The 72,089-nt window shown below is 36.3% G+C and overlaps 3 protein-coding genes, 2 long non-coding RNA genes and 1 pseudogene across 5 annotated transcripts; 2 read left to right on the forward strand and 4 right to left on the reverse strand.

The window, feature by feature from the left end:
- Positions 1-3,034: 3,034 nt before the first annotated feature.
- LOC122298042 lies at positions 3,035-3,159 on the reverse strand (annotated as a pseudogene).
- A 7,032-nt stretch (positions 3,160-10,191) lies between these two features.
- LOC122296981 (disease resistance protein RUN1-like) lies at positions 10,192-11,884 on the reverse strand. Its single transcript, XM_043106772.1, has 3 exons — positions 11,861-11,884; positions 11,305-11,750; positions 10,192-10,762 (listed from the first exon to the last, which is right to left on the reverse strand). The coding sequence occupies exons 1-3, from the start codon at positions 11,882-11,884 to the stop codon at positions 10,192-10,194; spliced, it is 1,041 nt and encodes a 346-aa protein (XP_042962706.1).
- Positions 11,885-15,954: 4,070 nt separating this feature from the next.
- LOC122297754 lies at positions 15,955-18,093 on the forward strand. Its single transcript, XR_006238876.1, has 5 exons — positions 15,955-16,198; positions 16,297-16,439; positions 17,059-17,597; positions 17,682-17,784; positions 17,871-18,093. It is a non-coding gene; the product is annotated as an uncharacterized LOC122297754 (long non-coding RNA).
- A 1,728-nt stretch (positions 18,094-19,821) lies between these two features.
- On the reverse strand, positions 19,822-22,210 carry LOC122297753 (disease resistance protein RPV1-like). The gene is made up of 3 exons (XM_043107903.1): positions 21,662-22,210; positions 20,126-21,172; positions 19,822-19,972 (listed from the first exon to the last, which is right to left on the reverse strand). Exons 1-2 carry the CDS (start codon positions 22,165-22,167, stop codon positions 20,308-20,310), a joined length of 1,371 nt encoding a protein of 456 aa, XP_042963837.1. The 5' UTR covers positions 22,168-22,210; the 3' UTR covers positions 19,822-19,972; positions 20,126-20,307.
- Positions 22,211-26,851: 4,641 nt separating this feature from the next.
- LOC122296982 (disease resistance protein Roq1-like) lies at positions 26,852-34,340 on the reverse strand. Its single transcript, XM_043106773.1, has 8 exons — positions 33,968-34,340; positions 33,636-33,877; positions 29,379-30,218; positions 29,106-29,267; positions 28,683-28,961; positions 27,656-28,615; positions 27,403-27,544; positions 26,852-27,150 (listed from the first exon to the last, which is right to left on the reverse strand). The coding sequence occupies exons 1-8, from the start codon at positions 34,338-34,340 to the stop codon at positions 26,852-26,854; spliced, it is 3,297 nt and encodes a 1,098-aa protein (XP_042962707.1).
- An 11,538-nt stretch (positions 34,341-45,878) lies between these two features.
- Positions 45,879-48,109, forward strand: LOC122297293. The gene is made up of 3 exons (XR_006238707.1): positions 45,879-46,225; positions 47,591-47,679; positions 47,797-48,109. It is a non-coding gene; the product is annotated as an uncharacterized LOC122297293 (long non-coding RNA).
- The last annotated feature ends 23,980 nt before the right edge of the window (positions 48,110-72,089 follow it).

Raw genomic sequence — 72,089 nt, forward strand, 5'->3', positions numbered from 1 at the left:
AATTTGAAAAGTTTTGAACCTGAGGTGCAAGGTGTGGAAGCTGGTTTAGCACCAGCCATCCTTGTGCGATTCAATAGATCAGTAGCATACTTTCCTTGACTGAGATGGAGACCTTCTGATGTTTTTGTAACCTGAATTCCCAGAAAATAAGAGAGGGGACCAAGGTCTTTGACAGCAAACTCAGCACTAAGGTGAGTAATAAGATGGTCAATGGAAGAAGATGAATTACTGGCAACTATTATGGCATCAACATAAATAAGCACATAAACAGAAATGTCATTCAAATGGAATGTAAAAAGAGATGTATCAACTGTGGAGCCATTGAACCCGAGAGCAAGTAAGGCTTGTGACAGTCTCAAAAACCAAGCTCTAGGAGCTTGTTTGAGTCCATAGATGGACTTATGTAATCTGCACACAAGATCAGAGAGATGAGGATCCTCAAACCCTTTAGGTTGTTCCATGTAAACCTCTTCTTCAAGAAAACCATGTAAAAAGGCATTAGAGATGTCAAGTTGTCTGATAAACCAGTCATGATGAACAGCTAATGCTAGTACCAATCTAATTGTGGCTAGTTTGATAACAGGGCTAAATGTCTCATTAAAGTCCACCCCATCAATTTGATCAAATCCTTTAGCCACTAATCTGGCCTTGTAACGATCAATACTCCCATCTGATTTTTGTTTGAGCTTGAACACCCACTTATTCCTGACAACCTTCTTATGGCAAGGTCATGGACATAAAGTCCAAGTTTTGTTGGCTATGAGGGCATTGTATTCAGCCTGCATAGCATCAAGCCAATGCTGGTTCTTCACTGCTTCCCTATAGGTTTGGGGTTCAGAAGGTAAAGTGATGGTAGAGAGAGCTTGGAGAGGATATTTGGTGGAGTGGTAGAGATGGTAGTCTGGAAATTGTTTAGGTTTGGAGGAGTTGGTCATGGATCGTGTAATGATTTGAGTAGAGGAGGAGGTAGGCAAATTTATGGTGGTGAGAGGAGTGGAATTAGGTGAAGGAAGTTGGCGCTCAGGTGAGGATGAAACAGGTGGGGTTGTAGAGATAAGATCAGTATGAAGATCAGGTGGAGAAGGAGCAGGATGTGTTTCTGAGATGGAAGCATTAAGTGGAGCAGGGGGCTTGTGTCATTGGGAAAACTAGGCTCAGGTGTGACAAATGAGGGTGATGCATCAAGGGAAGAGGTTGGGAAGTGAATGTAGGAGGTGTAATAATAGGAAAAGAAGAAACTAAATTAGGAGGCAAGGAATTAGAGGAAGAACCTGATTGTGAGGCACTGACAGATGAGGGAAAAATATCCTGCAAGAGTGAGGAAGCAGCAGCTGGAGCCCTTGTATCAGAAGCAGGAAAATTCAATTAATCAAAGATGACATGTTTGGAGATGTAGACTTTCTGAGACTTTAAATCCAAGCATCGATATCCCTTTTGATTTGAACTATACCCGAGAAAAACACACTTGGTGCTTCTAAAAGCTAATTTGTGGGTTTTATAAGGTCTAAGCAAAGGGTAACATGCACAACCAAATGTCTTTAGGAATGAGTAATCTGGTGGTTTGTTAAATAAGGTGAAGAATGGTGACTGGTTGTTAAGAACAAGTGTAGGAAGCCTATTGATGACATATATGGCAATGAGAAAAGCATCAACCCAATAACATGATGGAAGATGGGACTGAGCTGAGAGTGATAAACCTTTGTCAGTAATATGCCTATGTTTTCTCTCGGAAATCCCATTTTTCTCAGAAGTATGAGGACAAGTGAGCTTATGTAAAATTCCATTGGTAGAGAGGAAATTTTTGAAATCAGTGGAGAGGTATTCTCCACCATTATCAATCATGATTTGTTTAATTTTTCCAGAGAATTGAGTTTCAACTAGTTGTTTAAACTTAAGAAAACAGGAGGATACATCAGATTTGAATTGCAAAGGAAACAACCATGTAAATCTGGAAAAATCATCAATAAATATAACATAGAGTTTACATCCACTGATAGAAGCAACTTGGGAGATCCAAACATCTGAGTGTATTAACTCAAGAGGATGTGTGGATCTGTTATTGGACTCAGGAAAAGGTAGTTTGTGACTCTTAGCAATTTGACAGGACTCACAAAGATTATTCTATTTGATAGAACCAGAAATAGGAAGCAAAGCTTCTCGAATGACCCTAGCAACTGTGGACTTAGAGGCATGAGCTAATCTGGAATGCCAAATATTGATTGGAGCTTTGACACCTTGTAAAGAAGTGAAAGAGGAAATGTGAGCAGCTTTAGGATTAGATTTCTTGAGTTTCAGCTGCTTGAGATACATGGGATATAGTCCAGCTTCACTCTGCCCTTGAAGAAGTGTTTCCTTGGTCTGTAAGTCCTTCACAAAGAAATGAGATGATGTGAGCACAAAGTAACAGTTATTGTCATTGCAAAAATTCTGGATGGATAAAAGATTAGAAGATGCATTAGGGCAATGTAAGATATTGTGTAAAAGAAATTTGTTTTTGGAGTTAAGAAGCATAGAAGAACCAGTGTTGGTGATGTGCAGACCTCCTCCATTGCCCACTGTGACCTGATCATTGCCCTGATAGGGCTGTTGGTGTAGGGTCAAGTTGTCCAATTCAGCAGTAATGTGATTGTTGGCACCACTGTCAAGATACCAAGGCTATTCAACTTCTTGTGTGCCATGAGTGTGGGCTGCCATAGCTGCCAACTGAGCTGGTGGATGTCGACCTTGATAAGTAAAATCCATCCTGTGATAGCAATCAAGGGCTTGGTGGTTATGTTTGCCACAGATTTGGCATGGTGGGAATTTGTTGGAGGTGAAGGGGCTGCTGGATGATTGTGGCTTAAGGGAGAAGTTGCTAGTGTTTGAATTGGCAGAAGGTCGATTATAGTTGAAAGGCTTGCCTTGCTAGGTGGGGTATTTGGGTTTCTTGCCATGGTTAAACTTTGGTTTGTTTGTGAAGAAAGCAAACTGAGTGCCATCACTGGGAAGGGTCTTGTTTTGAGATTCAAGTAATTGCTCATAATTGAGCAATTCAGTTTGAAAATCATCAAATGAAATTGGTTTGTCTCAGGTGGCAAAATGAAGAGATGTGATGAAAGGATTATAAATGGAATTAAGACCCCCGATGACATAGGAGATCAAGTCTTCCTCATCAACAGGTTTACCTGCTGCTATGAGCTGATCAGACCAGTTTTTGGCAAGGATCAAGTAATTAGAGTAGGTTTTAGTGCCCTGCTGCAATGTTTGAAGTTGTCTTTTGAGGTGGGAAATGCGAGATCTGGATTGAGGAGCAAATCTGCTAGCCAATGTATTCCAGACCAGTTTGGATGATGTCAATCCATAGACTGTGGAGAGGATCTTCTCACTGAGAGTGGCATTTAATTACCAGGCCAAAATAAATTGATCTTTCTTCTGCCAAACCAAGTAATCTGGGTTGAGATCAGAAGTAGATTTCCCAGTGGAATCAAGAAGATATTGAGATGGACAGATTTCTGACCCATCAACAATGCTTAGTAAGTCATGGCTTCTAAGCACAGGAATGAATTGGGTAGTCCAATTTAGACAATTGGTTCCATCTAGTTTGACAGAAGCCAAAGAGGTAATGACATTCTCTTTAATTGAGTTTGAGATATTGTTCAATGAAAGCAATGTTAATTGTACGATCTTTATTTGTATCATTAATACAAAATGGGCAGATTTTCTTTAAGTACTTCGGTTGTTTGATCTGGGATTTAGGGAAACATGACTCCATTCATCTCAAACACCATCCAATACACTTTTTAAATTGGAGTCATCTTTTAGAAAAATGTTTGGTTTACAAAAAAATTATATTATAAAAAGAAATTTGTAAGATGATGTGTCTTAATGTTTTTTTTTTTTTTTTGAAATAGACTTCATTTCATTCAATGAAACCGAAGTTACAACTGTGACTAATTAATACAGAAAAAACCCAAATTACTAGCCAAACTGCTCAACTGTGAGGGGCTCCCCCGCTCATAAATTTCTTTATGGCAGGCATTGTCTTAACTTTTACATACTCTCTCTTGACAACAGTCAAACTGAGAAAGCGCTCTGTTTAAAAAATAGAACTGAAACGACCTCTCTTCCGAAAAACAATTTTTATTATAGACTAAATCTAATGTCTTACCTCAAGTCACGTATATATATATATATATATATATATATATATATTTATAGAATCAATTATAGATCTAATATTTCTCCTAATGAAAAAATAAAATAAAATTCTTATAGGTGGCATGAAGCAATCCAACGTCATAATTTTTTCAGGAAATTGGACTAGAGAAAATTAATGAAATGAAATAGAGATTCAATTCATTTAATATATCTCTATATTACTTTTGGGATCTATGAGCGAAAACCCTAATTCTCTCTCTTCCTTTTCAATCAAGTTGGGCTGGGGAGTTTCGGCTCCTCCCTCCTTACTCCCATATGTTTAGACCAAACAATATATAGTGGTTTTTTTTTTTTTTTTGTTTATTGTGTTTTCGTTCAAAGTGTGGTGAAACACTAATTTTCTATTCTTCGGAGCCTAGCGACCACCATGCACCTTACCGCAGGATTCCCAAACGGCTGATCCTTCAGACGGGCAAAGAATTTCGTTAAACAGAACGATGCGTAAGTCACATGCGCAGGTTAAAGTGCGCATGAGTTCCACATACTGCCACATGGGGAAGCTCCTACCGCCGCCACACACAACATTTCTAGGACCAGGGCCCTCGATTTTTTCAGACCAAACTACCAACTACACTTATAGGATGGCGAGTGTCCCTCACGCGCCACCACAACCTATTTGTTTTTGTATAGGTAAAAACACAAAAAGAAATAGTCTCTTGGACTTTTTATCCATAGAGTAAAAGTGATCTTCTCCTCTAGAGGGTGAGGTTTGGAAGCCTTCTCCTCCTCTGGAGGGTGGGGGATGAAATCTCTATTTTAGCCAGAGTGTTGTCTCTCAGACGGTTATTTATAAAGAGTTATAAAAATTAAGACCATACCAGTCATAAAGAAATTTGTGTATTGAGGGAATCCCAATTATGAGTAATTGGCTTGTAATTGTATCAGGTCACAGCTGTACTTTCGCTTTCATAAATGAATGAGGTATATTTCTCCAAAATAAAAAAGGAACTCATTTATTATATAGATAAAAACATGGGTATGTAATGGAAATTAAAGACTGGACATATAATAGGAAACATTTAAAAAACTTTAATCATGACTTTGAAGTACTTAATTTATACATACCCTCTAACAAAAAGCCGCTAAATCATTTCCACCAGAAGTTCGTCATCATTAGCGTCCAGAAAAAGTTTGATGTCCAAGGTTGAAGCAGGCTTCCTTTGTTGCGGGTACAAGTCGGATTCAATGTTGCAGCTACCATCATCATAATCAACAGGGCTTCTCTTAGAAAGTTGACTTCCATGATCCAATGGATTTGCTAAATTTCCAATATCTTCAATGGGTGCATCCAAATGGACATCAACATTTTTATGATCTTTCGGATTATGTTCATCATGCTGCTTGTAGAATACAAGAACTCCGCAACGTTTTAAGATCACAGACTTTGGAGTGCTTTCAAATATAATCCTCAGATTGTTTGCCTGATTTATACTCTCTCCTGCATGCATGCTATATTCTGTAGTTAGGTCCCACAACCATACATGTTCTGAGTCCATTTCATCAAATCTTCCTACATAAGTCTTGTTACTATCGTGGCCAACTGATCCTATCATGATGTCAACGCTCAAAAGCCTAGTTCTACCGGCAGCATCGGGTTCAATAACAACACAAATAGCAATTCCTATGATGTCATCCAAAGTATACGGTTGGGACACTTTAATATCAAATTCACACCGATGATCATTTGAAGTCTCCTTACAATGGCTGAACCAATCAAATTCACACTGATGATCATTTGAAGTCTCCTTGCAATGCCTGAACAAATTTGGAATCTTATTTCCCGAAAATATCATCACAGCCTGTTGGATGAATACATCATAAAATATATATCAACTATATTCATATACAGAAATCGATTAGCCACACCAAACAAATTAATATATATATATAAGGAAAAGAGAAATATATATAGGGACTTACTCCATTCCATGTAGTATTTGGCATACAATTCCCCATATTCACTTTATAGCATCTGGCCAATTCAATCCAACGTAACGGTGGCAAATGTAATTCTTCTGATATTTCAGGTAAATTTTCGAGTGATATGCATCCCCTAGCACGTAATACTTCTAGATTCGGTGGAAACTCTTTAATTTTTTGAAGTTGCTTGCAATCATTCAATATAAGCTCCCTCAATCTGACATATGTTTTGATGCTTCTAGGAATGCTTAATATATCACTGCCTGATAGATCTAATCGTACCATATTGGGAAAGAAATGAAATGGCGCAAAGAAATTCGATTTTGATAGGCTAGAGTTTTTAAGAAATAAATGAAGATTAGAAGTGGTTGAATTTGTTGGAGGCGGCAACCGGAATAATTCTGAACCCGATGAAGCTTCATTTTCCGAGCTTGTAGAGACTACATAGGGTGTGGGTTGTCCATTATACACCTCCTTTTCCATCCCAAAATTTATAATATTTGGACAATCCTCGAGATTAAACACCACTAAAGATCTCAATTGATGAATGCTACTTGGTAGGCGCTTAAGGTTTACGGAGCCAGTTAGGTATAAAACTTCAAGCCCAGTGAGGTAGGCGATAGATGAAGGCAATTCTTCTATTGTAGTGCCTGATAACTGGAGACTATCTAAATGTTTCATTTCACATTCGATTTCAGGAAAGTTTTCAAGGCTTGAACAATGACTAAGATCAAGGAATCCCTGAGATCTCAATTGGAGTCCCCTTGGAAAGCTCTTTAGCTTGTCACATCCACCAAGATTCAAACTAACAAGCTTATCAAGGAATCCAACAAAATCATGAACTTCAACTAGATTTCTACAATCTTTAAAATCCATTTCCTTCAAATTTGGACACCTTGAAATATCCGAGATTTTCGTTAAGAATTCACAACAATGGAAATTCATAACCGTGAGATTCTGTTAAAAAACAAGGAAAAAAACATCAAACTAAGCTTAAAGAAAAAAAAATATTGGAAACAAAAAAAGACTTGTACCTTAAATTCCAACCATATTTCCAAGATGTGACTACTCGGCATTCATAGAATAGAGAGTTTTTCTCCATGAAATTTAGATGGCATAGACTGTAAAGGACAGTTAGGCCAATCAAGCACTCTTATCCCATTAGGTAGACAATCAAGTTCTTCAAAAAAGTGTGCATTCAAGCATCTAAATAATCTGAGTCTTTTCATATTCTTGAAGGCCTTGGGACTCAAGCGGATGGTATTATCACCTTCAGGGAAATCTATAGCAATTGCTTCAACTCTATCCGTTCCCTATATAGGCAGATAATGCATGCTTAAGTGTGCCAACAAAATCAAATAATAAATTATTCATATATATATATATATATTTATATACACACACACAAGTGTATGTCGCATGTACTAGTACAATGTTTAGTTAAAAGAGATCTTGATCTGACTTACTGTATCTTCCTCTAGTACTTCGCAAACGTCTTCATGAAAGAACAGTCTACTACTTGCTCCTAGATTTTTGGGTGATTCTTGTCGAACAACTTCTCTACCCATATCTCGTAACAAGTCATGCATTTGCAATCTTCCAAGGAATTCCAAAATAAGACACTTTTCCTTAAGTCTTGGGATCGAAGAGTTTGGGCAAAAGCTGAAACTATCTAGCATCTTAATGACATCATCAACGTTGTCTCCAATGAAAAAACATGCAATGTCAAGAAAAACGTTCTTTTCATTTTCACTTAATCTATCATAACTTGTTTGAAGTATTTTTTGAATATCTTGATGAGGGATTTGCTTGTACTCATCCAATGTGTGTATCCACTCACTTTCACTTCGACCATATAAATCTGAACCAAGCACAGTTAAAACTAGTGGAAGGCTCCTAGCATAATTGATGACCTGTTCTACAAATTCTCCATAACCATCAATCGGTTTCTCTTTTTAAAAGCATGCCAACAAAATAGTTGAAAAGCATCATGGTGATTCAATCCCATGATAGGTCCCAAACTCACGTAATATGCAAATAAATAAATGGGTTTCTCTTCGGGTGAGAAAGTACCGCAAAGTTCTGGAAAACAATTGATTACCTTCCTCCAATTGATATCCTTCGGTTGCTTTAAATAAGCCAAGCCATGTACAACGAAACCAAAATAAAAGGAAAGCTTGCTAACTACTAATTGAAATACAAAGCACGTAAAACAGAATATAAAACAGAGCATGCAAATACATAAAAACAGAATAAAACTAACGGAAATAAAAGTAACGTAAAACACGTAAAACTCTCAACTATCCAATCCACTTCTGCACTTTAAGCCACGACCCAGTCCATCTAGTGTACTCCTCATTCTTCACGTGGCCATAACTTCTTCCACTACGTCCCACCTTCCTATCTGCATGCCGCATAGCTTGTTACATCCAACGTTATCCCAATATTTGGAATTTTGGCTTAAGGGACTTACGTGACTTATCAATACTTCCCCCATTAAGTGGACCTTGTCCTCAAGGTCCACACTTGGAAACATGTCCAGCAGCTTACTCGTAGGCTCCCAGGTCGCCTCATCTGCCTGACGATGCTTCCATTGGACCAAATTTATTTCACTGCACCTCCACCTTGGTCAGCCTCCAATGCCTGTTGATCAGTAATTTCCTCCAGTATCACGTTGCCAGCTCCCGCATATCCTTCCAAGAGCAACAATTGTGCTTTTTGGCATTTATGTCCTGCCGTGAATCGTTCATTACAGTTGAAACAGAGACCTTGAGCCCTTCTCCTTTGCATTTCCTCCCATGTTAAGCGCCTGATTGGAACAGCAGGTGCTGCAAAAGCTACACTAGCTGCTGGTGGAAGAGTTAGAGTTGCTCGTGTAGGTGGGGGTTGCAGTAAGAACTCCGACTACCGTGTAAGTTGATCGTCTCGCATCCGTGCCAAGTTAATGGCATCCTTGAGGGACTGAGGTTTAAACATCCGAATTCCATCAGCAATTTCAGCTTTTAAGCCGCCCATGAATGTCCCTACCAACGCTCTTTGCGTCCATCCACGTACCTTGTTACCGAGCTTCTCAAACTCCCATTGGTATTCTCTCAATGTTCCCAGCTGCCTGATTCTTGAGAGGGCTTCATCAAAATTTTCGCAGCCTGATGGTCCGAAACGAGCCCATAATTCTTCTTCAAATATTTCCCATGAAATCACTTGACCTTCTTCCTGTAGCATCCTGCGAAGCCATTGCCACCACTAGTTGGCCTCCCCTTCAAGATGGTAAGCAGCCATTAGAACCTTTTGGTTCTCTGCAGTGCCCTGGTATTCAAAGAATTGTTCCACTCGATTGAACCACTTCGTTGGATCGTCTCCAGAGAAGCGTGGAAATTCAAGCTTGGCTGATTTGGACGAGATGATCTGCCGACCTCCATCGTTGCCTTCTCGATGAGGATTGCCGTGGTTGGGGTTCTCCTGATTTGTGATCAGCACACTCGAAATATGATGGAGAGCTTCCTCCATCCGCTGTAGACCTTCCTGAACTGTCCCGAGTCCCAACTCCAGGTGCTCAATTCGCTCCTTGTTAGTGCCCATAGGAAACCTGCTCTGATGCCAATGATAGGTCCCAAACTCACGTAATATGCAAATAAATAAATGGGTTTCTCTTCGAGTGATAAAGTACCGCAAAGTTCTGGAAAACAATTGATTACTTCCTCCAATTGATATCCTTCGGTTGCTTTAAATAAACCAAGCCATGTACAAGGAAACCGAAATAAAAGGAAAGCTTGCTAACTACTAACTGAACTACAAAGCACGTAAAACAGAATATAAAACAAAGCATGCAAATACATAAAAACAGAATAAAACTAACGGAAATAAAAGTAACGTAAAACACGTAAAACTCTCAACTATCCAATCCACTTCTGCACGTTAAGCCACGACCCAGTCCATCTAGTGTACTCCTCATTCTTCACGTGGCCATAACTTCTTCCACTACGTCCCACCTTCCTATCTGCATGCCGCATAGCTTGTTACATCCAACGTTATCCCAATATTTGGAATTTTGGCTTAAGGGACTTACGTGACTTATCATCCCGTCATCATGTATGTTGAATCAACTCCATGAGTAGTCAACAAGTGTTGATCTCTTGTTGTGATGATGATTCTACTTCCTCTACCAAACCAATCACAAGCACCAGCTAATATTTCTAATTGGGTCAAGTGGTCTACACCATCAAGAATTAGAAGAACTCTTTTAGAACGAAGCATGCGCTTTATCGTAATGATTCCCATATCAATACTATCAATCTTCAAACTTCTACAGTCTCCTGAGATCTTTAAAAGAAGTTTCTCTTGCAATTTGACCAAATGATTCACTTGATTGGAAGTGTCGCTATCAATTGAAAGAAAACAACTAGCTTCAAATCGAAAAGCAATCGAGTTATAAATTGCTTTGGCTAGAGTTGTCTTACCAATTCCACCAAGTCCCAAGATCCCTACCATTTGTACGTCATTTGTTCCAACACTTAAATGCAAATTCATGATATCCCGTACCCGGGAGTCTAAGCCAACCGGATACTTCGCAACAGGTAAATATGAATGATTTACTATAAATCTTGAGATGTCTTGAACGATTCCTTCAATGAATTTAGATTCATTCCTATATATATATGTAAAGAAAAATTATTAATGAATATAGCTCTCCGCACGAAAAACATAATAATGTAAATAATTTTTTCCCACAACCCGAAAATAAACTAATTAAAATAAACTAATTCTCGATCTCCGTTCTACTAAGTTATTTTGATTTATTAAATTTATTATTTCACTACTAAGTTATTTTGATTTATTTATTTATTTTATTATTTATAGGATCCAGAAACTTTATAATAAACAACGTACTTCAATTATTTTTCTTGATTCTTTTTTCCCCTCCTCCGAATGTTCTTTAAAATTCTTCAAAAGACAGGCTTCTAATTAACTTAAAATTTTTATTTTCTTGAAAATTCAATACATAAAAATTGATAAACGAAAAAAAATGGTAAATAAGAAATAATAAGTTTAGGTGATACGTAGTATAGTTCTATATATATATACACACACACACGAGATGCAGGCTAATGATTTATACATAGAATGGGAGAAAAGAATCATGAATGAAAGGCACAAATTAATTAAGCTGTGAGTCTGAGTTAGAAATACCCATTTCTGAGATGGTATCCGGACAAATTGGCAACTTCTTGAAGGGCTGCCTTCCATAGCTGCAACTTCATATCTAAATTCAATTTCTTAGCATGCTTAGCCAATGCTTCCTCAAAACTCTCTCTTTGATGACGTACATTCGATGGATCTACGTGGTAAAACACGGGTAGAACCATTTGTTGCTTTGATTTTTTATACTGATCAAGAATCTTTAATAACTCGTCCAAGCACCATGTGGATGATGCATAATTTTTTGAGAGTACAATGATGAAAATTCTTGAACCTTCTATAGCTTGGAGAAGTGCAGGTGAAATTTCATCACCTCTTCTAAGCTCATCCTCATCTAAGTAGGTGAGGATTCCCCTTCGAGTCAAAGCATAGGAGAGATGGGCAGTAAAAGTATCACGAGTATCTTCTCCTCTAAAGCTCAAGAACACATCGTAGAGCTATGGAGAGATGACTGAAGAAGAGGATGAAGAATAGATTGTAGATAAGGCCATGGAAGAAATTGGTCAGTGTACATGTGTATGTAATGCCTGATGATCAGTCTACTTACTGGATGTAGAGAGTTGGATATCATCGACTCTCCTTAAAAAGACCAAGTTCATGCTTCTTTCTACACCATACGTGTTTTAGTTAATGGTATCTTCTGGCAACTTCCTTGAGGAATTAGTGAAGTCATTGAGTCAATGCCGCGTTAAATTATTAAAAGAAAGATGTTCAGTACGTAATTTCTTAGCAGTTCCCTTGCAACTTCTTCAAACTTTAAGAGATGCCATGTTTCACACATTAATGCTCTCATGAGTACTTCTGGAACAAAACAAAACAAAACACTGAGGTACAATGACATGAACTGCATTAATACTCGTACATGGTAAAATAATATTATTTTTAAAATTCAGAAACTTTAAAATTAAAGAAAATTTCTGAAAATTTTTAAAATCATTAATAATATTTATGAATAAATTGTGTAAAACCTATTAATTTAGAGGTTGTAATTTTATCATTTCGGGAAAAAAAAAGTTGCAATCCAACTTTTTAATTGTTACCTTTTTAATTTCAGCAAACCCTCCAAGCTGTACACCATGATTGGGTCAGGATTGTATTAGGCTGCATTTAAATGTTGAGGTGAGGTGAGTTGAGTTGACATGAAAGTTTAAAGTTAATAAAATATTATTAGAATATTATTTTTTAATATTATTATTATTATTTTATAATTTAAAAAAATTAAATTGTTTATTATATTTTATGTTAAAATTTAAAAAAATTATAATAATTAATAAAATAAGTTGAAGTGAGTTGAATATCCAAATTAGCCATATTCAAGAGTACCGTAAGGTCCATAATTATTGCATCCATTGATGTTCCGTACCATCACATGTGTATTTTTAAAGTCGTGCTACAGCCATCGAAACTATAATCCAACAATTTGTGTCGAAAAGGTTAAATACATATTTTTTCATATATTTAAAAAAAATAAAAATTCACAATATCATAAAATAATATTTTCTTAATCTTAAAAAAAAAAAAATTGTCTAGACCTATATGGGACCCATCCTCAGCAGAAGTAGCATTATTCTTTTTTAAACCATAAAGAAAAGGGTACGTATGAGAAGAAATTGTTGGGTAGGGCCCTTCTTCGGCCTTTCTTGTCCTTAATGTTAGGGCTGTACAGATTAACCGACAAACCGGCCGGAACCGATCAGACCGGCCGCCGCCGCACGGAACCGGCCGAAACCGTCAGAGAACCGGTCGGCCGGCGGTAGGATTTAAGCCAAACCGACGTCGGCCGGTTCGGTTCGCGGTTCGCCCAAGAAAAAACCGCTGAACCGGCCGACTATATTATTTATATTTTTTTTGAAAATATTACTTATCTAAACGGCGCCGTTTCACTCATTTAAGTGGAACGGTGCCGTTTAAATCCTGTGAATTAAAAACATCACTTATGGAACGGCGCCGTTTAACTTAAACTTAAGTGAAACGGCGTCGTTTTAGGACTCAGTAGTTGAAAAAAATAATAAAAGGAACGGCGCCGTTTAACCCTAGGGTTAACACAGCGCCCGTCCCCTTTCTCTTCTTCCCCGTTTCTCTTCTTCAACTTCTTTAACACATCCATCAGACCGGCCGCCGCCCCCCTCCTCTCTCTCTCGCTTTCTCTCTCTCTCAAGGCACACGCAGTCTCAGTCTCTCAAAGCTGCTCGTCTCTCAAACATCAGTCTCTCAAGGCACACGCAGTCTCGCTTCTCTCCCTCTCAAGGCACACGCAGTCTCTCAAAGCCGTTTAAATCCTGTCAAAAGCCGCTCGTCTCAGTCTCTCTCGCTTTCTCTCTATCTCTCTGTCTCTCAAAAATGTCAGTCACCGCGGCTTCATCGCCGTCTCTCGCCGTCTCTCGCTCTCTCTCCCTCAGCAACCGACGACGCCGACGAACCGACCGGAGTTACGCCGAGACCGAGGACGACGGTTTCCTCCCATTCTCCGGCCGGTTTCGGTCGAGATTTTCAATGTTGAAACCCATCGGTGCGGTTTCGGTTTTTGTCCAAAACCGAAACCGATATGTCGGTTTTCACCCCTACTTAATGTACTCTATTACATCAAAAGATTTAACTTCCATGGCATTTTTTCAGTTATTAAAATAATTTAATTTAAAACATTAATAATTCTTTTATATTTATGGTATGTTAGGTGTGTTATTAAATAATTATCAACTTGGGAACATGACCGCATGCAGTAGAAAAAGAAAGATATTGCAGCAGATCAAGGATAAGCGAGGCTAAGGCAAACTGTACAGTATTGATCTTCCAGTTTATGGAAACTGCCTTCGAGTTCTTGACTTCTTGTTCTTCTAGTAAAAAGAAATACCCTCTGCGTGTAAGGTACTGGATATAGATGAATATACTGGAATTGGCATGGATGAATACTAGTATTGGCAATTCCAGCCTAAATTATCATATTTTTATTCATATGAAGCTAAGTTAAATACAAAATAAAGTAACTGATCCTCCATACACTTGAAACAAATATGACTTAGGAGGTGATCTCCTAACTAAAGTCGACTTTGGAGGTCTCCTAGCACTGGCAGAGGAGTTTGTCTCTTGCTGTAATTGGCAACTTCTTGTTGGGCTGCCTTCCACATCTGCAACTTCATGTCTACATTTAATTTCTCTGCATGTTTAGCAAATGCTTCACCAAAACTCCCTCTTTAATGGTGTATATCCGATAGAGCTATGTGGTTAAAAACAGGTAAAACTATTTATTTCTTCGATTTTTTACGTTCAAGAATCTTCACTAACTCGTTCAAGCACCATGTTAATGATGCATAATTTTTGAAAAGTACAATAATGAAAATCCTTGAACCTTCTATAGTTGGAGAAGTACCAGTAAAATTTCATAACCTCTTCAAAGCTCATCTTCATCTATGTAGGTGTGGATTTCCTTGCTAACTAAAGCATGGCACAGATGGGCAGTAAAAGTATTGTGGGTATCTTCTCTAAAGCTCAAAAGTAGATGCATCATAAGACCATGGAGATGTTGAAGGTGCTGTATGAGAGGACGATGTTGAAGAAGTCATCGTCTCTGTGTGCAAGGCTGAGCTCCACTACTTGGTGGACAAAATTGGACCTGGACTCTCATTAAACCGAAGAAGTACTGGTTGCCGCGTTCATCATGGAGCGAGAAACCTGTAGGCAATTTCTTGGCAACTTCCTTTTTTTATATAATTAATATATGTTTTGCATTTATAAGTTAGTTGGTATGTTCTTTTATTATATATGCATCGTTACGGCAGATTTTCTTTACGTGGAGCAATTTTATTTATTTTTTATTTTTTTTATTTTTTTTCTGTTTTTACGGTTGGTTGCCTTTAACAATTGGGGCCTATCCTTTATGACTTTTAAGATTAATTCTATTTATCATCTCTACATATTATATTTATTTTTATTTATTTTTTATTTTTTTATAACAAATATGTGATATATGGTAATAAGTAGAATAACTTAATTAATTTAATAAGCATAAACTAAAATAAAAAATATTAAAATATGTAAACTGTATTGTATAGGATGATAAGTAATATTTCTCGATTTTTAAATTGGGAGTTATCCTTTAAAAAAATGTTTGATTTATAAGATAAAATAAATTTATAAAATAATGTGCTTTAAATTTTAAAATTATTTTTATTATAAAATAAATCTAGCACCTTACTTCCATTTACCTCAATTATAATTTTCATCTAATTGGTTGGGATATATGATAATGACTATGATAATGATCATGATAATGCTGGATGTAGTTTTAATTTTAAAAAGATTTTCAATTGGCGAGAATATAAATATAACTCTTAGATATTTACAAATTTTAAACTTTATATGGTTATAATATTTAAAAAATTAAATTATATTTTGTCATATATACCTTATAAAATTTTTTTTTTTTTTACTTTATTTTTAAATAAATGTAATATGTTAGAAGCTGCTCTAAATATATGTTACCAAATGGTTAAACTTAATATTTAAGCTATAAATTATAAGGTTTAAAACTATAACCAATAAAAAAATATATAAGCAATGTTTTTCTTTACACACAATTTAAAAAAAAAAAAAAATAGTTTAACCACAAATGAATTATATGAAAATAAATCTCCGTGACTTGGCTCACTCATGGCGCGACAACAGTGAAGACCACGATCCGGAGGTGGGGAGCCGACACTTCGGAGGACGAAGTTCAAGGAGTTCATCCGTGGCTTTGAGACCGACAAGAATGTACGTTTTCCCCTACAGAGAAAGCCTCGTCCACAATCCCAACAAGTCCCTTCTCGTCGACTTGGAAGATCGCGATTCGTGCGACCTTGACCTCCTGGCCTTGCTCCGCTCCTCCCCCGCCGACTAGTTGGCTCTTGTATGCTCTCCAATTCTTTCTCTTTTATCAAAATTGTCGACATTTTTGCTATTCATGATGATCAAATGGTTGATATCGTATGCGTGTGTTTTTAATAGTTTGAGACGACGGCGGCGGAGGTTTTGGTGAGCTTGCGGTCGAAAGGGCTGGAGAGACTGGAGAAATGGAAGATCTGATGACCGGGAACGTTCAGGTCTTGCTGACATCGAAGGAGGATCCGGTCTCAATGAGGTTTCTTGGGGTGAGTGGGTTTTTGTATTCTAATTTATGTTTGGTTGATTCCTAAATTGAGGGATTCAATTGAACAGAATAAATAAACAGACCTAATGGCCTTTGATTGGAGGATTTATTTCCTAAATGAGATGCGGAAGTTAAAAGTTCTTATTTTTTGTATCTTCTTTTATATATCGTACCCAATAGGGCTTTATGATTTGTTTTGGTTTCTCTTATTTTACGGTTTCCTTAATTTTTATTAAAATTGTAAAGTTATATTTTTTCATTTTTTGGTTAATTTGAGGTTTTTGGGTCGGGTTTTATTATTATTATTATTATTATTATTTAACCTTTAAAAAAATAATAGTACTGAAACTATTAAAAAAAATAGTACTGAATGTATATATATAATATATATGGAGTTTACAATAAAAAGTTGTTTTTATTTTTTTCATTTTTGGATGTTGTAAGCAATAAAATATGCTACTAGCTACTAGCTACTAGCAGAGCCTAGCGGGGTTAGAGACAATAGTTTTTAATAAGGTTTTCAGAGACAAAAAAAAAAAGAAAAACAGATCCGGGAAATCAAAACCAAGGAAGATTGTAGGATCGTACTTACCATAGTGCGTCTTCGTTTTGCTCTGCAGATGGAAGGATGTAGATCGAGAGCTACGGACCCCTTCGCAGCTTTGCTCTGCATCTTCGTTTTGCTCCAGCGAGGGAGTTGACTCGGCCGAATCGATTTTGCTATTGCTGACTGAGTCAGACCAGATCTGGATGAGGCGCTAGAGGGTGCGGTTGGGTACGAACTCCTTGCTGTGGAGGACTTGCATGGTGGCCGGGCAGGTGTTGTTGATGTTGTTGAGCCAACGTTGAATACTGGAGCGGTCTTAGGTGATCGGTTAATTGGGTAATTACCCGACTCGACCCTTTTGAAAACGAATGGAAATAACCGGTTCCGAACTGTTTTCCTTCGGATCGGTTGAATTGTTACGGGTCGGGTCGGAACTCTCGGGTCAGACCAGGTGGGCGGCTTAATTGTTCACCCCAGCCTGCATCTAGGACCAATGCACAAGCGACATATGTGACTCTTATCTGCAAGCACTGTAGAAATTCAAAGCAAGTTCCTTGTCGGCCAGGCCATGGTGGTGCAATTGTCCCTCGCTCTTGTGATAATATCCCTCAGGTTTATTTCACACCACTTTTTACAATTTCTAACATTTGTGTGGTTTTGAGCTTATTTGATGCTAGTTATGGGGGATATTTGTAGCCGAGAGAAGAGCCATGCCCACTTGATCCATGGCTTGTGGTTCTAGATAAGAGCAAGTATATATGTCGATCAACAAACCTTGAAACTGCAGGAGAATCCAGAGGTAAGCTTCTTAATCTTGATGAATAAAAGTTCATGTTTTAATTGCATTTTTTACGTAATTGATTGGTATTTACTTCGTGTTGGTAGGATGTTCCAACTGGGGTCCGGAGCTTCCGAGGAACATGCTTCTATCTGTGGATCGCCATCTTGTTCAAACAATTGTACCTGGCATGCGATTGACGATCACTTGTATGTACAAAAGGAGAAGAGAATTTATTTATACACATTCCAAATAGACAAGCTGGTAGACTTTTGTGAAAAGTTAAACCCAACCTTGAAAAAGTATAAGAAAACTGTTCTTTTTAGACTTGTTACTAGCATTAATTATTTTGTGGCTAAAGTATTTTCCTCTATATATATAGTATATATATATATAGACTCTTATTTCTTTTTATAATACAATCGAAGAACTATCAAAATTATTTTCTAGTCCACAAATATATACTACATGCAATTTGTTGATATGTTATCTCGATCTCTTCAATTGTATACGATCTTTTTGATGTATCATTAATACCTAATTAATGGTCAGATTAATTAATTTCTTTAGGTGAAGAAACTATTTTTCTCTATTTTTCGGTTGTTTCGTTGGGACTTAGGGAAAGATGACTCCATTCATGTCCAGCACCATTCCATATATATGCTTTTTAAACTGGCTGCGTCATCTTTTAGAAAAATGTTTGGTTTATAAAAAAATATTATAAAAATAAATTTGTAAACTAATGTGTCTTGAGGTTGTTAATTGTACGTTAAATTTTAAAATTATTTTTATTATAAAATAAATCTAGTGTCTCATCTTAAGCCACTTATATCTTTATAAACCTGGGTATATAATAGAAGAGAAATGTTATTCTAATCATCCCCAAACCATATACCAAGATGTGATTTATCATTTTTGTCATTCTATTAAAACATACAAATTTACACATCAATATATGTGTGTTTAAATCAAATGAGAAAAATACTAAATCACATGTTGTGTAGTGTAGGGAATGTTGATAAGTAGAATTTTTCATAATAGAAAAGACTTGGACATTATATATATAATAGGAAACAAAAAAAGAAAAGAAAACAGAAACTTTAATTAGGACTTTGAAGTACTGCCTTGTGTGAATAGTGAGTTAATATGAAATAAGATAAAAGTTAAAATAAAATATTATCAGAATATAATTTTTTTGATATTATTTTTGTGTTGAGTTTGAAATGGTTGAATTTTGTTTGAAAGTTTGGTAAAATTATAATAATTAGATGAGATGAGATGAATTGAAATGATTTTGAAAACAAATGAGGTAAACTGTACAGTATTGATCTTCTAGTTTTTGGAAACTGCCTTCGAGCTCTGTTAGGACGTAGTTCTTGTTCTGCTGGAATTGGTATGGATGAATGAATGATCACAAGATAATAGTATTGGCAATTCCAGGCTATATATAATCATATTTTCATTCATATATACGAAGCTTAATTAAGTTAAAATGCCAAATAAAACTTACTTTACACTTGAGACAAATTTGAAGTCAACCATCACTACGTAGTCTATGTCTAGCACGCAAAAGAAGTTTGATGTCCAAGGTTGAAGCAGGCTTCCTTTGTTGTGGGTACAAGTTAGGTTCAATGTTGTGATCATCGTTGTCGTCGTCAAGATCAACACGACGCCTCTTAGAAAGTTGACTTCCACAATCCATTGGATTTCCTAAATTTCCAATATCTTCAATGGGTGCATCCAAATGGACATCAACATTTTCATGATCTTTTGCATTCTGTTCATCATGCTGTTTGTATAACAGACGAACTCCGCAACGTTTGAAGATCAAAGAATTATCTGGGATCCAGTTTTCAAATATAATCCTCAAATGATCATCTGCCTGATCTACACTCATATCTCGTAGGCGTGTAATATCTTCTGTAGTTAGGTACCTTAACCATACATGATCTGAATCAATTTCATCAAATGCTGCAAGTGTAATATCCCACCGACTACTGACGTAGGCATCTCCTCTCATAATGTTAACTTTAAATTCAATAGTTGCAACGGGTTCAATAATAGCACAAAAAGCAATTCCTATGATGTCATCCAAATTATATGGTGGGGCCACTTTAATATCAAATTCACACCGATGACTATTTGAAGTGAACTCCTTGCAATGGCTGAACCAATCTGGAATCTTATTTCTGGGAAATATCTTGGCAGCCTGTTGGAAGAATACATCATAAAATATATTTCAACTATATTCATATATATAAACCAATTAGGCACAGAAAACGAGTATAAAAGGAAAAGAGAAATATATATATATATATATATATATATATATATATATATATATATATATATAGGGACTTACTCCATTCCATGCAGGATTTGATATCCAATTTCCCATATTCACTTTATAGCACCTGGCCAGGCCAATCCATTGCAATATTCCATGAAATTCCGAAATAAGACACTTCTCCCTTAGTCTTGGGATCGAAAAGTTGGGCAAAAACCAAAACTATCTAGCATCTCAATGACATTATAAAGGCATTGTCAATTGAAAAAACATGCAATGTCAAGAAAAACATTCTTTTCATTTTCGCTTAATCTATCATAACTCGTTTGAAGTATTTTTTGAATATCTTGGTGAGGGATTTTCCTGTACTGATCCAATGCACTTTCCCACTCTTTTTTAGTTCTGCCATATAAATCCAAACCAAGCACTGTTAAAACTAGTGGAAGGCTCCCAGCATAATTTATGATCTGTTCTACAAACTCTCCATAACCGTCAACCGGTTTCTCACTTCTGAAAGCATGCCAACAAAATAGTTGAAAAGCATCATCGTGATTCAATCCCATCATCTCATATGTTGAATCAACTCCATGAGCAGTCAACAAGTGTTGATCTCTTGTTGTGATTATGATTCTACTTCCTTCACCAAACCAATCACGAGCTCCTACTAATGTTTTTAATTGATCCAAGTGGTCTACACCATCAAGAATTAGAAGAACTCTCTTAGAGTGAAGCCTACGCTCTATCATATATTTTCCCGTATCAATATTGTCAACCTTCAAACTTCTACAGTCTCCTAAAATCTTAAAAAGAAGTGTCTTTTGTAGTTGCACCAAACAATTCACTTGATTCCAAGTGTCGCTATTAATTGGAAGAAAACAACTAGCTTCAAATTCAAAAGCAATCAAGTTATAAATTGCTTTGGCTAGAGTTGGCTTACCAATTCCCCCAACTCCAAAAATTCCTATCATTCGTATGTCTTTCGTTCCAACGCTTAAACGCAATTTGACATCTTCTACATGAGGTTTTAATCCAACGGGATGCTCGGTAACATGTAAATATAAATGATCATTTGCCATTCTTGAGACCTCTCGAACGATTTTTTCAATGAATTTTGATTCATTCCTGTGTTTGTGTGGACACATATAAAAGAAAAAAAAAACAATTAATGACTTGTACTCCTCACATGCCATACAAGCAACATAATATAAAGAAAAATGATTAATTAATGAATACAGCTCATCGCATAAAAAACAATTAGGAAAATAATCTAAATAAATTTTTTCCCACAACCTGAAAAAAAACTAAAATAAGAAAGACAAGGAACATAAGCAGTGCGTACGAGTTGATCGATCTCTGCATGTACTTTAGTTGGCGATTATTAAAAGGCCAAACAAAAACTTAGATTTTTATATAGTTTCATTCAGGTTGTGATTAGTTCAATTTATTCAGCTTTAATTTCCAATAAACTTATAAAGAAATTAATGTTTTAGTTCCATATTAAAACCCATATTTATACAAGATGCGGACTAGCTAGTGATTTATACATATGATAGAATGGGGGGAAATCATGAATTAATGAACAGCACAAATTTATTAAGCAGTTAGCAATACCCATTTCTGATCAGATGGTATCCGGACAAATTGGCAACTTCTTGAAGGGCTTCCTTCCACAGCTGCAACTTCTTCATGTCTACATTCAATTTCTGATCAGCATGTTTAGCCAATGCTTCCCCAAAACTTCCTTCTTGCTTTCGAGCATATGATGGATCTACATGGTAAAACACAGGTTGAACTATTTGTTGCTTTGATTTTTTACACTCAAGAATCTTCAGTAGCTCGTCCAAACACCATGTTGATGATGCATAATTTTTTGAGAGTATAATGATGGAAATTCTTAAACTTTCTATAGCATGGAGAAGTGCAGGTGAAATCTCATCACCTCTTCTAAGCTCATCTTCATCTAAGTAGGTGCAGATTCCATTTTGAATCAAAGCATGATATAGATGGGCAGTAAAAGTATTACGGATATCTTCCCCTCTAAAGCTCAAGAACACATCGTAGGGCCATGGAGAGGTGACTGAAGAAGAGGATGAAGAGGAGATTGTAGATAAGGCCATGGAAGAAATTTGATAGTGTACGTGTGTATGTAATGCGCGCCTGATGATCAGTCTGCTTACTGGATGTAAAGAGTTGGACATCATCGACTGTCCTTAAAAAGACAAGTCTATACTTCTTTCTACACTGTACGTGTTTCAGTTAATGGTGTCTTCTGACAACTTCTTTGTGAAGTCATTGAGTCAATGTTGCGTTAAATTATTAAAAAAAAGATGTTCAGTAACTACTTGGCAATTTCCTGGCAACTTCTTCAAACAAGAGAAGTCATGTTTCACGCATTAATGCTCTCATTAGTACTTCTGGAACAAAACAAAATAAAATAAAACAGTGAGGTACAATGACGACTGCATTAATACTCGTACATAGTAAAATAATATTATTTTTTAAAATTCAGAAACTTTAAAATTAAAGAAAAATTTCTGAATATTTTTAAAATCATTAATAATATTTATGAATTTTATTGATAACTCTCCTTTCTAACGAAATAAAACTATGTATACAACCAACAACTCAGTGTGCACAAAAGGCACCAAAACCATTATACTTTAGGAAAAATATAGTTGCAAGCACAATAGTGCATTAATCTGCGTACTAATTTAATGTGATTGGTCAAAAAGTAGATTTTATTAAAAACAATATTAATTTAACTTTTAAGTATGAATTAATCAGTATTGGTACGCATATTAGTACGCGACTTTACTTGTATATAACAAAACTCGATCTATAGTACTTTAATGTACAGCAGTTCCAAAATATCCAATCTCAGCAACCCTCTCACCTCCCTCGGCACCTCCATTATATTATTCCACGTTTTTCCCATCTGCACCCAAATGAGCCAAACAATCAGCTGGGCTATATTTGCGTTGTCGATAAATATGCTGCACTCGATAAGAAAACAAATATTGTAACAATTTCATAATTTCCTACCAATAATCTTCGACATACCACAAATTGCATCCAGCACCTTTAATCTAGTTAACCATAAAGAAAAGGGTACGTATAAGAAGAAATTGCTGGGTGGGGTCTTTTACTTTGGCGTTTCTTGTCCTTAATGTTTTGACTCTATTACAGCAAAAGATTTACATTCCGTGGCATTTTTTCAGTTATTAAACTAATTTAATTTTAAATATTAATAATTATTTTATATTTATATGTTTTTTTTCAAAGCTTGCCCCTAAAGAAAAATGATGAATTTAATGGTTTAGTTAGTACTTAATTTAACAGTACTCACCTCATTTAGGCCAACATATAAAAAATTTATAATTTCTGAAGATATATTTTGAAGTAATTCTAATAGATCTAGATATACCATATTAAGTTAGAATGTCGAATTAATAATTAAAAAAAATGGATGTAATAAAATAATTCTTGTTAAAAATTCACTTACTACATCATATTTAAAAAAAATAAAAAAATTGATAAGATTGACATTATTGAAAAAATAGGCCTTATTGTCTAGCAAATCGCCCTTAAGATTCGCAAGCATCTATAAGTGTCAAATAAGCAACCTATAATTTAGTCTCGAGCTAAACCCGAAAATGAAACTAAAAGATAAAGTCAAAAAGAGATAACACAAGTTAACTCAGACTCTTGAAAGGAAAAAGTTTCACAAGGCAATTTGAACTCAATTACTCTAAGAAAATAGACCTCCATATTAGGGTGTAAAAAAAAAAAAAAGACGGACCAAACCGGTGTGATCGTTTCAGGTTTCGAGTTTGGTTTGGTCCGGTACCGATTTTATTTTTTTAAAAACCGGTCAAAATCAATCCGGTTTCAATTTTTCTTTCTCTAAAACCAGACCAGATCATACTAGTTTATATATATATTTTTTAATTTTTTCTATTGTATATAATTTTTATATATAATATCTAATTATATATAAAATAGTTTTGTATTATATAATAAATTACTAATTAATGTAATATTAAATTTTAAAATCTTATATCATTTTGTTTATTGTATTAATAGTTATACTAATATTATATAATGCATATTAATAGTTATACTAATACTATATCATTATATATTATAATATAATACAATATATTATCACTGTAGTATACTATACACTACAATATAGTATCACTATAGTATTATATATTATATAATATATAATATAGTACATTAAAATCGAAAAATCGAACCAAACCAGACAGAAAACCAGTAAAACCGGAGTATCGGTTTAAAAGGGTAACCGGTGCATAATCGATTTTGAAAAATGTAAAACCAGTGCATACCGATTTGGTTCTAAATTTTGTCCAAAACTGGACCCGTTACACCCCTACTCCATATAATAAGACAGAGATCCACACAAATATGAGACTTTTCCATGGACTCTCCACAAAAGCTCCCTATGCCAAACTCCACTATAACTTCTCTACGCTTGGACTAAAATCCTCCATTGTATTGTGAGATGTTTGAGGTCATGAGAGATTATAAAATCACCTATCCGAATAAATTTCGCCCCCAAACAATCTATGGACGCAGGTATTATACCAAACCATATAAATCTTTGTAACTTTCTTTCTTTATTTTTATTTGCTTATTTGTTATTTATTTCATGGATAAACAGGAAGAATACTATATCAATGCCCGAATTATTATCGTGGTCTCCCTTCCAGTTTGTTGTGCAAATTAACGCATCAACAAGCATGATGCTGTAAAAACTTTTGCTGAAATGATTAGCACAAACCTTGACCTTTCAATCAGTTTTTGTAAGTATTGAAGATTTTAATGCAAGATGCTTACTAAAATAGACAAATGGTGGTTAATGTTGAAATCCATCGACTTAAAATGGCACTCATAAACCATTATGTATAGATTTATAATATAGACTACTTCAAATGGTAGTCTACTTCAAATATAGACTACATTATAAAATAAATCTAGCATCTTACTTTCATTTACCTCAATTATAATTTTCGTCTAATTGGTTGTGATACACGATAATGACTATAATAATGATAATGATAATATGAATGTATTTCTAATTTTAAAATATTTTTAATAGGCAAAAATATAAATACAACTTCAAGATATTTACAAATTTTAAACTTTTAAGAATATGGTTATAATTTTTAAAAAATTAAATTATATTTATGTCATTTATACCTCATAAAATATTTTTTTTTAATTTGTTTTTAAATAAATTTAACATGTTTGAAATTGTTCTAAATATATGTTACCAAATAGTAAATAGATTTTTAACCATTAAACTTAATATTTAAGTTATAAATGATAAGTTTTAAAACTATAACAAAAAAAAAGAAAAGAAAAGAAAAGAAAAGTGAAGCAATATTTTTCACTAATTTCAAAATAAGAAATGATATTTATAGTTATGAAGTGTGTAAGTGACATATAATAACTTAAAAAAAAGATTAACATGGAATCCACTAAACAAAATAATTTATTAATAATAAATCATACTATTTTTCAAAAATATCACATTACACACTTCAGTGACTACACATTTCTATTTAGCATTACTCTTCCAAAATATGCCCTACTACCGGTATAGTATTGAGTTTGATTTGAAGTTTACATTGAACGCAGGTGCTCTCACACGTGACCAAAGCCAAGTCATCCAAACTTTCCCGCCAAAAAAGTGGAAAAACCCACTTATGCCCTCCTCCTCCCCTAGCAGGACATCACTCGTCAGTCGACGCTCCCTATTTCTTCATTTACAGAAACGCAGAGAGAGAGAGTGAGAGATGTCAGGGTGGGATGAGGGGACATATGTGACTCTCATTTGCAAGAACTGTAGAAATTCAAAGCAAGTCCCTCGCTCTTGTGATCATATCCCTCAGGTTTATTTCACACCACTTGTTACAATTTGTCACATTTGTGTGGTTTTGAGCTTATTTGATGCTAGTTATGGGGGATATGTGTAGCCGGGAGAAGAGCCATGCCCACTTGATCCATGGCTTGTGGTTCAAAATAAGAGCAAGTATATATGTCGATCAACAAACCTTGAAACTACAGGAGAATCCAGATGTAAGGTTCTTAATCTTGATGAATAAAAGTTCATGTTTTAATTGCATTTTTAACGTAATTGATTGGTATTTACTTCGTGGATCGCCATCTTGTTCAAACAATTGTACCTGGCATGCGATTGACGATCACTTGTATGTACAAAAGGAGAAGAGAATTTAAACTGGTAGACTTTTGTGAAAAGTTAAACCCAACCTTGAAAAAGTATAAGAAAACTGTTCTTTTTTGTCTGACTCACTTTTTTATAAAGAATCTATGTGTGATTTGTCTATTTAAGACTTGTATCTAGTATTATTAAAGAAGATAAATGTACCTAGTATTATTGAAGAAGATAAATGATTCGTACAATGATTTGAGACTTATACCTAGTATTTTCCTATATATATACTCTTATTTATTTTTATAAGAGTTTGATAAAATTGTAATAATTAGATGAGATGAATTGAAATGATTTTGAAAACAAATAAGGTAAACTGTATAGTATTGATCTTCTAGTATTTGGAAACTGCCTTCGAGCTCTGTTAGGACGTAGTTTTTGTTCTGCTGGAATTGGCATGGATGAATGAATGATCACAAGATAATAGTATTGGCAATTCCAGGCTGTATATAATCATATTTTCATTCATATATACGAAGCTTAATTAAGTTAAAATACAAAATAAAACTAACTACTTTACACTTGAAACAAATTTGAAGTCAACCATCCCTATCTATGTCTAAGACGAATCTAAGTTTGATGTCCAAGGTTGAAGCAGGCTTCCTTTGTTGTGTGTACAAGTTAGGTGCAATGTTGTGATCATCTTCGTCGTCGTCAAGATCAACATGATGCCTCTTACAAAGTTGACTTCCATGATCCACTGGATTTGCTAAATTTCCAATATCTTCAATGGGTGCATCCAAATGGACATCAACATTTTCATGATCTTTTGCATTCTGTTCATCATGTTGTTTGTATAACAGATGAATTCCGTAACGTTTGAAGATCATTGAATTATCTGAGATACAGTTTTCAAATATAATCCTCAGAATCATTTGCCTCATCTACACTCACATTTCGTAGATGCATAATATTTTCTGTAGTTAGGTACCTTAACCATACATGATCTGAATCAATTTCATCAAAATATGCATGTCCCTCCCAAAAAAGATTGGGGTAGGTAATTGCAACGAGTTTAATATCTTTTTTTCCCAATGCTCTGCTGATGTCAACATAAAAAAAGTAGCTGCAACGGGTTGAATAACAGCACAAAAAGCAATTCCTATGATGTCATCCAAATTATATGGTGGGGCCACTTTAATATCAAATTCACACCGATGACTATTTGAAGTGATCTCCTTGCAATGGCTGAACCAATCTGGAATCTTATTTCCGGGAAATATCATGGCAGCCTGTTGGAAGAATACATCATAAAATATATTTCAACTATATTCATATATATAAACCAATTAGGCACAGAAAACGAGTATAAAAGGAAAAGAGAAATATATATAGGGACTTACTCCATTCCATGCAGGATTTGATATCCAATTTCCCATATTGACTTTATAGCATCTGGCCAGGTCAATCCATCGTAGCCATGGGAAATTGAATTCTTTTGATATTTCTGGTAAACTTTCCAGTGATATGCATCCCCTAGCTTTTGCCATTTTTAGATTCGGTGGAAACTCTTTAATTTCTTGAAGTTGCTTGCAATCATTCAATACAAGCTGCCACAATCCAACATATCTTTTGATGCTTGAAGGAATGCTTACGATATCACTGCCTGATAGATTTAAATAAGACAGATTGGGAAAGAAATGAAATGGCCCAAAGAAATTCGATTTTGATAGGCCAGAGTCCGAAAGAATCAAGTTAAGAGAATTGGTTGATTTTGTTGGAGGCGGCAATGGGAATAATTCTACACCCAAAGAAGCTTCATTTTTCCAGCTTGTAGACACTACATAGGGCGTGGGTTGTCCATTATGCACCTCCTCCTCCTCCATCCCAAAACTTATAATATTTGGACAATCGTTGAGAAAACTTTGACCTAGAGATCTCAACTGATGAATGCTACTTGGTAGACGCTTCAGGTTTTCGGAGCAACTTAGGAATAGTGTTAAAAGCCTAGTGAGGTACCTAGTGGATGAAGGCAATTCTTCTATTGCGGTGCCCGATAAGCAGACATCTTTTAAATGTTCCATTTCACATTCTATTTCAGGAAAGTTTTGAAGGCTTGAGCAATGACAAAGATCAAGGAGTTCCAGAGATCTCAATTTGAGTCTCCTTGGAAAGCTCTTTAGATTGAAACATCCACGAAGTCTCAATTTCACAAGCTTATCAAGGATTAATCCAACAGAATCATGAACTTCAACTAGATTTTCACAAGAACAAAGATCTATTTCCTTCAAATTTGGGCAACTTGAAATATTCGAGAATTTTGTTAAGAAATCACAACCACCGAAATTCATAACCATGAGATTCTGTTAAAAGAAAAGAACATCAAACTAAGTTTAAAGAAAGAAATATTGAAAATAATAATAGTTGTACCTTAAATTTTTGTATCTCCTGGATGCGACTACCGGGCATGCATAGGATAAAGAGTTCGTCTCCATGAAATTCAGATGGCATAGATTGTAAAGGATAGTTAGGCCAATCAAGCACACTTATTGAATTAGGTAGACAATTAGGTTCGCCAGAAAAGTGTGCATTCCAACATCCAAATACTCTGAGTCTTTTCATATTCTTGAAGGCCTTGGGACTCAAGTGGATGATATCAGCACCATTAGGAAAATATGCAACAATTGCAGCTTCAACTCTATATGTTCCCTATATAGAAAGACAATGCATGTTTAAGTGTGCCAACAAGATCAAAAAATAAATTATTCATATATTTATATACACACGTATAATATGTCGCGAGTGCCAAATTAGAAACAATGTTTAATTGAAAGAGATTTTGATATGACTTACTATATCATCCTCCAGTACTTTGCGAACATCTTTATGAAAGAATAATCTGCTACATTCTCCTGGATTTTTGGGCGATTCTTGTCGAACAACTTCTCTACCCATATCTCGTAACAAGTCATGCATTTGTAATTCTCCGTTGGACGCCGAAATAAGACACTTCTCCTAATTAAGTCTTGGGATCAAAAAGTTTGGGCAAAAACCAAAACAATCTAGCATCTTAATGACATTATAAAGCCGTTCTCCATTGAAAAAACATGCAATGTCAAGAAAAACGTTCTTTTCATTTTCACTTAATCTATCATAACTTGTTTTAAGTAATTTTTGAATATCTTGGTGAGGGATTTGTCTGTACTGATCCAATGCACTTTCCCACTCTTTTTTAGTTCTGCCATATAAATCCGAGCCGAGCACTATTAAAACTAGTGAAAGGCTCCCAGCATAATTTATGATCTGTTCTACAAACTCTCCATAACCGTCAACCGGTTTCTCACTTTTGAAAGCATGCCAACAAAATAGTTGAAAAGCATCATCTTGATTCAATCCTGTCATCTCATATGTTGAATCAACTCCATGAGCAGTCAACAAGTGTTGATTTCTTGTTGTGATGATGATTCTACTTCCTTCACCAAACCAATTGCGAGCTCCTACTAAATTTTTTAATCGATCCAAGTGGTCTACACCATCAAGAATTAGAAGAACTCTCTTAGAGTGAAGCCTACGCTCTATCATATATTTTCCCGTATCAATATTGTCAACCTTTAAACTTCTACAGTTTTCTAAAATCTTAGAAAGAAGTGTCTTTTGCAAGTGGACCAAACGATTCACTTGATTCCAAGTGTCGCTATCAATTAGAAGAAAACAACTAGCTTCAAATTCAAAAGCAATTGAGTTATACATTGCTTTGGCCAGAGTTGTCTTTCCAATTCCCCCAACTCCAAAAATTCCCATCATTCGTATGTCTTTCGTTCCAACACTTAAACGCCATTTGACATTTTCTACATGAGGTTTTAATCCAACGGGATGCTCAGCAACATATAAATATAAATGATCATTTGCCATTCTTGAGACGTCTTGAACGATCTTTTCAATGAATTTTGATTCATTCCTGTGTTTCTGTGGACACATATATAAAAGATAAAAAAAGAAACAATTAATGACTTGTACTTCTCACATGCAATACAAGCAATATAACTTAATTTTCTTTTTACGGCGGAAAAATAAAATAAAATAAGAAATCCGTAGCTAGGTTGTAGGTACATGCAATATATGTTGCCACGATTTCACGGCAAGTTCTCTCCTTTTTGTTAGACTCAAAAATCCAAATGTACGTCTCATTTTATTTTCACAAAATTTTTTATCTTATATCATTTAATCATTACAATTTTTTCAAATTATTATATAAAATAAAATAAACAATTCAATCTTTTGAAATCTCTCAGAATAAAAATAATATTAAAAACATATATTCTAATAATATTTTATTTAACTTTCAACTTTTATTTCAAGTCATCTCATCTCATATGCGAAAAGAATAAGGCCAAAAAATAAATTATTGACTATTATTTTTTCTTATTTCTTTTCTCCCAACTATCACAGTGAGTTTTATACTGTTCTAGAAATGAACTTAATTTAGACAAAAAATTAGATGTTGGAACCATATTAAATGCTTCAAAATACAGTCTTCTAATTAACTTTACGTGATACTATCAAGCTAATTTTGTATGTATTTTAGTTGGGGATCATCAAAAGGCCAAACAAAAGTTTAGATTTTTATATATTTCTGTTTATTAAGTTGTGATTATTAGTTTCTTCCGTATTGGAAAAGATCATTTATACATAGAATGGGGGCAAAAAGGCAATCTTGAATATAAAAGCAGGGTGTTAGAAAATTTACTCATTTCTGATCAGATGGCTTCCGGACAAATTGGCAACACTACAAAAAAAAGCCAAATTGGCGGCGTTTATATCCGTGGCGTTTGTTTATGTGCTGGTAGATATAAAACTTTACCCGCGCTTAATGTTTCCACCGGTAAATTATTGAGATTCCCGACGTTTAAATTTTTACGCCGATAATAATGTATAGGTTTAGCGGCATTTATAACAATGCCGCCAAGATAGCAATTATGCGCCGGGAAATTAGTAATTTCCCGGCATTTAGATTGTTACGCCAGTAATAATATATATTTTTGGTGGCGTTTACACAAACGCCAATACTTTATTAATTATACGCCGTTATATTAACCGTGTTTGCCGACGTCTTTAATATACCGACGGTAATAATATATAGCATCAGTGGCATTTCACAAAACGCCGACAATTGATAGATTTTATGCCGATAAAGTATTGAGTGTTTTGGCGTTTATTTCATTTGAACAAATGCTGGCCATTGATTAATTTTACGCTGGTAAATAAGTAGTTTTTCGGCGTTTATATTATTACGTAGGTAATAATTATATAGCATTGGCAGCGTTTACCAAATGCTGAAAATTGATCAATGAAACGCCAATAATTGATAAATGCGCCGAAGTATTTATTGTGACGCCGGTAATAATATATAGCGTCAGTGATGAAGGCTATTATAAATTTATTGATAGTAAAATAAATAATAAAAATAATAAAAAAACTTATTTAAATGATACGAAAATACCCACAAAATCTTAGTTGAATTTCTAGGATGCCCTACTTGTAAATGCCATATATCGCATTCTAGTTCTGGAGGGAGGGAGGTTAAATAGAACTAAAGAAGAGAGTTCGCGCGTCAAGATCTTAATGTGACGCCATTTAATTTCTTTCCTTTAATATTTAATAAGTAATGTATAATACAGTAATGTAAGTATTGTGCATTCCTTTTAAAAATTGTGCAAGTGTCGTACAATATTCATTTTGAAAAAAATAGTCTATTATTAAAAATTTAATCTTTTAATATGGATCTCGTATTTATTCTAAGTTTTTAAAAAAGAATGTGGCGTTTGCAAATTTTATGACAAAATATGTTAAACATCATACTAAGATTCACAACTTCCAAAAATAGTAGTAAAACTAATGCATAATCCAGCACTTATCCTTTTATAATCCGTCCTAATTCCAACTTAGCAAAACAGAGCAAACATCGATATATGTCATAACCATAAATTTAGTCTTAATTAAGGAAAGTTGCAAATACCATTAAACAGAGCAAACGTTGATATATGACAAATACCATAAATATAGTCTCAATTATAGTCTAACTTATAATCCTAACCCTCAATCATTGTCCTCATCGTTCTCTTCCTCTTCTTCATCTTCCTCTTGATCTTCTTCATCTTCAGCATTTTCCTCTTCTTCATCTTTCTCTTCCTCTTGATTCTCATTTTGATTTTGTCCTGAAGCCTGAATATAAATTCAAATGAGAGGCCAAAAATTTCAAAATAAGGTTGATTGATATCAACTAAACATATGTAGAGTGCTCACCTGCGCATGCATGAATGTGTTTACTAAGTTCTGCAATGCAGTTAATTCGTTACGCATTTTATCAAACTCTTCCTTTGATATACCATCTTCTTGGTTTGAAGTTGGTAGTGAATGTTGACAAATTTGCCTTGTAGGGGTTGGCCCAAACCTCAAACTGCGCACATGTCCAGGCCGTTCTAGGCCCATAACTTTCAAATAAATATCATCTGATTTCCAAGTCATGGTTCCTCCAGACCCCATTTCTATAGGATTTGTGTCCTGTGTTAAAAGTTCCTCCATCTCAACCTGTAATAGACAATAAAAAATACACATTATTCTCCATCTTATAAATCCATTAAAATTAAAAAGTAATAAATTTGAAAATAAACATACCACTTTCTTTCTCGTTTCATCATTGTAGTGTGTGCCATCCTTTTTCTTATGGGTCTCGACAAACAACTGGGCTCGACTTGGCAATGCCCCAGTTGATTTTTTCTGCTTTCAATATTTTAGATTAAACACATATATTGAAAACAAAGAATTAACAAATATTCAACAATAAATAAATATTAAATAAATAAATACCACATCATGGGCATATCTTGCTAAACTTTTCAATCCTCCGCTGTGAACAATCACTTGCTTCTTACGACACTCCTTGTTTTTATTACATTTTGACTACAACATCACAAAGATTATGAGAATTATGAAAATAATTAGTTAGTTGACTTTATAAATCTATAACAAAAATGTGCGCATTGTTACCATATATTCTGGATCGAACCAAAGATTGGCCAACTCTGCCAGTTGCTCTAAGTCCACCATATCGGGACTTGCCCTTGCCACAACTTGTGCTGCAGATGTGTCTTTTTTATTAAGTAACTTCTTCTTCAGCTCATGCTTGTAGTCTTTCCATTTCTTCCCCAAGTCCTTTAGTATCTATTTTTTTAATACATCCAATTTGTCATCAGGAACTTTAAACTTGCCCTACAATCAAAATAAATTTACACAAGTGTATGAGTAGCTTTCTAAAAACAAATTTCAAAATATACCTATTAATTAATAATAATGTTTTAATATGATTTTATAAAAAAAACATACATTTATAAGACCCAACGCTTCCTCCTTCACGGTTTTAGGCACCGACCTCCAATCTTTGTAAATTATTGGAACCAACTTATTACTTCTCGCTATCGGACCACCAAACCTTACCACCTTTGAGTCTTGCTTTTTTATAGGTTGACCAAGAAGATTGAGCTCTATTTCAATTCGCTCCCCTTCTGGAAGATGCCAAATGTTAGGAATCGAGTGCAATGGTCTCTTTACTCGATCACCATTACTATCTGCAAAAATGGATTTAGTTACATTGTTAGTATTTTGTAAATCTTCATTCATAGTTAAATAAATAATAAGTAAGAAAAACAGAAACATACCTACGACGACGACAAAGCGATCTCCAATGTCGGAACACGAGTCGACATTTTCTGCTTTTGAACTAGGTGCTATTGGTACAGATGTGCATGGCTCGGTCTCTCTGCTCATCTCCATATGTGTGGATAGTTGTCCTCCCATTTGGCTAGATGTAGAAGGTTGGGTCTCTTGTTGTGAAGATAATGATGGCTGTGAAGGACAATCTATAGAAGGTGATGACTCCACCATCCTATTAACGGAAAGGAGTGGCTCATCGACAGAGGGTAATGAATGGGCCACCCTATCAGATTGTGTCTCACTATGGACAGCTTGTAGTCTTGTAGATTGTCTTCGCAAGTGTGGTATGGTAGTCTTTGCCTTCTTTTTTGGACCCATTGTACCTATAAAAAAAATGACATAAAAAATTGCATATATGTAAATCAATAGAAATAATAATATTTTGAGCACGATATGAGATAGATTTATGTGATAAGAGATATCATGTTTTTTTTTTTTTAAATTAAAGAGAGGGTAGTCACATGTCCATTAGTGACCCCCGCCCAAATTTATTAATAAACCCTCACTTGTGGTGGAGGAATACCGTAGTAACAATCAAAGTACTTGGATTTTACAAAAATATAGAACAAAATTAAAAAAACCAAGTATCAACAAAACGCTATAGCAAAAACAATACCACTAAACAGGCCTATATAAAAGAAAATTGATGTAAACAAGCCTATAGAAATATAAACGAAACCTCAACACTATTAGCGAGTTTCGATTGTCATTCCATCTATGTCATTTCGCGTCCACACAACATCGTCAATACCAGGTTCAATAGCTTCATCGTTAGAAGTGTTAATACAATATTCATTGACTAAATATTCATCCTCATCGTCGTCAGTCACTTCCTCTTCACCAATGTCATACACGTCTCTTGGTTTTGTCTTAACAACGACGACCCAATTTGGGCATCTTTCATCTGCCACATAATATACTTGAGATACTTGGGAAGATAAAACAAAGGGATCATCAGTTATCCGACTACCAGTGTGTACTAGATGAGAAAAATTTACAATAGTAAAGCCAAACTCATCCCCCTTGAAACCTCTACCCCGAGCAACGTCTGCCCAATTACATTTGAATAACACATATCGGGACCCATCATAATACATAACCTCAATTATGCGTGTTAATTGGCCATACCAAACATGGCCATCTTGATCAGTACACACACTAACACCACAATTATGAGTTTTCTTCCCATTTTCATGATTCCTAGTGCGATATTTTGTGCCATTGATGACAATTCGTTTAAGTTCTTTGGCAACTCGCATGGGACCTTTAGAATGCATTACGACTTTATAGCCCAATTTGCTTCTTCCATTGTCATCCATTTTCATTACCTGAAAGGTTGGATTATTAGCATTGATATAAATGACAAAAACTAGCTACAGAGGCATAATAAATTAATATTGTGATACAATATTGAATGGGGTGTAATCCATACATAGTCTTGTAATCAATTACAAAATTGGTCTTCGTGCCTCTTCTGTAGTTCATCATTCGATAAATGATTCCCATCAACTGTATTCCTCATTATTTCCAAGTGCACCCTATTATATGTTCATGACATCACAAATGTCTGTTACAATTACACAAATATAAATTAAATATAATTTAATTCGTACGTATCAAGCATTGCAACTCACATGCGGAATGGAGTGAAATCGTCAGAGTTGAAGAGAATATAGCGATGTGCTTGAGTCCACAATGTAAAATCGAGGCGAACGTCAACAACTTTCCCTTTAGAATCATCCGGGTTTCTAGATGGTCTATTGAAAACAGTTCGAGCGGATTCTAAATAACGAGAACAAAACGTCAATAACTCCTCCAGCAAGTATCCTTCAGCAATGGAACCTTCTGGCGTAGCTTTGTTACGCACATGAAACTTAAGTTGGTGTAGGTACCTACCACATAAATCATTAGATGACTTTTATTATTTTTTAAAAAATATGTTCTTACTTTAATAGATTTATGTGTTTCTAATTCAATAACTATAGCATACCTTTCAACGGGATACATCCATCGATAATGAATAGGTCCTCTAAGCTTACATTCTGCAACTAAATGTATAGTCAAGTGAACCATAACCGTGAAAAATGATGGCAGAAATATCATTTCTAATTGGCACAATATGTAAGGTATTCTAGATTCAAATCGGTCCAAATCTTCAAGCCGCAACGTTTTGGAACAAATTCCCCTGAAGAATCCAGATAGCTCGATTAATGGTTCTATTACCTTCTTAGGTAATGACCCATGTAATGCAATTGGCATGAGCTGTTGCATCAGTATATGGCAGTCATGACTCTTCATGCCCACTATAGTACGGTGTTGAAGCTTGACACAACGTGAAACATTTGAAGAATAACCGTCCGGTACTTTTATGTATAACCTTCAACAAGTCTTCTTTTTCTTTGTTACTCATTGTGAAAATAGCAGGAGGCAAATATGTCTTGTTTGCATCTGTTATAACCGGATGAAGTTGTGGTCTCAAACCCATCTTATAAATGTATGTTTTTTTTTTATAAAATCATATTAAAACATTATTATTAATTAATAGGTATATTTTGAAATTTGTTTTTAGAAAGCTACTCACACACTTGTGTAAATTTATTTTGATTGTAGGGCAAGTTTAAAGTTCCTGATGACAAATTGGATGTATTAAAAAAATGGATACTAAAGGACTTGGGGAAGAAATGGAAAGACTACAAGCATGAGCTGAAGAAGAAGTTACTTAATGAAAAAGACACATCTGCAGCACAAGTTGTGGCAAGGGCAAGTCCCAATATGGTGGACTTAGAGCAACTGGCAGAGTTGGCCAATCTTTGGTTCGATCCAGAATATATGGTAACAATGCGCACATTTTTGTTATAGATTTATAAAGTCAACTAACTAGTTATTTTCATAATTCTCATAGTCTTTGTGATGTTGTAGTCAAAATGTAATAAAAACAAGGAGTGTCGTAAGAAGCAGGTGATTGTTCACACCGGAGGATCGAAAAGTTTAGCAAGATATGCCCATGATGTGGTATTTATTTAATTAATATTTATTTATTGTTGAATATTTGTTAATTCTTTGTTTTCAATATATGTGTTTAATCTAAAATATTGAAAGCAGAAAAAATCAACTGGGGCATTGCCAAGTCGAGCCCAGTTGTTTGTCGAGACCCATAAGAAAAAGGATGGCACACACTACAATGATGAAACGAGAAAGAAAGTGGTATGTTTATTTTCAAATTTATTACTTTTTAATTTTAATGGATTTATAAGATGGAGAATAATGTGTATTTTTTATTGTCTATTACAGGTTGAGATGGAGGAACTTTTAACACAGGACACAAATCCTATAGAAATGGGGTCTGGAGGAACCATGACTTGGAAATCAGATGATATTTATTTGAAAGTTATGGGCCTAGAAAGGCCTGGACATGTGCGCAGTTTGGGGTTTGGGCCAACCCCTACAAGGCAAATTTGTCAACATTCACTACCAACTTCAAACCAAGAAGATGGTATATCAAAGGAAGAGTTTGATAAAATGCGGAATGAATTAACTGCATTGCGGAACTTAGTAAACACATTCATGCATGCGCAGGTGAGCACTCTACATATGTTTAGTTGATATCAGTCAACCTTATTTTGAAATTTTTGGCCTCTCATTTGAATTTATATTCAGGCTTCAGGACAAAATCAAAATGAGAATGAAGAGGAAGAGAAAGATGAAGAAGAGGAAAATGCTGAAGAGGAAGAAGATCAAGAGGAAGATGAAGAAGAGGAAGAGAACGATGAGGACAATGATTGAGGGTTAGGATTATAAGTTAGACTATAATTGAGACTATATTTATGGTATTTGTCATATATCAACGTTTGCTCTGTTTAATGGTATTTGCAACTTTCCTTAATTAAGACTAAATTTATGGTTATGACATATATCGATGTTTGCTCTGTTTTGCTAAGTTGGAATTAGGACGGATTATAAAAGGATAAGTGCTGGATTATGCATTAGTTTTACTACTATTTTTGGAAGTTGTGAATCTTAGTATGATGTTTAACATATTTTGTCATAAAGTTTGCAAACGCCATATTCTTTTTTAAAAAATTAGAATAAATACGAGATCCATATTAAAAGATTAAATTTTTAATAATAGACTATTTTTTTCAAAATGAATATTGTACGACACTTGCACAATTTTTAAAAGGAATGCACAATACTTACATTACTGTATTATACATTACTTATTAAATATTAAAGGAAAGAAATTAAATGGCGTCACATTAAGATCTTGACGTGCGAACTCTCTTCTTTAGTTCTATTTAACCTCCCTCCCTCCAGAACTAGAATGCGATATATGGCATTTACAAGTAGGGCATCCTAGAAATTCAACTAAGATTTTGTGGGTATTTTCGTATCATTTAAATGAGTTTTTTTTATTATTTTTATTATTTATTTTACTATCAATAAATTTATAATAGCCTTCATCGCCGATGCTATATATTATTACCGGCGTCACAATAAATACTTCGGCGCATTTATCAATTATTGGCGTTTCATTGATCAATTTTCATTATTTGGTAAACGCCGCCAATGCTATATAATTATTACCTACGTAACAATATAAATGCCGAAAAACTACTTATTTACCAGCGTAAAATTAATCAATGGCCAGAATTTGTTCAAATGAAATAAACGCCAAAACACTCAATACTTTATCGGTGTAAACTCTATCAATTGTCGGCGTTTTGTGAAATGCCATTGATGCTATATATTATTACCGGCGGTATATTAAAGACATCGGCAAACATGGTTAATATAACGGCGTATAATTAATAAAGTATTGGCGTTTGTGTAAACGCCACCTAAAATATATATTATTACTGGCGTAACAATCTAAATGTCGGGAAATTACTAATCTCCCGGCGCATAATTGCTATCTTGGCGGCGTTGTTATAAATGCCGCTAAACCTATACATTATTATCGGCATAAAAATTTAAACGCCGGGAATCTCAATAATTTACCGGCAGAAAAATTAAGCGCCGATAAAGTTTTATATCTACCGGTGCATAAACAAACGCCGCGGATATAAACGCCGCCAATTTTACTTTATTTTGTAGTGTGAGTAACATCACCCTCCAATTTTATTTGCTCCTTTCCTCCCTCTGTAACAGCCACAATTTGTAACAAAACTCCCTTGCCCTTAGGCATTTTATGACCATCTTCCACCATCGATGGTTTCAGCCTCAACCCTTGCAATTCAATCAACTTCCTCTCATGTCTAAAACTCATCAGCAGTTTAGAGAAATCCCAAGTTATGGGGCCCAATGTTTTTAACCATTGGACTCCTAGCACGACATTACATCCAGCAAGATCAAGGTAGCATTGACCATTTGCTACCTTGACACTCAATGCAATTGAAGAATCCACTACCAGTTTCAGCTTGGAAATTAGAGCTAAATCTATGAAATTATGTGAGCTGCCCGTGCCCACTAAGATCACCAATTTCTCCCCCTTTATGCTGCCCAGCAGCCTCATTGTACTTACTATAGGAGTGCCCGCGATTACAGCCAATGAAATTTCAGGTACCTCTACCTTGTCATCAGCATTGTTGTCCTCGCCCACTTCTTCCTCAACCTTTGTAGGGCTGTCCTCCTCCTCCTCCTCCTCAATGTCTTCCTCATTAGCTTGGAGGAAATAAATCCTTGGTTTTATGCACTTATGGAGTGGGTTCCACTTCTCATTGCAGTGGTAACAAAGCCCTTTTTTCCGTTTTTCATCCATTTGATCTAAAAGAACTGGTCTAGTGGCACTTGTAGGGCCAGACCACTTAGTGATGCTACTGCCTGAGTAAGACCCTCGGGAAAAACCCCCAAAAGTTTCACTAGACTTCTCCACTGTTTGCTTGATGGATTTTTTTACACTTAAGAGGTATTCCTCTTGTATTCTTGCTAATCCATAGGGGTGGGCAGCGGGGCCCCGGAACCCGCTGCCCCGCCCCGTTCGCCCCGCCCCCGCATAGGCGGGGCGGGGTGCCCCGCACCGTTAGGGCCGGGGCGGGGGCCCCCGGCCCGTATTCCCACCCCCAGCGGAGGCGGGGGACGGATACGGACCCCCCCCGGTCCGTGTTTCCCCCGCCCCGCATCTCTATATATATATAATATAAATATATAATATATTATATATATTATATATATATAAGTTATATAAGAGAAACGGCGCCGTTTTGTGGTGGACAAAACGGCGCCGTTTCAATTAGTGGGTTAATAATATAACCCACTAATTGAAACGGCGCCGTTTTGTCCACCACAAAACGGCGCCGTTTCTCTAAATACCCTAACCCATAACCCAACCCCCCCCCCCCCCCCCCCGATCCCCTGATTCCCCTCCCCTCCCCTCCCCTCGGACCCCTCCCCTCCCGAGTCCCTTCACGGCTTCACCCCCTTCGGCCTAATCCATTCGGTGTTCCCTCCTCCCACCGGCAACCAGTCCGGCCGCCGCACGTATTCCATCATCCCTCTCTCTCGCACGACGCACGAGGCCGGACGCACGCCGCACGCCGCACGGTAACATGTCTCCTCCCCTTTTGATTTTCTTATTATTTTTTATTTTTTTTTTAGTTTTGATCGGAGATTGGAGGTAGGATGGGGTTGAATCGGAGATGGAGGATGAGATTGTTTGGATTGTGTGCTGTGGATGTCTTCGGATTGTGTGATTGTTTGGATTCCCGATTGAATGCTCTGTTTTTTTTTTTTGTTAATTTCATTGTGATTCGGACCCCTAAATTGATTTAGGGGTTTCATGATTGAAACCCCTAAATCAATTTAGGGGTTAGGGTTTCGGATTGGAACCCCAATCCGAAACCCTAATTTTGAATTAGGGGTTGAAACCCCTATCAATTTAGGGTTTCGGATTGGAACCCCAATCCGAAACCCTAATTTGATTTAGGGGTTGAAACCTAAATCAATTTAGGGTTTCAGATTGGGGTTCCAATCCGAAACCCTAATTTGATTTAGGGGTTTCAACCCCTAAATCAAAATTATTGTTCTGAAATTCTATCAGAGTTGCATTTTTATCAGAGTTGAAAAGTTTTAAATGTATTTTTATCAGAGTTGCATTTTTTGAGTTGTTACTTGTTATGAATGTTGCTTTTATTTTTATATTTTTTAGACGTTAGAATAGAGATAAATGATTGGACAAAAATTAAGAGATGAAAATATTATAATATTTAAAATAAATTTTCTTATTAAAGTGAAACTAATCGGATCTAATAGGGGTCAATCTGAAATTGAAGGAAATAAGTCATTTTTGTCAAATCATCTCATTCTGCACATACATCCAATAAACAAAGTACAGCTTCTCTACACAGATTTAATATATCCATAAAAAAATATATATTTTTCTGTCATAAATTATTATTTCTTTTGTCATGTGGTAAATAAACTATTTTTTTTAACATATATCTCATTTTCATATTTTTTAAACATCTTTCAAGATTTTAAAAAATTAAAAAATATACCAATATACTAATATTAATGTCAGTAACTATTAAGATATGAATTTTATAAAATTAAATATATGAAAAGTAAAAATGAGAGAACAAAATAATATAATGCCTATTAAAAAATGTATTTTAAAGTGGCCTATTAAAATAATGCCTATTTTAAAGTGGCCTATTAAAATAATGCCTATTAACATGGCCTATTAAAATAATGCCTATTAACATGGCCTATTAACTATCATCATTATATATAATAGTTATGAATGTAGTTTGAATTGTACTTTGATTGTGTTGGATTGTTTCTTGAATTTTTTTTTTTGTTGGAAAATCAGGAATGTCTTCGGATTTCAGTGATAGCTCGCCTTCCCCAGCCAACACCCCTACCCCAGAAACTAACCCTACTCCTACCCCTATAACGAGTACACCTTGCCCTGCTCCGAAGCCCACACAGGGCAAGAAACCTGTATCTATAGTTTGGCAACACTTTACCAAACTAGAGGGTGGGGACCCCAACAACCCACAAGCTAAATGTAATCACTGTGGGAAAATGTATGGATGTCACTATAAGAAACATGGTACATCCCATCTGAAGGTCCATCTAGAGGAACAATGCAAGAAGAGTCCAATATTAAAATCCTTAGTAGAGAAGGGCCAATCTAGACTAGATATTAAAATGGCTGATGGGAGTAGTGGGGCCGGGGGGCCAACATTGAAGGGGTATACGAAGTATAACCCCGATGAGTGTAGAAGGAAGTTAGCTCGTATGATTATCATGGACGAGCTGCCTTTTCAATTTGTGGAGGGTAAAGGGTTCCAAGAATTTGTCCAAGAGTTGGAACCCAGATTTGTACTTCCTTCTCGTCACACCGTGGCAAAGGATATTAAGAAGATGTACCTTCGTGATAAAGATGTTTTGAGGGGCCAACTCACGGGTTTGGTAGTTTGCCTCACTACCGATACTTGGACTTCTATCCAAAATATGAATTACATGTCGTTGACTGTGCATTTTGTTGATGCTGATTGGGTTCTGCACAAAAAGATTATTAAATTTTGTCAAATAACTGATCATAGGGGTGAGACGATTGGGAAGGCATTGGAGGCCGCAATAAAGGAGTGGGGGTTGGAAAAGGTTTTGTCTGTGTCAGTTGATAATGCGTCCTCTAATGATGTCGCATTGGGATATCTAAAGAATTTATCTTAAAGATGCAAATAAGACATTCTTGGGTGGTGAATACTTGCATGTTAGATGTGCTGCACATATTTTGAATTTAATTGTGACTGAGGGGTTGAAAGATGTTGATGACTCGGTTGCCCGAGTTAGAATGGCTGTGAAATGGGTGAGGTCTTCTCCTTCAAGATTGGAGAAATTCAAAGTTGCTGCAAAGGCTGCAGGCATAACATCGAAGAAGGGTCTTTGTACTGATGTTCCTACCAGATGGAACTCAACCTTCTTGATGTTGGAGGCGGCCCAGGAATATAAGGCAGCCTTTCAATTATTGGGTGATGAAGACATCCAATATGTCAAATACTTTGATGAGCACGGGGGATCACGAAAGCCTAATGATGATGATTGGGTGGTAGTTTCTACTTTCGTTGATTTTCTTGGATTATTTTATGATGTCACGTTGAATATATTTGGTTCTTTGTACCCTACATCCCATGGGTTTTGTCAACAAATATGTAGGGTAAAAGAAGAATTAGAAGATATGCGTAGGGGTTCCAATGAAAGGATGAGGGGGATGGCAAGTTCCATGATGCTAAAATATGACAAGTATTGGGGAGATTTGACTAGAATGAATATTTTCTTATATGTGGCTGTTATTCTTGATCCCCGTCTGAAAGTTTCAGGCTTGTTATATGGGTTGGGACTTGTTCACGATCAGGTATGGACTGACATTATTGGTGAATTGGCCCGAGATACCCTGAAAAAATTGTATGACGAGTTTATGGCAATTAAGGGTGGTACTACATCGAAGACACATACACCGACCCCAACTCCTTCTACAGACATCGTGACCGGGCCTCCTACAAAGAAGCGCAGAATGCCGTGGACTAAGACCCTCGCACAGAATCCCACACTAGTCCATCAATCTACGGAGGTCGTTTCTGAGTTAGACAACTATTTGTCAGCGGATATGGTCCAAGATGATGATGATCATTGGGATATATTAGGATGGTGGAAGAATGCCTCAAAGAAATATCCCATCATTTCTGAGATTGCCCGCTGTATTTTGGCCATCCCTATTAGCACCGTTGCCTCAGAGTCAGCCTTTAGTACCGGAGGTCGTATATTGGATCCTTTCCGTAGTTCATTGTCTCCTACAACTGTAGAGGCATTGATATGCACACAGAGTTGGACGATAGGAAAGGATATTCATGTTCCGGATATTTTAGATTTTAAGGAGACCGATGAGGGTGGTGATCAGTCTGGATCTGGACCACCTGGTAATTATTTTTTATTTTATTATATTCATTTCCATTTCATCGTTATTAATTTTAATATTAATTTTTGTAGTAACACATGAGACGTCTAGCACCTCTGCAACATAAAAATGTGTTCAAGCCCGGGCCGCCCCAACTGTCACACCTCTTGACTCAAAGACAAGCCACAGCTGACAAGCCTCTTTAGAATGATCAATTTTTAATGATTTGTAAAAATTTTGTATTCAATAATTTGTAATGTTGATACAATGTCCTTTGGACACTTTTATGTTTGTAATTTTGTAATTGTTTAGCCTTTCAATTTTGTAATAGCTTAGTTATTATTATTAGTTTATTACGTATTAGACTCTTAGACATAACACTTTTTTTTTTTCTTTTAAATTTCGGAAATTTTTTTTTTGTTTTTTACTTATAATTTTATGGGCCCAAAATGGCCCATTGCTGAGATTTCTGGGCCCAAATTGGCCCAGAAATTGCTTCTGGGCCCAAAATGACCCAGAAATTGCCTCTGGGCCCAAGGCCCAGAAGGGGGGTGCGGGGGGCCGGACGGACTGGCCCCCCACCCCGTACCCCGTCATGCGGGACGGGGTACCCCGCCCCCGCACACCGGAGGCGGGGGACGGGGTGGATTTTCCCCATCCGCCCCATGCGGGGGCGGGGGGCGGGGGGGGGGGGGGGCTACCCCGCACCGTATGGTGCGGGTAGCACCCCTACTAATCCATATGCTGCATTCATATTGACAGGGTTAAACATTTTTATGGGAAGGTGGATCTCATCTTTCAGCCAGCTTATGAAGCAACACAGCTTGTGCTCATCTAGAAGGCCCCTCAACTGTTGGCTAGGGCTTCAAATTGTGCCGTGTAAGCCGCAATAGAGTTGGACTGTTTCAATCAGGTTAGTGCCTCCATGAGACTGTCGTAGGACGTCGGCCCAAAGTGGAGAAGCATAGACCTGGTGAACGCCTCCCAGTCATGGAAATGGCCCCTCTCAAAAGACTTTTGGTACCACACAAGAGCCTCCCCTTCCATGTGGTAAGATGCCATGAGCATGCAGTGTGGCAAGGGAGTCTGATGGAATTCAAAGTACTGGTGTGCTTTGAAAATCCATGAGGCTGGATGGTCTCCTTGAAAGTGGGGAAAGTCTAAGCGCACGCCCCTTAAACTGCCTCTTCTTGGTTCTAGTGGTTCTTGGTCTTCATACTGCAGCTGGCGCTGTTCCTGTTGATTATTTTGGTGATTTTTTTGCTGATTTTGTTGATGTTGATTGTGATGTCGTTGTTGGTGTTGCTGAACAATTGTGCGCATCATATCATTGAGTGTGTCGAAATTATTCTTCATTGTTTGTTGGGTTTGCTCATGCTGCTGTCTAATTTCCAGTATTTGTTGCTGTAACTCTTCATATTGTTGATGATGCTTGGATCTTGTATTTTCTGCCATAGGATTGGTGACTTGATACCACTGTTAAGAACTTGGTAGTTGTGGATATTAGGATTGCTTGTGTATTGTGAATGTTGGTAAGGTGATGGAAATGGTGAATGAAGGTTGTTGTGATGAGAAAACAGGTTGCATGGCTATTGTATGAAGAAATGCTAGAAAGGACAATGGCAATAGAAATGCTAAGGGAGTAACTTCGAGGGCTCCCTATCCTCCAAAGTGAAATAACAACTACAGAGAATTCCTTTAGAAATGTTTCGATCCACTCTACTCACCTTTCCGTGCCTTAAGATACTCTCATTTCCTAACTGAATTCAGACTAACTAAATTGACCTTGACAGTATAAAATCCACATGATAAGCGCATGCACCGTTTGGATTAAATACCAAATGCTACATTTTTAGACTATTAAAAAGGATTCTATTACAAAACGGTGCGTCGCACCTATTTAAACATATAAGAAACGGTGCGCAGCACCCAGTTATTTAATACTTCTATTAAAACGGAACACTTCTTTGCATAACGTCGTTGTTGCTTCTTTAAACTTCATCACTTTTGTACTTCAATAGATCTCCTCAGTTCAGTTCCTTCCCAGATCAAGTCTTCCATCGAAACCCTAACACTGTGACACTATCGCTGTTTTGCACCGCTGCCATCGCTCTGTTCCTCTCATCTAACTCGAGTCCTCAAAGCCCCTTTCTCTCGAATCTCTAATCTCTATCTCTCAAGTTCTCAACTGTTGAAAAGTGAAGCCCTAGCCGCTCCCGTCACTATTTTGCACTGCTGCCATCACCTCTGCCTCTCGTTCAGTTGCCATTTGCCCCATCTCTCTCTCTCAACTCCGAAGTCTACGGTATGTTCCGTCACTCTCAAGTTCTTGGTTGTTTGTTCTATCCTTTTGATTTCTCGAAAACTTTTTGAGTTCTAAATGTGAATATGGGTTCTTATGTCTGTATTTAATCTAAACCTGGATCTGGGTTTTGTGACTTTGAGATGAACTTTGCGATCTGGGTTTTGCTTATGGAAAAGAATGTTCAAATGCGTTCTCGGTTTCTATATCACTTTCCTCTCTCGTTGGTTGTTTCCCCTTTGTTTGGATCTAAGTTTCTGTGTTTGCTGGCCACAGTGAATCGGGAATGAAGATTGCCATTAACGCAGTGTAATGCTTTAGATATATATATATATATATATGTTTGTGGGACTGATATTTGTGAGTAGCTAGCTAGCACTCATCATGTCAAATACTAAAATATTGGCTAAGATCAGTGCGTGACCACAAAATAAAAGTTGCTTTTATATTTTCTTATTTTCTTGCTTTCTGTCAGTATTAACTTATGCTTAATACTTCACAACCGTTAGATAACTTAAAAGGAGCCAAATGGGTCATTATCAGTTAGATAACTTAAAATATTAATTGGTTGATTCTTTGCAAGCATATGGGTGTTGTTGTGATATAATCACATGAGAGGAAAAAAGGGTCTTAAGGGAAAGTACTAAGAAGCCACTGATAATGATTAATGGAAAAAGGTTAGACTGCATGTTAACTACCTCTCTGTGGCCTGTTTAATATATAATATGTTGTCTATTTTATAATGGCTACAGTTTATGGCTTGCTAATTGGAACAGTACTGCATTACAGTTTATATAATATGTTGTCTATTTGAGCTTAGCTGTCTTTTATTTTGTTGCTTGTCATCAATCTCTAATCACATAAAAACTTTCTAAAACTTTCATGCAACCTTAAACATCACTGCATTACAAACCCTTGGGGTTGAGTCATTATAATCCAGAATTCGTGGATGAGGCTGCAGCTCTTTACATGTTTGCATAATATTTATTATTATGGTTGAGTCTTTTGGCTGAGACAGAGATACAGAGAGAATTTTCTTCATACCGTGATCAGTTTTCGTGTCTTTCTTCTTGAATTGCCCTGTGGATACTGTGTTTTGTGCCCTTCATTCTTGTCTTTTATGTTTTCTATAATTGTTCACCCCCCTCCCCACTAAATGAGTTTTTCTTAACTTTTGTTTGACTGAATTCAACACTGTACATGCCTCTTGAGTTTCTATTTTGTGGCACTAAATGATGTAATGAAACTCCCATGTTCACAAGCAATTTCTAAATGAAACAAGACATTCCTTTTAGCTTTTGCAAAAATTTGTTACACTTTTGTTGCGATCAACTACTTGATAAATGCGGTGCTTTGGTATGTATTCAGGGCAGACGAATTCCACTGATTGAAAGCCCATTTCTGATATGTTTCCCAAATGCCATGGCTTTGCTGGGTAGATCAAGATATGCTGTAAGGTTTGTACTGAAAAATTTCAGAGTACATGATCTTCTCAAAACTGCAAATTTCCACACCGCCCAAAAATTTCTTCATTTTGACTAGGCTTAAACTATTAACTTCTTTTTTAATGGCAGCTATCACATGTTTTGTGGGATTGCAGTTTCAGCACATACTTTTAATAGGAAATAAGGAGTGAAGATCTCCATAATGATGCAGTTTGGGTACTAATAATTCTTCAATAGGCTTGGTTTAATTATTTGCATTTCCTAATTGTTCAATCTATTATTATATCAACACATGATTTGGCAGATGCTTATATCAAAACAGTTCCCTTGTGTAGCTTACCCCAATTCCCGATTGAAGATGTGAAGAGTAGTGACATTGGTTTTTTTTTTTTTTTTTTTGATTGGAGTAGTGACATTGTATTAGTTTAATTAGTTGTGATGTATTATTATTATTTTTTCTTTGTAAATTTATGTTTTGCATTGTGATGTAACAACAATATTAGCTATTTCGCATTTTTATTTATTTTTTTCTTCAATTTATTTTAAAAAAAAATTAAAAGTGTTTAAATTATTATTTTTTTAAATAAGGGCAATTTAAAAATGATATATATCAGATTTTTTTTTTTAAGTTATAAAGTTTTTTTCTTTTTTTTTTTGGTTAAAAAAAAGTATTACAAAATTCAAATTCAATCCGGATATTTGGGTTTTAAGTAAAAAAAAAAAAAAAAAAAAAAACTGTATATCTGGTTACAATCTGGATATTCGGATTGAATTTGTTTATCTGCACTAAATGCATACGGATTCAATCTGGACGAATAACTGTCTGGTTTTTGGAATTCGGATCTGGTTATGGCTGGATATCCGGATCTGAATGAACAACCCTACTTAGTATCAAAACAAGTCTTAAAAGTAATTATAATAATTATTGTCAATAAAGTTTTATAAACAAGCTATACATTTGGAGAAAAGTAGGTCCTTGCCTTTTCAAATGATTATACAAAATTTTTTATGAAAATTCAAAAATTAGATTTTGCTATTTATAATTTTTACATTATATATTAAATTACTAATGACAAAAAGGAAGGTATATTCTTAAAATGAGAGTATTTGAAATAATTATGTGGGATACTTTAAAAACTAATAATGACATAATATTTATTTAATACTTTTGATGTTCTTTCGATAAGTTTATTAATATTTTAATTAAGTAATTTTTTTTAAAAAAATTATATTTAAATTATTTTTGTTTTGGGCCTTCTTCTATTAGGGGCCTTAGGCAATTGCCTAACTTTCCATTAGCTGACCTTGACTAAAAGAAATACCGTATTTTTTCAAGGGGGAGATTCATGGCAAAAGTAGCTTTTTTTTGTAGGAAAAATCCTATATCCACAAAATTTTGTTGTGGAAAGCTCATGGCATAAAACTTGCTGCAAAAAGTATTATAGTCTACAAAAGGTTTAAACCATGGCCAATATTTATGTTTTCTCATGACACATCTCAAGGCAAGAGTTGATGAAGCTCGTCGTAAAAGCACGTCCATTTTCGTTAATGATCATGGGAATAGGAGCAATTATTGTGAGAAGTAGTGGTGGGTATTAGTATTAACTACTAGAACATTTGGTGGAAAAAACTTCTAACCAAAAATCGTTTTTGCCACAAGTTGTCTTCACAGCAAATGCTAAAAGAATTAAAAAAAAAAAAAGAAAAAGAAAAAAATTGTGAAAGCCAAAAAGGATGAGAATGAGCCAAAAATGATCATAAAAATTTGTCTAATATAAGTTAAAAAAATTATATACAAACTTTGGAGATTCAAATTGGTACTAATAACAATTTCAAAAAAATGCTAACTTGTTTACAAGAAAATTCTTAATGAGAACCCAAGAGTATGAAATATTGAGCAATCTCCATTTCTCCTGCTGACACTTCATGTTTTGGTTTAACTATGCAGGAAATTGAAAACTACATGTCGCAGTCTAGCTATATTACATCAACCTTTTCCTATCGGAAGTTACATACATATTTTAACTCAAAACAAAAAAATTCTAGAAATTCTGTGAAACAGCCCATCTAGGGGTCCAGCAGTATCTGCCCCATTACACTACACAGGAAGAGTGGCGTGCCCATTTTGGCCCAGGGTGGGGAGTTTTTGTAGAGAAAATCAACTTATGACCCATTGGCAGTACTTGCTCCTGGCTAGAGAATATTTCATAAGGCAATAAAAATTCATGACAGTGGCCTTACAAAAGACAAGACAGTAAGTTTTATAAACCCCAATTATTACCTCCAACAAAGTAAATCCCAAAAGATAAGATTCAAGCGCAACACAAAAGCAAACAAAAGGCTAGCTAAATGCCACAACAACATAGATTCACGTGCAAAACAAAAGCAAAAAAACTTAATAAGGGAAGGAATATAGAAGACTGAACTCAAAACTGAGAGTTACAAGGACTGAAATTCTGCTGCTGTAATGCCTTGCAGTAATTCTAGTTCAATCCTTATAGCATTTGTGGCTTGGAGCTTGAGATGGCTAGTAGTGAGAAGGGATGAGAATGCCGTGATCAGAGGGCTGATTTGTTGTGCAGCAACTAACTTAGGTGTTTAGGTGCTATAATCTAATAAAACTGGAGGAATATGAGGCAAGAACAAAAAATAAATTTGCCTATGTGAAAGGGGTGTAACTGGCTGCCGAAGAGAGATGGAGCTGGTTTGATGCAAGGGACTTGTGGCTCACGTTCGCACTGATTTATAATGGTTTGACATACCAAAAAAAATGGAGATTTAAACATAGTTGATTAGAGGAAATGATAGAGCTAAATCTACAGCAGAAACAATAACATAACCCAAATTGCCTAAATCATAACAGAGCAGAATTTTATTCTACCTCGTCAAGCTGTAGGTTGAACTAATTTCTCTTGTTTCCACCTTCACGAATACTTTTCTCTTGCTCATAAGCCCCTTGACAAGCATACTCATGGTTTCATAAGTTCAAACCATTATATTCCCACACTTATCCACTCAAACACATTCATTATTCAAGCAAGAGTTCAAACTCTATTTCCTTTTTCTAACAAAGAATTTAAAAGATTATCACCCAGCAAGAATAAAATGGCTGCGAATTTTCTACCACATGAATATCACGAAGACATCAATACATAAGAAACGAGCAAACATGTTTATTCATCATTGATGCATCACTGTCCAGCAAGAATTTTCTACATACATCAATAAAACAAGTATAATGTTCATCCCTCGTGGGTTTACTACAAAACTCTCTCTATTAGGACGCTTAGACATGAAACTTAGGGAATAAAGGCCACAGATACAAAAACCATTAAAAGCATTTTATCGGTAGTAAAAATGGAGAGACCAGGATCAAAAAATTCAGATAAAGCTAAAATTGAGTCTCACTGACAAAAGATTCAACAAAACAGAATATAACCATTAAGACTCCCATTCAATACCCACCCAACACATAACTTCTTCTTAGTTCATCATAACCAACATATTCAATATATATAATTATGTACATATCAATTATACACCAACTCAAACACATTCACTAACTTTATAAGCTTCATTCACACAATACATTCAATTTACAAAATCTGTCCAGCCACTATATAACCATATGATGGTCCTTCAAGCTTCCACACACATTCTAGGCATCCAATCACATGAACATAGTAATCTAGGAAAGATAAAGGGAATAGGGATTATACCAAAAATTAAGGGGCCGGAGTGTTGCTTGCCGCTTGAGGCTGTACCAAAACATATTGAATCGGGTGGTTGAGCATGAAGGCTCATGGTGGCCTGAGTTGCTGTTGTCGAGGCTGTGGCGCATTGAGGAGGGGGGTTGAGAGGAAGGTTCTGTCGCGGGAAAAATCGGGAGGAGGAGAGGGAGTTACCGGGGAAAGAGAGGGAACTGGAGGAGGAAAGAGAGAGACGTGGTGGCGAAGGTCTAAGGTTGTGTATCAACTCATCTCATCTCAAAAACAAAACAAATGAGGCCGTAACAGCAGACTTATTTGCAATGACACGAAGTCGCAGCAAAAAGTGACTTTTCCACTTGAATTTCCGATTGTCGAACATGATTTCGTGATAAAATGTTATTTTTTTTTCCACGGACGACATCATGTAAGTATTTTCCACCAGCATATGTCTTGGAAAAAGAACTTGTGAGTACAAGTTGGATTCAATGTCGCGATCATCATCGTCATAATCATAATCAACACAACGCCTCTTCGAAAGTGGACTTCCATCTATCGGATTTGCTAAATTTCCAATATCTTTAATGGGTGCATCCAAATGGAGATCAACATTTTCATGATGGGGCACACCTCCATGATCTTTCGCATTATGCTCATAGTGTTTGTATAACAGATAAACTCCACAACATTTGAAGTTCACTGAATTTGGAGTACTTTCAAATATAATCCTCAGATGGTCGGCCTCTGCACTCACTTATCGCGTAAGATATTCTGTAGGTAAGTACCACAAGCACACATGATCTGAATCCATTTCATCAAATTCTACATGTTTCCCAATATAAGAAACGAATTCGGCAACTCCTACCATGATGTGAACGTTAAAAAGAATATTAGATGTTCCAACGGGTTCAATAATAGCACAAAAAGAAATTCCTATGGTGTAATCCAAATTATACGGTGGGGCCATTTTAATATCAAATTCACATCGATGACTATTTGAAGTGATCTCCTTGCAATGTCTGAACCAATCTGGAAACTTATTTCCTAGAAATATCATGTTAGACTGTTGGAAGAATACATCATAAAATATATATTAGCTATATTCAAATATATAAACCAATTAGGCACACAAAATGAGTATAAAAGGAAAAGAGAAATATATATATATATATATATATATATATAGGGACTTACTCGATTCCATGTAGGATTTAGAATACAATTCCCAAGTTACGTTGATGACTTGATAGTTAAAAATAAAGAGCCCACCCAACATCTGGCCCACCTAAGAGAGGCGTTCACAATACTATGGCAGTGCAAGATGAAGTTGAACCCTTCGAAGTATGAATTTAGAGTAAGGTTGGGTAAGTTCCTAGGGTTGATTATGTCAAAAAGAGGAATTGAAGCCTAAAAAAAAAATAAAAAAATTAAAGCAATCATGAACATGAAGCCGCCAAAGAGTCTATATGACATGTAATGGCTAGCGGGAAGAAAAGCAGCCTTGAATAGGTTCGTATCGAGATCCACAGAGAAATGCCTCCCCTTCTTTAGGGTATTACGGAAGGTACACCAATGGAACGAGGAGTGTGACAAAGCTTTCCAAAAGCTGAAGCAGCATTTTACCAAACCGCCACTCTTGAGGCAACCTATAGAATGAGACACACTATATATATCTAGCGGTATCCCCCCACGCCGTTTTGGCCATCCTTGTCAGGGAAGAAGGGGCGGAGCAATTGCCGTGTACTCCACAAGTTGCGCCTTAAGGGGAGTAGAACTCAAATATCCACGAGTAGAAATGATGGTGTTTGCCTTGGTGATTAGTGGCCAAGAGGATACGCTCAAACTTCTAGGCTCACTCAATCAAAGTACTCACAGAAAGCCTATTGGAAAAGGTATTGCAGTGACTAAACAGCTTGAACAGATTAGTTGGGTGTTCAATCTAGCTCAACGAGTTCGACATTGAGTACTTTCATAGGAAGGTCATGAAAGGGCAGGCGTTGGCAAACTTTGTTGCTGAATTCTCAAGTTTCCCACTAGAAATAGTCGCTGCCCCGACAGGAAAACTGTGGATCTTTTTTGTGGACGGCTCCTCTTGGTCGTTCGCCCAATGAGGGGTTGACCTAGTTGAGCCCTTCCCGCCCAGGAAAGGTGCAGTCAAGTTCATGATCGTAGCAATGGACTACTTTACAAAGTGTGTAGAAGCAGAACCTTTAGCAGCCATCACGACTAGTCATTTTTCGGTACTGAATTCTGCAAAGCATAGTCTCATATAACGGGCAACAATTTGATTCAATGCACTACCGAGAGTGGTGTGTCGAGCTAAAGATACAGGTCAAATATTCATCCCTAGGACATCCATAGGCTAATGGACATGTAAAGACTACAAACAAAGCATTGCGAGGAATTCTAAAGAAGAAACTCACGGACAAGAAAGGAGAATGGGCAAAGGAACTACCAGGAACATTGTGGGCCTACAAGACCATTGTAAAGACCCTACGGGAGACCTCATTCACCTTGGCATACGGAAGTGAAGTAGTGCCCCTAGTGGAAGCCGGTTGCCAAGTTACCGAACCCTCCATTTTTTGACGCCCAAGAATAATGAAGTTATAAAAGAGCACATCGACGTTCTAGAAGAAGAGAGAGAGAGGCGGTAGAAGTTAGGATGATACTCAACAAGAAAAAGGCAGAACATTATCTAAAGAAGAGAGTCAGACCTAAGAGATTCAAGATAAGAGACCTGGTGCTAAGAGAAAGCAGGGTCACCACCAATGAAGAGGGCAAGCTCAAATCCCGATGGGAAGGACCACATGTGGTAGTGGCCAACCACAGGTCCGGGTCGTAGTGCTTGAAGGATAGCCAAGGCAAAGAGCTGCAACACCCCTACAATGTAGAACACTTGAAGAAATTCTACCCTTGATCATGTTAATTTGATTGTTAGAACTCTACTATTGAATTCTTGATTATGTTTCGTAGTAAACAAAGCATTCATTTCGGGCAAGTGCCAACTCACCCAAGGAAAAAGGGCATGAAGTTCAACAAACCATGCAATTCTTAATCACCAATAACGGGTCCAAAGACTCTCGGTGCCAAGGAAAAAGCGTGCGGGGGTCAATAGACCACACAACCCTTAAACACCAATGATGGGTCCAAAGATTCACAGTGACAAGCAAAAAGGGTGCAGAAGTCAACAGACGATGCGACCCTTAAACACCAATGACGGGTCTAAAGACTCATGATGCCCAAGAAAAAGGGCGCGAAGGTCAATAGACCATGTTGCCATTAAACACTAATGACGAGTCCAAAGACTTGCGGTGCCAAGGACAAAGGGTGGGGAGGTCAATAGACCACGTGACCCTTAAACACCAATGTCGAGTATAAAGACTTGTGGTTCAAAGGAAGGGGGCATGGAAGACAACAATGACAAGTACAAAAACAAGCCACTTGTAGAGTAAAAAGAAAGAGCTTCGTGAAATCCAAGCAAGGTGTAACAAGATAAAAGGCCCAAACCGGCTAAGTGTTCCCAACATGCACGGGTACAAAAGGCAAGTAAAAAAGTGTTCATATTATTTACAAAAAGCTATTACAAATGTAGTAGTGGAAGACAACTATTACAAAAGGCTAAGTAATAGGACCATGGGAAGGTGGAGGTGGACAAGGACTGTCAAAGGCATCGGGCATGGTGTCCCAACCAAAGGCGTCCGCAAGGCTACATTAGGCTTAAATATCTCCAAATCTAAGCACCTCAAATTAGTATAAGGATTGGCCAACAAGTGCAATCTAAGCTGCAGCACGCCAACTCCATACCCATAACAAAAATCACAATCCCTAACGCCATGCTTCGACACCAGCTAAGGGTGAAGGTGAACAAGTTCACCCCTTACAACTGCCAAGTTAGACTCCAACATCTTCACCTACTGGGTCTTTTCCTTCAATCGGGTATCCTTATAAAGAAGTGCTTCGTTAAACTTCCTTTGTTGTTTGTTTGTGTCGGTGCAACTTTTCTTGTATTCCTTGTGCCATTCGGCCAGCTTCTCTAGAGTGCCACATACCTCAGAGAGATCAAGATTAACTTGCCGCTTGCTTTCCTCTAAAGCAGCCAATGCCTCCTCGAGTTCAGAGCAGTGTTATTGAGAACTAGACAACTCCTGGCAGACATAATTTAGCTCTCTTTAAGGGCGGAGAGCTAAGAGAGAGCATGACCCTGCTTTGACTCTAACTCCTCCCAGGCAAGGGAAAGGTGTGCTCTAGAGGAGTCACACTCTGACTCCAGCAGTCCCAATGAGAAGTTGTCCCTAGCCTTCACCTCTTTAGCGCGACAGAGTTCATCACGAAGTTGGGAAACCTCATCTCGAAGAATGTCCAAATCAGCTACTGGAGAGTGTATGATCTATAACTCCACCCTCTCAACCTTCCATTTCTCAAATTCCCTCTTGGCATAGAAAGAAAAGACATACCTAGAGTGAACTTCATCCTCCAAGTTAGCATGATCCACCATGATCTAGGCCACCAAATCGTTGACACCCTACAAAGATAAAACTGAAGAAAGTTAAAAAGGAGAGATGAAAAAGGAAAAAAAAAATAGAGAGAAGAACAATCAAAGGTACTTAGAGAGGAAATTTCTTAGCCGATTAGCCTTGTTGCTCATAGCTTCATCTCTAGTAGGACTAGAGGAGGTGTAAGCACCTCCCAGAACCTCCCCATCATACCTCACCTCATGACCATAGCGAGGACCAAGGGGGAAAGCTGCAGGAGATGCCACCTTTGCTGAGCCCGCTCTAATCCCAGGAGCCTTATCCAACTCTCCCACCAGGTGAACAATGTCAGTGTAAGCAAGTTCAACATCCTGTAGATGGTAGTGGGCAAAGAGTGGGGTTTTGAACTCTTACCTTCACTCTCTTATTCAATTTCTTCTAAAATAGGAGCGTCATTGCCCTTCTCCATGCCCTGGAGACCAGAGTTGCCTAGGTCACCTTCTTCACTACCCTGAGTTCCCTTGTGGGCCGCCTGGTTGGCAAGACTCAAGGAAAAAGGGGTGTCCACATAGACATTGACCTTGAGGTAGGGAATTTGAAGGTCGGGCTAGACTCTAAATCAAGCTATTGAGAAGGAAGGTCAAAGTCAAAAGTGATTGCCAGGTTAGAAAGAGCTTGACCCATTAACCTAGTCAATGATTGCCTCAACCTAGTCAATGATTCCTTGGGATCATCATATGCACTAGGCCCAACCTCACCAGTAGTGCCCTAACAAATGACTCCTAATCTGTGAACATCCCTATTTCCTCCATGTTTTGAAACCATTCTAATGTCTTACCCTCCATGTGGAAGGAGGCCAACCATAGCCTATGTTGAGGTGAAGTATTTTGAAAGGCAAATAAATGATTTACCTTCTAGATCGAAGCATTGGGATCCTCGCCGGAGAAAGTGGGGAAGTCCACTCTAATAGATCTGGTCAACAGCTCTCCAATTTGTTCTCTAGAATTTTATGAGTACTTCACATTTACCCCAAAAGATGACTCCTCTTGCCACTGACTTTGTTCTTTCTTTTGCAGATCACGAGTCAAGACAGCTAGCTGGTTAGCCACTGACTCAGATTGCCTATTCATGGCAAGCATCTCTATCCCCAGATTTATAAACTTGGACTCATTACTTTTCTTAAAGGCCAGCATCTCGGATTCACGGCTTTTAAATTATGAATCGGTAGACTTCTTCAACCAATTCAGCCCTTCTTGTAATTGATTATGATGTGTCCCTTTAGCCATTGTTTCAAAGCAAGGAATTGGTATCTCTCATACTAGATTTGTAACAGTTTTGTAATTTCTTAATAAATGAATAGGGAAATTTCTCACTTATAGGGTGAGAGTCCTCCGATGGGAAGAAGGAATAAGAAAGATAAAACCAGAAATTTGTATTTTTTACTTCTCAGATACCCATACAATATTTTGAAAATGCCTATATAGGTCAGTGGAATCAAGTAACCATCCACCCTTACGCAGTAGGCTCACAACCAATTAAAATAGGAAAATGCTATTCTTCCCGATGGAAGTTACCATTGGGAATTTTTTTTATTTATTTTTATTGTTTATTACTTAATGATTAACTAAGTTTTTTTCTAAGAATATTGTATTTTTTATTTTTTTTAATATTTAAAAGTGTTAAAAAACTCATGTAAAAAAATAGCAAAAAAATAAATAAAAATAAAACCACTAGCGGGAGTCCCTAGTGGGTACGAAATAGAAACAAATCAGTGGAAAGTAAAAGTGTGAACTAGATAATCTTGACAGTAATTTTTGTAGACAAAAGAGATTTTATGTGTGTGTGGAGCTTTGGGCTTAATAACTTGTGTAGAGTTGATTCGAGCTATATGTCGATCATTTTAGTTTTTCTATCCTAGAAGAGTCAAGTCAAGAAGAGTTCAATATTAAAGTTTTGTATACCGCAAAGGGTTTGACATTTTGAATTTCTTTAAAGAGAGCGAGATTTCCATGCCATAATCCAAACTGGTTTCGATTGAACATTAATTTCATTGTAGTTTTTATTATATTGTTGTGTATTTCACTAACAACTTGTATGTACAAAAGGGGAAGATAATTGTTTGTACACGTTTCAAATAGACAAACCGTATTCACGCTTTTGTAAAAAAGTGGACCCCACCTTGAAGATAAATTGTTTGTGCACTCTTCAGGTCACGAGTCCTAAGAGAGGAGCACCACCCGTACCCTTCAAAAGTTGGGACATCCTAAACATGGAAAGATCCCACATCGGTGAGACGAGAAGAAATGTCGTGGCCAACCATTGAGAATTGAAAAGCTGGAAGTAGAACAAGAAGTACAGAAAGAACAAGAAATCGCAAGAAGGGAGTAGACTGAAGAGGAGAAAATAGAAAGGAGAGGCAAATGAAAACTAAAATGGGGAAAATAGAGCAATGTGCAAACTTAATGGGGAATAAGAGGGGTTGACGGCTCCAGCATCATGAACTGACAATGTGATGCAACGGAAGGGGAACAGTTGTACATTACCCATTAACTGTCGCCACGTCATGCGCAATCGAAATCCCATCTCTTGATTCTTGAAATGTGAATACGGCAGAATAAAATACTTAATGGGCTAGTGGCGTAGCCCATCAAATTTTGCAAAAAGACTAGCGGGGTAGTTAAAGGCCCGGAATCTAGTCCAAGTCACTCACGGCCCGAAAAGTAAATTTGCGACCTTGGGAATAAATCGACACAGTCATAAGGGGCTATTAACTAATGATAAATTCCCCATGCCAACGAGCGAAGGGAATTAGCGGGGTAACTAGAGGGTCTAATAGTGCCCTAGCCCAACTTCTGAATTATGGAAGTGGACATGGCCCATACCACATGCTAAAGGCCCGTGAAGATCTTATATTGTGATACCCTGTATTTTAATATATTTCTATTGAATGATTATTTTAATTGATTTAAAATATTAATTCTTTTATTTTAAATTTATCGGATTTCTCACTGGATTTATTTTATGATTTTTAAGTTGTGAAAATTATTTTGATAAGCTTTCTTGTTATTAATTATTTTTTTGTATTTAAATTGCTCTTTAATTTAAATTAGTTTATTATTTGATTTTATTGAATCATTGCGTTTATATTATATTATTTAAATTTGTTGTTTTGAAATCTTTTTTGTTGGATCCGTTTTGAGACCCAAATTGAAAAGACTACACCTTGTTTCTTTCCCTTCATTTTTTTTCCTCTTTTTGTTTTTCCTTTTTTCTTTCTTCTTTCTTCTTTCTTTTTCTTTTTCTCCTCCTTGTTTCTCCCCCAGCTCATGCGCGAGCCTTTCTCTCCCCCTCCCGAGCGCTGTCGTGTGTCAGCTATGAGCCTCACCGCCCAGTCCATCTTCTCCCCCACTTGTCGGTGACCACCCCTCCCTGTTTTCAGCCCCTCTCACACCGCCAAACTCCTCCACGCACGGCCTCAAGCTACGGCCGAAAATCCTCCCCGCAACCCAAACCACCCATCCCCAGCATCAATTCGCCACTGGTGAAACTGAACCATCACATTTTCCGATTTGGGCTTTTTGGCCATCAACCGCCGCCTACGCCGCCGCCCACGACTAACCACCACTTTCATTAGATTCACCAAGACCTCTAAGCCCTACCCTAGCCCTAGTCTTCATTTGTCTCCGTTCAAAAGTTGGTTTTTTGAGACCCACGACCATAGTGCATTTTGCACTGTTACGTTGCTTTGCTGCTGCCTCTTGCACCTTCGTGATTCTCTGAAAAATATTTTATAGCGCTGTAAGTAATTTCCAAAGAACTTTTAAGATTTAAATATATTTTCGCATTAACAAATATTATGTGAAATTGGTTGGTTGTGCCGGACTGAGTCCGAGGAGTCAGGGGTCGGTTGAAATGAGGAACGAAGTTGTTTGTATGTTTGGTTGATGTTGGGATTTGTTGGTTGTTGAATATTTTTTTCGTGTCATGCATTGCATAGAGCATGCATGTTCATATTTGTAAAATGAAAACTGAGTTTTCGCATAACTGCATTCATGTTATGCATGTTCATGTGTATATTTGAAAATTAGGTTTTCTTATGATAAATGATTTTGGGTATGTTTGAAAAGAGCGGATTGAACGGTTTGAGAGAGAGTTGCTGTAGGGATGGTGGTGAGCAGTGACGGTGGTAGAGTCCCTTCTGTGATTCTCACCTATAGTGCTTTGATAGATTGAAAGAGAGGTAAAAGGAGCTGTAGGGATGGTGGTAAGCAGGGATGGTGGTAGAGTCCAGCCTGGGATTCCTGCCTATGGTGCACGCGGTAGGGATGGTGGTAAAGTACCGCTTGTGATTCCCGCTTATGGTGCACGTGGTAGAGATAGTGGTAGAGTCCCGTATACGATTTCGACCAACAGTGTTAATTGGATAATGGGCCATTTTCTGAGAAAATCGCAGTGTTTGGTTTAATGGAAATGTTTTGGGCCAAAATGGGATTTTGGCGTGCTTGGAAAATTATTCATTTTTGGGAAAGGATGATTTTTGGGTCTCATGCATATGGCATCATGTTCATGCATTTTTTTTTATTGCATGAATGTATTTTTATCTTGTGATTGTTTGGATTATTACTTACCTATGGTACCATTTGTTGGTACTATAGATTTTGATGCAGATGATGAGGAGTTTGAGCCTGAGGAGGCGGCTCCACCGAAGGAGTGATTTGGTGCCATTTTCTTTCATATTGGGAATCCTTTCCTTGCTTTAGAATTAAGTATTTTGGATTATGTTGTTGTTTTACTGGATAAGTGTAATATTCTTGATATGCTTCTATTTAAGCGAATTTGTATTTTAATAATTCTGGTACTTAGTGGACTGACTTGAATTTCTCTGCTACGTTATTTTTGTTGTACACTTTTTGCATGTGCACACACTTGGCACTTTTCGATGGGATGTTTGACCGTGTTGTCATCATCTCGACGCCTCAATTTTTATATGTCCGTACGTGGGAGTTGGGGGCATCACAGATGGTATCAAAGCAGTTCAGTTCTGGGTAAGACCACATGTCTCGTAGGTACAGTACTAGAAATTTTAAAGTTGTGATTTGAAATTATTTTTTTTGAAGTATGTTATTTTAATTGTTTTAATTATTTTGTTGTACGCTATATTATTCGTTTTATTTATTTTATTGTATGTTTATTTTAATTTATTTGTTTTATTTTATTGTGTGTTATTTTTTTTTGTTGGTTTTATGCTATTTTGTTTTTTGTTATTTTGTTGTATTTTCATTTATTTTACTATATTATATTTTAATTTGTTATGAGTTGAAAGTGGTGTTAAGGGTTACGCTTTGGTAGGAAGATGGTACAACCAAGAAGGCCAACTAAGGAACCTGATGATGAATTGCCGAGAGGCGATGGCAATTACGCCGTGGCAAGGGCGTTAAATAAGATGATAGAGTTCCTTCAGTAGAATTTTCATCCACCGCAAGGAGAGCAGAATAGGGTGGTGCAAGCTGGGTTCACCTATGAGCGCTTCTTAGCGCATAGAACCCCTGCCTTGACGGGTGAAGAGGATCCACTTCGGGCTGGGAGGTGGATTGAGGACCTTGAAAGGACCTTTGAAGTTTGTGGTTGCACGGAGGCCCAACAAGTGTTGTATGCGAGTTACCTACTCCAAGGTGATGCAGCTAATTGGTGGAAGACCAAGAGAGAACTTTTAGTGATGGAGCTGGGATCATTTGTGGCTGTCTTGGCAGTGCTTCAAGAAGGAGTTCGACGACTGTTTCTTCCTTGCTTTTGTGAGACTGCAGAAGGCACGAGAATTTAATAATTTGGTCCAGGGAGAGATGTCTGTTGAACAGAATAACTAGAAATTTATGGAGCTCGGGCAATTTTCTACCCACCTCATTACCATTGAAGAGATGCGGGCCGAGCATTTCCAACGGGGCCTGCAACGAGGGAATCACAGACGTGTAGCTTGTCACCAAATTATGAATTTTCAGCAGTTGGTCGAGGTGGCCACTATTGCAGAGCGAGAGCAAGGTGTTAAGGTGGGCTCCCCTTCGGGTTAGAGGAGGCTGAATGCTGATGGTGAAGGAAGTAGTTCCAGGCCAGCATAGAATTTTGTGCAGAGGATTAAGACCCGATCACAGGCAGCCTCCGATGTGCGTATGGGAGGCCGAGTTCAAGTTTGCGATAGATGTAATAGAGTGCACGAGAGAGAGTGCCGTTAGGGTAGGAACCAATGTTTTGAGTGCAGTCAGATAGGGCACTTTACTCGCGAGTGCCCTAATCAAACCCAAGGGAATATAGGCGGTCATCGTGGTGGTAGAACTAATTAGAAGCAAGTAGTTCAGGCTCGGGTGTACGCGGTGACTCTTGGTAGTGCTGGCGACGAGGTTCCAGAGACTCGGGATGCTGGAGTCATTGCAGGTATGATTCTCTTCTAATCTTTGAATTGATGCCTTGTGTGGTTCATTCCTAGGTTTTGGAAAAGTTGTGAAAACTGTACCTGTATCCGTTTGGGCGTTGATGATCGTATGATTTTCCTCAAGCGTGATCTGGGTTGTATCTTGTACCTGTCTTAGCGTTAATGTTTGATCTTGCAAATTTCGAGGATGAAATTTATTTTAAGGGAGGAGGATATGATATCCTGTAGCTTAGTGTATTTTTATTGAATGATTATTTTAATTGATTTAAAATATTAATTCTTTTGTTTTAACTTTATCGAATTTCTCACTGGATTTATTTTATAATTTTGAAGTTATGAAAATTATTTTGATGTGCTTTCTTGTTATTAATTATTGTTTTATATTTAAATTGCTCTTTAATTTAAATTAGTTTATTATTGGATTTTATTATTTTATTTTAATAAATCACTGCATTTAAATTATATTATTTAAATTTTCCATTTTGAAATCTTTTTCGTTGGATTCGTTTTGAGATCCAGATTGAAAAGACTACACTTTGTTTCTTTCCCTTCCTTTTTTTCTTTTTCCTCATTTTCCTTTTTCTTTTTTCTTTCTTCTTTCTTTTTTCTCTTTTCTTTTTCTTTTTCTCCTCCTTATTTCTCCCCCAGCCAGCACACGAGCCTTTCTCTCCCCCTCCTTGTCATTTTCTTCGAGCCTCCATAGTGCCGGCTGTGAGCCTCACAACCGAGCTCATCTTCTCCCCCACCTGCCGGAGACCACCCATCCTTGTTTTTAGCCCCTCTCGCGCTGCCAAACTCCTTCACGCACAATCGCAAGCTACGGACCAAAATCCTCTCCACGCCGCTGTCGCGCCACCATCGGCCCATTTCTTCACCACATCATCACTGGCCTCCCAGCAATGCAAACCACCCATTCCTAGCTCTGATCGGCCACTAATGAAGCTCAACCATCACATTTTCTAATTTAGAATTTGTGGCCTTCAACCGCCGCCTACGCCATCACCCACGGCTAGCAACCAATTCCATTAGCTTCACCAACACCTCTAAGCCCTACCCTAGTCTTTCTTAGCCTTCGTTCAAAAGTTGGGTTTTTGAGACCCACGGTTATAGTGCATTTTGCACTGTTATGTTGCTTTGCCGCTGCCTCTTGCACCTCTGTAATTTTCTGAAAAATATTTTATAGCACTGTAAGTATTTTCCAAAGAACCTTTAAGATTTCGATATATTTTTTCATTAACAAATATTCTGTAAAATTGGTTGGTTGTGCTGGACTGAGTACGAGGATTCCGGGGTCAGTTGGAATAAGGAACAAAGTTGTTTGTACATTTGGTTGATGTTGGGATTCGTTGGTTGTTGGATATTTGTTTCATGTCATGCATTGCATAGAGCACACATGTTAATGTTTGTAAAATGTAAATTGGGTTTTCGCATAATTGCATGCAAGTTCACGTGTATATTTGAAAATTGGGTTTTCTTGTGATAAATGATTTTGGGTATGTTTGAAAAGAGCGGATTGAACGGTTTGCGAGAGAGTTGCATTAGGGATGGTGGTGAGTAAGGATGGTGGTAGAGTCCCTCCTGTGATTCCAGTCTATAGTGCTCTGATAGATTGAAAAAGAGGTAAAAGGAACTATATGGATGGTGGTTAGCACGGATGGTGGTAGAGTCCCGCCTATAATTCCTACCTATAGTGCACGCGGTAGGGATGATGGTAAGCAGAGATGGTGGTAGAGTCCCGCCTGCAATTCCTGCCAATAGTGTTAATTGGATAATAGGCCATTTTTTGGGAAAATGGTGGGGTTTGGTTTAATGGAAATGTTTTGGGCCAAAATGGAATTTTGGCGTGCTTGGAAAATTATTCATTTTTGGGAAATGATGATTTTTGGGTCTCATGCATATGGCATCATGTTCATGCATTTTGTTGTTGCATAAATGTATTTTTATCTCGTGGTTGTTTAGATTATTACTTACTTGTGCTACCATTTATTGGTACCGTAGATTTTGATACAGATGATGAGAAGGCTATGCCTGAGGAGGCGACTCCTTCCAAGGAGTGATTTGGTGCCATTTTCTTTCATATTGGGAATTATTTCTTTGCTTTTGAATTATGTATTTTAGATTATGTTGCTGTTTTGCTGGATAACTAAAATATTCTTGATATGCTTCTATTTATGCGAATTGGTATTTTAACAATTATGGTACTTAATTGACTGACTTTAATTACTCTGTTGCATTGTTTTTGTTGTACACTTTTTGCATGTGCACACACTTGGCACTTACCGATGGGATTCGTGACCGGTATTGTCATCATCCTGACACCTCTATTTTCACGTGTCTATACGTGGGAGTTGGGGACGTCACATATATTTTGTTGGTAAGTAAAATGGATAAACAATAGTATGGCGAGCAGATAACTCCTATTTGTTAGGGGTAAGCTTCGCGCTTATTTGGCTGTGAAGAAAATCAAGTCGCAAGGTGGATCCCATACTTTACACCTATATATATGGATACAAGGTAACTCTAAAATCACTTCTGATGATATACTTGTGTAGTTAAACAACTATTTAATTTCTTTATGGTTTCTAATATAATGTGAGATGTGTTTAATTTTTATTTTTGGGTATCCTACTTCAATACTTTTTTTTTTTGTGATACTATTTCCAGCGAGGCTCGCTATAAATAAGTGTTTGCGTCAACACAAATCGCTATAAATAAGTATTTGCAATCATATGACTAGTCATTTTATTTATCACTGCTAGGTTGGAGTTGGAGAGAGAGACGTTATAAAAAATGCGACAATGAATTCCCCCCACATGAAGAGTTGTGATGGAGTTGTTCTATCCAACCTACAATGCCTAGGTGCACTTGGTACTTGGTCTAGATATAATTTTTAAATATAAAAGAGCAGGATATTGTGAACATATCTAAATGAATGTTAAGATTTTCATCTAATGTTTAGAAGTAACAATGTGTTCTATATATTTAGTAGTTTGTAAGTTGTAGGTTCTTGGTTCCAATTGGTCCAGCCCAATGTATAGCCCATAACTACATTAATGTGAATTCCCAACTAAGTTTAAATGAATGAATGTGTTTGATTTATTATATTACAAGAAAATGTTGCTTTTTTAATTTGATCCACCATATTCATCATTTCATATAAGGGAAGTTCCATGATTTTCTATTATGTTTACTAATTTCTAAGTACTTAATATTGGGTTTTGGATATGTGTGGTCGTTTCATGTAGGTGAAAAAGTATTGAAAATTCACAAATTAGGTTATGATTGAAAAGTGTTCCATAATTAAGTGCAGTTTAAGGTTTTAAAACAAAATTAATTTATTATTTCATCAGGGTCTTTGGGCATATAAATAATTAGGTATTTCAAGTCAGTCACTAAACTGGGCATTTAAATAATTTAGTGATTCAAATAATAATAATTTAGTTGACTATGTGAAAATGACACTTTCAATTGGAAAGATACCAACGTCTTTAGCCGAAGCGGGGGAAAAAAATGTACCAAAAGTTATTTGCAGCGATTTTTTATTTGAGCAAAAATCTCTAAAAGCAACGAAAGAAGAAAGCGCTGCTTTTACAATAATTATAAATACAGCGACTTTGAGCAATTGCAGCTATTATAGGGCGCTGCAAAAAATGTTAAAAGCAATGAAAGAAGCAATTGTTGCGTTTGCTACAACTTTTTTGCAGCGCTATTGAGTAATTGCAGCGATTTTATGGTGTTGCAAAAAAAGATTAAAGCAACAAAAGAAACAATTGTTGTTTTTTATTAAATTGCAGCGATTTTATGGCATTGCAAAAAATCATTAAAGCAATGAAAGAAGAAATTGTTGCTTTTGAAAGTAGGAATTTGTAGTGCATTTTAGTAATTGCAGTTATATGAAAGCATTGCAAAAAATATTAAAAGCAGCGAAAGAAGTAATTTTTGCTTTTGATGTTAAGTATTTGTAGCGCTTTTTTAGTAATTGCAGCGATTTAAGAGCGTTGCAAAAAATATTAACAACAATGAAAACAAAATAACGCTACTTTATATAGAGTATTTGCAGCGAAATGTGTGGTATTTGCAACGATCAATATCACTGTAATATGTCTTTTGCAGCGCTCCAACTTGAAATGTTTTAGACATTTCTCAGCATGATAATGTGGTATTTACAGCGAAAATATTTCGCTACAAATAGTAGCTTTGGAAGCATTTTTCCAAATTCGTTGCAATTGATCAAAAGTGAAAGGATTATAGCGTCGAACGTGCAAGGAACTTAAGCATTGGCGTGGCAATAGGCATCTAGTGCCATCCACCTAATTTAGTTTGCAGGCGAACGATTATGCTTGGTGGTGAGACACGTCCTTTATGCACCCCTCACACAGGCTCACAACCAATTAAATAAGACATCGTAAAAGTAAGAACAGACTCAAATTAAGAAAGCTTAAAATAGTGCAAATGCCAAATTAACAGTAGAGGATGACATGGTTGAAAGCATGCCACGTCCTCCTTGACTTAGACACAATTCTAGATCTCGTTTCCTTTCAGATCGACTATCCTTCGCTTTCCTTTGTCTTACCCTGAATGCAGACTGCTCTCCATGATCCCGAACCTCCATCTCGGCACCCATACATGGCTGTGATGACAAATACCTTTGATTCCCCCCCTGCTCTTCAAGTAATCATGATTTGGAGGATTAAGAAATGAGGTCAATCCCGCCTTAGCTTGTATTAATATATTAAAAAGGATAAGAGTACGTTGGTAAAATTAAGAAAGAGACTGCGATTTTTCTTCTCTTTTTTAATATTAGCATAGCCTCCAAGACCATGATTGTATTCGTAAAGATCATTGCTCACTTGTGTTGGTATTTTTTTTATAGATAATATATATATATATATATATATATATATATATGATGTTGAATTCTTCAAATCTGTTGAGCAAGGATTATGCGAATCTTCACTACAAGGAATTTGGCCTTTTGCAGCGCTAAAAACGTTGCAAATACTACATAAAAACGCTGCAATATCTCAATTGTAGCGTTTTTATGTTCCTCGCACGTTCGACGCTATAATCCTTTCTTTTTTTTATCAATTGCAACGATATCAAAAAAACGTTGCAATTGATATCAATTGCAGCATTTTATTTTTATTGAAAAGTATAAAATAGAACGCTAGAAATAGGTTATGAAATACTCATTAAGATTGCTACTTTTGAGCAATTCCAACGATTTTAATCCTTGCAAAAGCTCTCAATAGTGCTGCAAATACCCCATATCAAAAGCAGCGCTTGCTTCCTTCGTTGCATTTAAAATTTTTTGCAAAGACTAAAATCACTGCAAAAACTCAAAAAGCATTGCAAATGTGCCATATCAGAAGCAGCGCTTGCTTTGTTTGTTGCATTTAACATTTTTCCAAGGACTAAAATCTTTGCAAAAAATCAAAAAGTGCTGCAAATACCCAATATCAAAAGCAACGCTTACTTCCTTTGTTGCATTTAACATTTTTTTCAAGGACTAAAATCCCTGAAACAGATCAATTGTGACGAGTTTCGACCTATTTGCATCGACTAAAAATCACTGCAAATACTCAATTACAAAATTAAAAAAAAAAATTATTACTGAAACATACAGTTTCAGTAATTTTTTTCACTTGTATTAGAAGCAAAGTTAGTAAATCAACTAGGATTTAATTCCCTTTACTTAATAATACAAAGGGTACATAGAAAATAACAACAAAGTACTCAAGGATCCTTTACCAAGTCAAATTATAAATTCATTTACATTATAATTTATACAGATGGAGGGGTAGCTTGATACATTTCAAGGCACTGCTAAAATTTCTCTAATCATCCAACACATACCATTATTGCACCTATTCTTTGCAAAAATGAATAAGTTGTTCTGGCCAAAGCCACCTCCAACTATAGCATGTTTGCTGTCCAATAAAGGCCATTCAGTTTTCTACATGAAAGATATATGAAGATCATGGATTAAGAATGTAGAAATGATAGGAATTTATTTAGAAATGGAAGAGAACAAGGAAGTACAAAAAATCTGGAATTTTCACCCAACACAAGCATCTCAAAAATACCTTGTTCTCCATCTCAAACTTTTGAAATTCATTCACATTTTACCTCAAGTCAGAAAATGTTAGTAACCCACCATCACTTACATACACAGCAGTTGAAATAGATGTAATTAATTACAAGACCCAAATTTGTTGACTTTTTATTAGCTAGCTAGGTTGCTGTTTGGTTTGTTGGAATGTTGATCCATGGGTTCAAAAAATGATCTAAAAAGAAAATGCAGCATGGACCTATATTATTGTCCCTTGGGAAGATGGCTGGATAACTTTCATGATAAGAAAACCCTTTATCAAACTAAGATGATTTTGAGATCTCACCACATACAATCTCAGAAAATTTCGTGGTGTTCATACCCCATTCTAGGTGCTGCTTTGTCCTTTTCACTCTGTGTAATTCTTTAGTTCAAAAAAGGATGGATGGTCTGTATGTGAAAGCATTTGATCATAAAGAAGCTGCATCTTTTCATTGTAACATGGCATAACTCTAAAAATAGAAAGTTAAGGCTAAAATAAATCAAAACCCTATAATAGAATAACATAACACAATTTACCTCATCATGAAGCATGCCAAATGTCTTTCTGTTGAGTTTCACTAAACCAACTGAAGAGATGCTACGTGCATAAGATTCTTCATGAGTAAGTCAGGGTGTATGCACAAGAAGCTGAAATGGTAAACAAGGATAAACCCTGAGGTCATTATTTGGGAATAAAATCTGGCACTAGAGACAAAGCTAACAATTTGCAACAATATATGAGCCCAGATTCCTTTCTTGGAATTCAAGGACAACATGGTCATACTTTAAAAAAAAAAAAAAATTGTGGATAAATCCACATAAAGAAAGGATCTGCACTAGAGACAATTGTCTTCCTTGGTGTACCACATCTAATTCACAATTGGTTTTCCTAGTTTCATACAGATCCTCATCATCTTGAATACCTATATATACTTCCATTTTAATACTTTTTTTTAATTAGATTAACAATAGTTGGACTAAATACCCTATTTTCTAATGACAAATTAACTATAAGATTAGAAAAACCAACAGGATTTTGCCAAAAAGAAACAAAAAGCAAGACATTCCAGTGCACTTATAAACAAAATGGAAGTGCATATGTTTTGTACACTACGGTACATATGAAGAATACACCATAATCAATTCTATGACAGGCATATGCTACTCCCAGAAAAGATTTAATTAAGTTACATTTAATGAAGAATAAAAATGACTTTAATAGACACTCAGGCCTGCCTAGCTACTTCTCCACTCAATAATACATGTGTATCACCACAAGCAGATCAATAAAGTTTGGGATACAACAACCAGAAATTTTCTCTAGAAAGCCAACCGAAGCATGAGTATCACCTATTGGAGAATACTTTCCAGTCCAACAGTGAAGCACAGGTATACCAAGAAGATACAAACATAACAATTCTTGCCTACGAAGGCTAAAATCTGCAACCTCAAGTTTGTTTAGATAAAACATCAAGGATTGGATTCACTAAACATAGACTTTGTTTATCATGGGTACAAATTGCAAGTGACTAATAGAAGAAGGATATTATTTGATAGATTAATATCTACGGTATATGCATGATGCTAATGCATGCCTAGATAGAAATTAGTGCTAAGATGGTGATCTTCTATTAGTGCTAGAAATCTCACTTGAACATTCACATCTAGCCCAATGCTCCCACCTCCATAGACTAGAACTGATCCAAAGCACATGGACATGTTATTGGTTTACAAACTGGAAAAATAAATGACAAAATTCAAACAACTGCAGCCTCCAACAATGCATAAAGTTTAGAAATTATGTAGCTTAACTCATGCATAAATAACACATGATCCCATATTATCACGTACACAATACAACCTATAGAATATAAAATTCCTAAAAAAAAATTATAAGGACCTATAGAAATAAGCATGATTTATGGGTACTCACCAGAATAAACAGAGGAAGAGATAGTTCTTGATAAACCATAAATTTCTAATGAAATCCTTAGTTGCTTACTTAGTTATTAGCTTGAGTAGAAGGTAAAAAAATACATTCAGATCTCTACCAGTTTAACACATAAAAATGGAGGCCAAAATATAATTGAAAAGTGATTCAAATAGAGGAAGAAATATTGTTAAAACTATAACAGAACCTTTTTTTGTAGAAACTGTTGGCATGGAACAAAACAAGGCAGAAAATCATCTCACCTCTTCAAGCAATAGATAGCACGAATTCTGCATGTTTCTACCTTCCCTCCACTTAGTTACACACCCAACTAAATAAGTATTAGGGGAAAAATTTAACAATAGATGAAGTTGCAAGAAACCATGACAGAATCTGTTGTAGAAAATTTCACAACTTGGAAGTGTGAAATTTTCTGCTATCTTTTTAGGTGCTAAACGTGAGGTAAGAGAGGGAAAAATTATGAATTATTAAACTAAACTGAACTTAGTCTTCTTACAAATGATATTTAAGCCAAAGTTCCAGCCTTGCAAATACAATAAAGTATAATGGTAGCACTCTAATATCACCATAAAGTATAATGTGATGTGATAGTGTTAGTTTAATTAAGTGATAGTAATATATGGATATTGTATGAGTAGGTGTTTGGATTATAATAGAATTTTCAGATTTGTGTTTAAAGTGATTTTTCTTGCATTTTATGCTTGTGTGAAGTATATATTATGCATATTTGTAAGATGGTAACATTTAAGAGAGAGATATATATATATTTATATATATATATGAATGTTATTGCATGGTTTTAAAAGTTGTATAAGGACAATCTGTTGGATAATTCACAAAGTAAGCAAGATCCCTTTCTAAATCAAATATGGTAGGGATGCAGCATGATCCAAGTGAAAGCTGGAAGCAGAAGGATCACTTTAGGTTAAACAAAGACTATACATTACATCAACATTATTGGAAGAAAAATACAGCTGTTCTTTTTTTTTTTTTTTTATATAAGGAAAATACAACTCTTCCTATTGATAAGTCAATTCAGAAAAATTGCTAGGAAGAGAAAACCAGTGAAGATATAATGGACAAACTCTTGGAGAGAAATTTTGGTCGTGTGATTCCTATTGACTCCCTAAAGTAGGGGAAAGAAAGGAGCACAACTATAAAGTACTGCAATCTCACTCAACCAAATGGAGTGGTATTAAAAGTTTAGAGACTTTGCAAATAAGGCATTTAAATAGGAGATGTAAAAAAATGTGCACCTTGTCTAACAAGCATCCACTTAAAGATAAAATTCCAGACTTGATTTATAAAGTTGGAATCTAGAACAGAATATAAAAGAGCATTTCATTAAAGCATAAACTACCATACATGAAGAGTGACAAAAAGGATATAAAATAAGACAACACATGGAAGAAAAAAAAACTCTAAAGATGCAAGTTATCAACTAGAATCTTAAGTTATAGAAAAGCATCCATTTAAAAGCATATCATTTTCTGATAAGCAAGATAAGTTTTATTAATGACGAAAAAGAGAGACCATGGTCAAAACAAATGAGGAACATGATGTGGTTCTTGGTGCCCAACACAATATAATCCTACTTTCTTACTCAACTCGACAAAAGCAGTGATAAATTTATCCACTTTTAGCTCTCAAGGGCCATATATTTGATTGACATACATTCGTGATACCTTTCTTCAAAGCCTTAAAGGGCCACGTATGTAGTCAGTGTCACTCATTGTCACGCATATGTATATGTTTGTTGTTCCAGACTTTAGCA

This window comes from Carya illinoinensis, chromosome 15 (genome assembly GCF_018687715.1).
Source record: "Carya illinoinensis cultivar Pawnee chromosome 15, C.illinoinensisPawnee_v1, whole genome shotgun sequence".
Lineage (NCBI taxonomy): Eukaryota > Viridiplantae > Streptophyta > Magnoliopsida > Fagales > Juglandaceae > Carya > Carya illinoinensis.

Coding starts and splice junctions, on each gene's coding strand:
- LOC122297753 (XM_043107903.1), bottom strand. CDS start 22,167: ATGGCCTTATCTACAATCTCCTCTTCATCCTCTTCTTCAGTCACCTCT. Junction 21,173..21,661: donor TACCATCTGATCAGAAATGG/GTATTGCTAACT, acceptor ACACAAACACAG/GAATGAATCAAAATTCATTG.
- LOC122296981 (XM_043106772.1), bottom strand. CDS start 11,884: ATGATATCCAACTCTCTACATCCA. Junction 11,751..11,860: donor TATCCAACTCTCTACATCCA/GTAAGTAGACTG, acceptor ATCTCTCCATAG/CTCTACGATGTGTTCTTGAG. Junction 10,763..11,304: donor GGATACCATCTCAGAAATGG/GTATTTCTAACT, acceptor ATATATATATAG/GAATGAATCTAAATTCATTG.
- LOC122296982 (XM_043106773.1), bottom strand. CDS start 34,340: ATGGGTCCAAAAAAGAAGGCAAAGACTACCATACCACACTTGCGAAGA. Junction 28,616..28,682: donor AGGAGATACAAAAATTTAAG/GTACAACTATTA, acceptor TTCTTTTAACAG/AATCTCATGGTTATGAATTT. Junction 27,545..27,655: donor CAAATCCTGCATGGAATGGA/GTAAGTCCCTAT, acceptor TTCTTCCAACAG/GCTGCCATGATATTTCCCGG.